The sequence below is a fragment of the Phalacrocorax carbo genome, chromosome 2 (genome assembly GCF_963921805.1).
Source record: "Phalacrocorax carbo chromosome 2, bPhaCar2.1, whole genome shotgun sequence".
NCBI lineage: Eukaryota > Metazoa > Chordata > Aves > Suliformes > Phalacrocoracidae > Phalacrocorax > Phalacrocorax carbo.
The window spans coordinates 121,308,907-121,379,452 of NC_087514.1; the positions used below are offsets into that span (position 1 = coordinate 121,308,907).

Consider the following 70,546-nt stretch of genomic DNA (forward strand, 5'->3'; position numbering starts at 1 on the left):
TTGTCACAAATGGGGTAATGTCCTTTCTTCCTCTTCTTACCCATAACTGCATAATTGAATGGTTACAGTTTTTAGGATAGGGATTGTCTCTTACTCTCTGTGTCTACAGCACCCAGAACAATGCTGTCCCATTCGTGGGTCTCTAGATACTGACACAAGAAGCACGCAGTGAACATTTTTAAAGGAATTTGTTGAAAAGAATCCTCTTTGGAAGATGCCATATCTTAAACTTGACATTTGGGCTCCATTCACCCTGGTTTCAGAGGCTCTTCTGTAGTCCTGTACAATCTACTATTTCAGCATTTTGTATTTCTTTCCACCTCCTTTAATATTCAACACATTCACCATAAAAATCAATAGCAATAAAAACTTAGCTAAAGTAAGGATATACGACGTTAAAGGCTCCAGGAAATGTCAAAGCAAGCCACAAAAGCAAATTTAACATAGTTTACTCATATTTATGACTCATACTTTACTCATATTTATGACCGTAGTCACCAGTAACATATTTCCAGCTATCTACAAGAGTACATGAAACAAAACTGTATCATCACAGTAACAGACAGTTCTATTACTGCTACCTGTGCAGCAAAACCATTTGAGTGTCCTGGGAGCAAAGTCTGGCATTGCACACCTTCAACTTTTTTTGCTTGGTATTTAAAAACAAACAATCCCACTGTTGCAGCTACAGTTCTACTTGCAGGCTTTTTGAGCATGCCAGGCACGTTCTAGCTCCTCTCTCCAAATTTTTGAAAGCTACTCTTTTTTTTTAAAAAAAAAAAAGTTTATTTGTCTTTGGATTTTTATTGCAGTACTACAAAATGCTGACATTGCACTTCCTGCCGAACAATAGGCTAGCCTAGCACATGAACAAACTGTGCTGCTGCTAGCATCAGCAAAGCTGTCTTGCTCCTTCAATTCATCAGTCATTCACAAGAAGCCTTTCTTTTACAGAAGTACTGATACACCTTAAGATCTGTTTTAACTACAAGACCATTCTATCTCTTTGATCTGTTATTGGTGACCAAATCAGACAAAGAGCTCCCATGAGAAGTTTGTATGAATGAGGTATAAACCGTGCATTACGGAATCAAGGTAGAAGCTCTCAGTACCAGTACCAGCGGACAAGCTTACCCTTTCTTCAGTGGGCTTCTGAGAATGACACTGCCCTACTTTAGGGGATAAATGTAGGTCATGTTGTAGAGTCTGTTTGTGGTATTTTCTTCTTCTTTGAGGTTCAGTAACATTCTTTTTTTTAAAACCCTTTATTTAGTGCATTGGAAAGGGTCCCTTGAGTAAAAGGGCAGGCTAATATTTTGTATAGAGGAAAGTAGGTTTGTAAGAGAAAGATTTTTCATTATTTCTGAAATACATTCTGGCTCTGTATCAGCTTGATTGTTTCAGTTTCCTTCGAAGCGGGTTCTTCGCTCTTCTGAGTTTTATTCTTGCTTCTAACAGGCTTTCTCTTGGCCATCATGTCCCAGCCAAGTACAGATCAAGAATATACAGATGGTTGATGATCCTTCATTTATTAGCTGCTTTCAAAATCAAAATCAAAGCCTGAAATTGTTACTGGAAGCTGATCCAAAGCCAACAGAAGAGTAACAGTGGTGGCATACACTGTGGGGCAGAGGGTACACCACTGGATCCGGTGGAGACTCTAGAACATCTGCATATTAAACTTCCAAGAAGTGATTCACATTCATCCAGACAAGAGGTGACAAATGTGATGTTCCCTGGGGCCATGTCCTAAAGGACATTACAGAGCATCCTTGGATGCTGAATGTGAAATGCATGTTTAGGTACCTCAGCCAGCCTGTCACTGCTAAGACTAAGAAGTTGTACAGGATTTCAGGTTTCAGAACCTTCTGAAGGTAATTCAGAAAAAAAAACGGTGGTAATATTTTTGTGGCTTCTTCGAAGTATTTTTATGTTCCTATGAAATTTGCTTTACTAATAAAGCAAGCAGAACAGAACATTTGTTGTATTTATGCAGAAAACAACTCTCCTTTCCTTCCCCCCACCCCCTTCCATCCTGCTTTTGAATAATCTGGCTTTAGCATCACAGCAATAGGTCTGATACATTTAAAAGCAAAAGGCTTCTATTATTAAATGTCATCTTTCACACAAATGCTGGAAGCCAAAATTGGAAAAAATCCAACAAATGAAAAGCATGCCAAAATCCTTATATTTCAGATGCACAACAATCCCATATGCATGAAGATTATATTATGCCATTGAAGAGCAGCTTCTCTGCTGTTCAAAGTCTATTGCAGAAATCTAAGTGTCCAGAGAAGTTGACTGTAGATGAACACTGAGTGGAGCGTAGACAGTAGGGAGGCTGTGACTTGTCTACTCTCTGACTTTTCCCTCCAACTACCTGCAGTTATTCCCATTCTAAGTTCTCTGGATACTACATGCATTGGAAACCTGAGCTGGAGTTGACAGACCACATCTAGCTTAAACAAGGATAAGACAGCACAGCCGCCCCAGAGTGGGAACTCTGAAAAAGCACTGAAGTAACAGTGAAGTATAAAGCTTCATACAGGTCAAGGGAGAAAAACTAATCTGAATTTATATTTTCAGTCGTACAGCTGCCTTTCCAGTTCTTTCACTTCACATATTCTACAAGCATGCATTGGTTACACCTGTGTCTTTGGCAAAGACCTCTAAAAGCAACTCAGTTTCCCAAGGATGAGACCTAAGACTTGCTGGAAAAGGGGGTAAATGTTCCCACCCCACGATTATTTAAGTAGAAGTCCCCCACAGCCTCCTCCTGGAGAAATTAATGCATTATGGCCTGGACAAGTGATCTGTGCAGTGGGTGGGGAACCGGCTGACAGGCCGCACCCAAAGGGTGGTGGTAAATAGCTCCTTTTCCAAGTGGCAACCTGTCACTAGTGGAGTCCCCCAGGGATCGATATTGGGCCCAGTGTTATTCAATATATATGTGATCTGGATAACGACATCAAATGTAGCCTCATGAAGTTTGCTGATGGCACCAAGTTGAGTGGGGAAGTAGACACTCCAGAAGGGAGAGCTGCTCTGCAGGGAGATCTGGATAGGCTGGAAGAGTGGGCCAGCAAGAACCTTATGAAGTTCAACAAGGACAAGTGTATGGTCATGCACCTGGGAAAACATAATCTGGGAGTGCAGCACAGACTGGGATCCACCTGGCTGGAGAGCAGCTCTGTGGAAAGGGACCTGGGGGTCCTGGTGGACAGGAAGCTCAACATGAGCAAACAGTGTGCTGCTGCGGCCAAGGCGGCCACCAGGATGCTGGGTTGCATCAAAAAGGGCATCGCCAGCAGAGATAAAGAAGTCATTATCCCGCACTTGTCAGGCCACACCTGGAGTACTGTGTACAGTTCTGGTCCCCTCTATACAAAAAGGATGTGGACAGGCTGGAAGGGGTCCAGAGAAGAGCCACCAAGATGACCAAAGGACTTGGCAGCCTGCCATATGAGGATAGGCTGGGAGAACTGGGTTTGTTCAGCCTTGAGAAAAGGAGGCTCAGAGGGGATCTCATCACCATGTACTAGTACTTAAGGGGTAGCTACAAAGAAGATGGAGACTCCCTTTTTACACAGAGTCCCATGGAGAGGACAAGGGGGAATGGACACAAGTTGCTTTTGGGGAGATTCCAATTGGACACAAAAAGAAAATTTTTCACAGTGAGGACACTCAACCATTGGACTAATCTCCCCAGGGAAGTGGTTGACTCGGCCACGTTGGACACCTTCAAGAGTCATCTGGACAGGGTGCTGGGCCATCTTGTCTAGACTGTGCTCTTCCTGCAAAGGTTGGACTAGATGATCCCTGAGGTCCCTTCCAACCTGTGATTCTGTGAAAATCACTAATCATTTGGAAAAAACCCACTCTTTTCCTTGTGCCCTTGTCTACCCTGATTTCACAGCAGCAGTATTTTCTCCCCACTGCAAACACAACGAACGGTGCACAGCAGCCTGGGAAGTGGGGGTGAAAAAAGTTCTCTAATGGAACATCTTATCTGGCTAATAGCTTTTATCTTTGCAAGTAATGCCCTTGTGTGCCTCCCCACAGTACAGGCTCACCATCTGCCTTTGTTCTAATAAATGAACTCACATTACAATAGAATGCAAACACTCATAACCTGAACCTACTGCACCCAAGGGCCAGATGTTTTTGCAGAATTGATAACCAGTAAATGTTTGCTCCCAAATGTTTGAAATGGCTCACGCGCTCTCCTAATAATAACAAGCATAACCAATGAAAAATTCATCATAGCTACATTATTTGAGGCAAAAATCCACAAAGACTCACCTATTTTCATTAACTGTATCTTCACACTACCTTCCCAGTATAAAATTCTGCTTCCCAGATCATCTTGCATGTAGTACTAATATTGCACACAATTAGAAGTCGCCCTTCTACCTGTGTAGTAACATTAGTCTAGTTTTGGAAGCTACAGGCTTTCATTCCCAAAATTTCACCTTTTAGATGAACAACTCATTTAATTGCATGCCATCCCTGGACCATGAAACTCAGGAAGCTCTTTTTTATCCCAGAAGCTTAAACACAATCTTACCTTTTTTCCTTCACATACTGATGCTCAACACTGCTATCCTCTCCAAATATATATACCTATATAATCTTTCAAATAACTCTTCCAGTAAAATACTTCCTAACTGCTAATTTGTGCCTTAATGTATTCAGATGTATAAGCTATACAACAAAACAAGATAAAAAAGAACATCGGTTAGGCCTATAAATGACCTTTCAGATTTCATACACCAGTTTCTTCCTGTGAGACCAGTACAGTTGGCTGTCGATGCCTATACATGCTAGAGTTTCAGGTCCCAGTTTTATAGCACTTTATTTTATAAAAATGATGCACCATCAACCATGAGGATAGTGTTGTATTAACTGCTTAAATATTATGCCTTTGGAACCCAAGGAACCTTCTGAAAGATGCACAGAAATAGCCTTTTAGCTATCAAATGAACGACACAAAACCTGCTGTGATACCACTACTTTAAATTTCAAATGGATTTTTCTCAGTAGCCCATATTTGTAAGGAAAGAACGCTTAGTCATGCATACAGTACACGCACAATACATGTACAGATTTCTGTCTAGTCTTAGCCTGTTGTCAAACACATTGGGCAATATCAACCAAATTTGACAGAACAGTAAAGGACACGAAATGTCAGAAGACTCAAAGACGTTATATTTCTGTAAATTTGATGAAAATAGCCAACAAACAGACCTTACTAATGTCCTCACTGATGCACTGCCCCATTAACATGATCCCTTAATATATGCTGTCTAATTCCAGCAGGAGACATCAGAGAATCCCACACTGGAAAGTGACATTTAGGATTCCCTAACTGCAAGAAAAGCTTTAACCAGAGTTGGTACTGTATTAAACATCAGAGAGTGTAATCACAGTGCACCAAACCATAAAATAAATAAATAGGGTTTTCTTAGTCCTACTACTTCAATATTAATTTGCTTCTATTCTAAATATTGCTCAGAACAAGGTGATGGCATGAAGTGACTTGCTGCTTAGGCTTGCCAGACAGAGCAGCTAGTTCAGCTCAAGGGAAACAAAAAGAAGGTCTTGTACAGACAATTGTGTCAGTCTCAGCAGCCCCCACTGATTGAAGACAACTTAAATCAAAGAACAATCAAGACATTTATTACAATCACAGCATAGTAGCTTCTTTGTGCAAGGTAAGCAAAATTCAGTGCATGTATATTTTTGACAAGTCCGTCTGACACTATTCACACTGATTACCACGTCTCCGTAAGGACAGTTCTTCAAGTAAGGATACTAGGTACGGGCATCCTTGGCATGTACTACCTCTGGTGAGCTTACACAAGCTTTGAGAGACTGAAGGGTTCGGGTGGAGTACATCTACTTTACTCAGCACTACCACAGCCTCATGCACCCCATCATTTACTGTCTCTCACATGATGAAGCAAGGATTTCTTAAAGCTGACTCAACTTCCTCAAACTTTACCACAGTTACAAAAACTTGCCATGATTTAGAGTTCACAGAAGCAGAGGCATAGAGACCAAATAAAGCTTTCTGACCATTCATCTCAAAATAATCTCTGCTCTATGACAGCTATATCTGAAGGCTTTCCTGGCAGGGGTGCTAATGCATGCTACTTTATTTTCCAGGTCTGACTGGAAATGAGACTGAATGAGAAACAAAAAAATTAGAACTACTACTCTCCATTTAATGTGATGCTACACAAAAAGTGACAATAGTTCCTCAAGCAGAAATGCACACCAAAGCTATAGCCACAAAAACATGTATTACTGTTCAGGCAATAGTCCAGTGTAAAAAGGAAGTCAATGGCTGTCTGCAGCTAAGTCTACAGGGTTGACTCAAACCTTCCAATTAATATTTTTAATTCTTGCCTACATTTCATTTCCCTTTTGGGATGCTCACCTCAGTGCGCTTGCCTTTGCATACGCTGACAATCATATGCCAAAGTGACAAGGAGCCACACAAGGCAATCCTTCAGTCTCATTTACATGCTATATACTCTAAAAGGACCAAACATTCAGCTTTATAAGGCACTTGGTGTTAGAGGGTTCAAACTCCACTAAAAATCAGAGTTCAGGCTACATGCAGTCATTGCAGAACCCGCTGTACTAAAGATGAACATGTGCTGAGGGAAGCCACAAAAATGATGATTGCTCAGATTATAATAACGCTATCATGGTTATACCCTTTTTAATGCATTTTTTTTTCATTTACTATAAATGTTACTAGGTATTTATTACTAGTATGGCAGAAAGAGCTCACAGGTTGTGCAGCAGGGGTCAGCAATGCATAAATCCCCAGGATGATACTCTCCTTAAAAAAAGGAGATGTCATTAAATAACCCTCCTCAAAGAGTTGTTAGGAGAATTATGCGGTTTAATCTCTTTTTCCTCTGAGGCCAAAGTCTGATGACACAATAAATCCAGCTTTGGGGCTCACGGTATCAGAAAAAAAATACCCTGTGGTGCCCTGACCCAAAGCAATGATCTGCTGCAAATTTATTTATAAATGTATCAACAGCATAAGGCCTCTGGCAGCTCCAATTTGCTCAAAAAAATCTGACTGGTTAGCTTTGTAACATTAGGCTTTATGCTGGAAAAGTTATTACTTCTTTCTCTCCATGCACACACAGCCAGTATAAAGAGTGTTGGGAAAAAAAAAAATCATTAGCACATCCTATGGCTAGTTTGTCATAAACAGAGGCAAACACTCACCTCTGGTCCACATCAGATGTGTATGACTGGGTTATCGAGCAACACACAAGTCTAGTGGAATGACAGCCCAAGTCAATCAATCACATACTAATATATACTGCAAGAAATTAAACCCCTACCGAGAACAGGGCCACCCTCAAATTAAGCCACAGGTTGCTCAAGGCCTTGCCCAGACCATTTCCGAGTATTTCCAAGGTCAGAGATTCCACAACTTCTCTAGACCCTGTCCCAGAGTCTGGCCTTCCCTTACACACAAAAAATAATTTAAAAAATCCTAGTATTTCATTGGTATTTCCCTTGTTGCAACTTGTGTACATTACAAAAGATCAGCACGGCCCATTGCACAAGTCACAGGATACTTCTGAGCTTCCTCTGCTGCAGAGCAGCTGTTCAAAATGCAGGTTAAAGATCCAGACATGTTTTTGAGATTGTATCATCCAAGAACATACAAGAGGTTCTTCAGTGCAAAGTGTCAGGGCTGTTGAAGGGAAAGGATGGAAGTTCCTTTGAGCAGTCATCAAGTCTGTGGCTGGCTATGAGCATAGCATTAGTACAGTGGCTTTTGGTGATAGGAACTGCAAAGACCAACACCTTTCCTGAGAGTGACAGAAAAGAATTAAGACCTCTGCTCAGGAAAGAAGCAGCTGAGTACACTTGATATGAAAGAAAGTACTTCTGACTCACAGTTCCAAATGAGAAACTGACTTGCAAAACCTCAACTATTTCTACTTATCAAAGGAAGACATCTGAAATTAATTAGGGATAAAGAAAACCTGACCCTCTAACAACTTTCTTCAAGCATGAATGCAGATAAATTAGGATCTTATTTAGAATATAAACATTTGTTTACATATCTAATGCTGTGCACATTAAAAAGATACCATTATTAAAATACCCAAGCAGCTTCCATTATACCACTCACTAAGTCTGTTTCATTCCTATATCTGAGATATTATACTCAAAAATCCTACAAGTACTGAAAGCAGATTAAATACTGTAATTTTAAGAGGCCACAAAAAACATATGTGATAGGAAACACAGGATACTTCTTTAAAAATAGTTTTTAATAAAAATGGAAATAATGATTTTGATAACAACTAATGAAAACTAGTGCTTAAAATTAACCATGTTTAGTGTGCTTTACCTGACCCTCCAACAATGCTGCACAGGATTTACTTTTGAAGCAGGAATACAGATACTCAACAGGTTGCCTGCATCACTAAACCATCTTAAATTTGAATTAGAAATAGCATTCGTATTTCGTATCTGAGGACGAAAACCAACAAGAGGTACTAGATGCAGTCATTTCTGGTTTACCAGAAAGATGAGCACACACAAGCAGAAATTAGGTGTTGGCTTCCATTTCAAACAAGCAAGGCTGTTGCTAATCAGCAAGAATTTATGTCTTACTGAAAGGCTTTTGAAATTTACTTTGAAGAAAAACTCTTGGAACACGCAAGTCTTCTTTCCTGTTCACAGTTTCTCGCTGCACATATTCATTGACCACTTGCTCATATCCCTCAGCCTTGAAAAGCTGAGACAAGAACTCTGGAAGAGAATTTAAAAAATAAGATTAAATATTACGTTTAAGCTATTTTTAAAACACTAGTCAGCATTTATGTAAGCATATATTCTTATGTGTTACGGCATGAAAATCACACAGGCCTTCAGATTTCACGCTGTTCTATGCAGGCAGACTGCTGAATAAAAATCAATACAGATCTCCTTTAGAAACATCAACCTAAGCAAAACAGCTTGCAAAACTGGGGCTTAAGCTAGTCACTCAGTTTAGTTTCTGACACTTGCCACATCTCACATTTTTATTGAGCCTTGTCATTCTCCTTGTGACTGACTCCAGTGTGTTTTCACTTTGTGCAGCTGACCTTCGCTAGCTGAATACATCACTTATTTCAAATGTAATCCAGCCTTGTAGATGCATCTCTGCTTGAGGAAGAATACCACATCCCACCTTACCAGACAATCACATGCCATTGCTCAACAGAAAAAATAGAAAAAATGGCAAAGCAGATATGGTGGTACCAAACTTCCACTAAGTCAAACTGAAAGTATTTTCCATAAACAAAAGAATCTCACTCAAAGCACATCTCTCTCAGGGAATGCAGAAGGACCTCACCAACAGGGTGACATGTGCAGCAGAGAGAGGGCTGCTGATGCTACTGACTTGTCGTGTTAATTAAAAATTCCATTTACTCATGGGGTAATTTCACAATAAATTTAAGCCATTCTAAACTTGTGCCACTTGATAGACAACAAAGCCATGCCATTTTTCCAGTGTTCAGGGGGATCAGCTTGATGAAATGGCAGATCATGTGGGTACAAGAACCTCAGCACTAGGAGAGATGGTGTGCTGAAGAAGGAAGATGAGACCACTTGCTTCCTGAGGGATGGTGGTAGTGGAGGCTTATAGCAACTTAAACCCATCATGAAGCCACATGCACTGTTTGTAAACACAGTATGTTCACTTAAAATGGGGGACCCACATCAATGAAATGTAAATAAACGGCACTTAATTGTGGACTTACTGAAATCTCATTGTGAGGAAGTTGCACATATTTCATAACACAAAATTACAACCACGCATTCATCCACAAATTTAATAGTATTTCAAACAGTGGAATACTGGATTTTTTTTCCCATGGAAGAAGCTCAGTGCTGTTATGTGAAGCTAGACATAAATAAGCATCATTCAAATAACCCCATGCAGCAATTATTTGGTGTACCAGTGTAGTGCTAAACAAATGAAAAATAGGACAGGTTGCAAACTGTGTGGAAATGATGGGAGTCGTGTTTCTAGTAACAAAAGAATTCTGAAGCATTAAGCATTATTTATTTCAAAATTAGTGAGATGAATGAGACCATAATGATTAAAAATGGGAGCAAAGGTGATCCATGAGGCAGTCACAGACGAGCCCAAAGCAAAACAATTGCTAACACGAGCAATATAAGATAAATTCTCTCTTTTATCCTTCCTTCCTCTTCCTCCTCCCTACCTCAGTTCTTCCCCCAAAGCAAACGTGCATACTAGCAAGGAATTTCTCATTTGGAAACAAATCTAACACACAATTAAAATGGGATTTAAAATTCCACAGCTAGGTCAGTCTCTTATTTGTACCCTTTAGCATCCATTCTCTTTGTAAGAGCTAATTGTTTAAACAGAACTAAAAACCACTCAATAAATAACAGTTCTAGAAACGCTTCAATGAAGCTGTAGCACAGCCTGCCTTATCTTAGATTTCATCATTGTCCTATAAAGAATAGAGAAAGCTCAGACAAGATTAATGGTTTTTATATATCAGAAGCAATTAGGTAATACATTATGTTATAAAATATGAATAACATTTACTTGGCTCCAAATCAGTCTCTTCAGTGGCTGCATTTTGCTTTAGACTAAGAACAAAGAGCCCCACAGAAATAAACACACAGCTCTTATTACACAATGCCCTATAATTGATAAGGGGAAGTAATGGTTTACTAAAGTTTAACATGAGGAACTGGGAGTTAGGAGACAAGCTATAATCCCAACTCACCGTGAAAGTCTAAGCAAATTCCTTAATATTTCTGTGCTTTAATTTCCTCACCAGTAAACTGTAATAATTAGCCTCCTTCCTAAAGCGTTATGAGCACTAAAAACTGTTTAAATACTGTATCTCATGGCAATGCTTTTTGCATCATCTTTACTAAAAATCAGAAGACAGAGTGACCACAGTTAGTCAGTGCTATCTCAGCAGGACCTGTGCACAAGCTTCGCAGCGCTGTCCCCATGGTTCTGCTTTAGAAGTCATTGACTTCATCAGCAGACCTCATCTTGCACCCCAGGAATAAAAGAACGATGCCAAGCAACTGCTTAGTTGCTTCATGAAGACGATCGATTATTTTACTGAACGTTGGTCTTTTTCCCTTAGATAACAAAGCTGAATGAAATTCAGGAAATTCAGAAACTGCTGCTCTTGGCACATTATAGAACACACAAGCAGCTTGTAAACAAGAAAATGCTCCAAAAAGTTCTGCCAGTCTAAATAACCTCTTCCTCCCAAAAAGGATGGCAAATGAAGCACATCATGATTTAACAGTTCGTCTGTGTAAAACAAAACTTCCATGGGCATGTTGGCAATTCCCCAAAGCAAGTTTAAACAGAAGATTCACAGAAAAGAAAGCACTCTACAGTATGCCTTACCTTGAGTAAAAAAATATGATCTTGTCCCATCTTGCCTCACATAAAAGTTTTCTCCAAGTTTGCTGCCAGACTTAAACCTGAGCATTGCATGATCATACAGTCCATAGTCTCTGAACAAGACACACTTGCCTGGTTTTAATACCTGTCACACAATACATATATGCTTTAACAAGGGAAATTGATTTAGCCATGTATATATATATATTTATTTGTATACACATATAACTAAGAGAAGGTATCCTAACACATTCAAAAGAGAAATTATATTTTTTTATATATATATATATAAATAAAATTCATTCCCTGTGGAATCAAAACGTTGCATATAACCTGGATTGTCCACTCTTAAAAATGCTTCCCCAAAAACAGTAGACCACAACTAGTTTCAAGATACCTGTTTGGGTGCTGATCAGCTAAATAAGCTTTCTGCAACACTCTTCAAATACAGAGTAAAGAAGAAAATACACAGTTTAACAATAAAAATTAAGTTCTAACAGGGTATTTTCTTTGTGGGTAGTATACAGTCTAGCACCTAATTTTGCTCCTGTCCCTGCATAGGACATCCCAAAATTCACACCATATCTCTGAGGGCGTTGTCCAAGTGCTTCTTGAATAGCATGAGGCTTGGTGCTCTGACTGACTCCCTGGGGAGCCTGTTCCAGTGCTCCACCACCCTCTAGGTGAAGAACCTTTTCCTAATGTCCAACCTAAACCTCCCCTGGCACGTCTTCCTGCCATTCCCTCAGGCCCTGTCACTGGTCACCAGGGAGGACAGATCAGTCTCTAGATGAATGTTGATCTCTGAACACCCTGCTTCTAAATCACCACAGACCAAGTGTGTTTAATAATAACAATAACATCCTAACTGCAAGTCACTGTATCTTCCAGAAGTCAGTTTTGGTTCACTGTCATTCACACCTTACCAACACAGACATTTCTGCAATCCATGAACATTACTTGCAACATACAAACTAGGAGCCCCAGTCCCAGGTTCAGAATATCTTTTTGTTATGTTGATGGCATGCATTAGGCCAAAATTCAAACTACTTCACAATATCAAGAGAGAAAAAAAAAACTTTGTAAAACATATTTTAGTCCCTTATACCAGGTGAACTAACTAAATACATCCATGGAATATAGTGGTAAAGATCACCATTACAGGAGGGGTTATTATTTTCTCAGAAAAAAATTGTACTTTAAAGCTAAAAAGAAGGAATCTACTTTAAAGGCTGCAAAATCAGCTGGTTATACCTTGTAAATATTCTTCAAGACAAGACGCATTTTGTCAGGATGAATGGCAGAAAGCACAAATATAAGCGTGACGACATCCACAGAATCTGCTGGTATATTTTCTAGAAGATCATCTTTGGTAAGATCACACTGGAATACTTTACATCTTTCAGTACTGTATAAGGCATTTTTCTAGGGAATGAAAAGAATATACTTTCACTGAAAATTTGTTATTGCAAAAAAAGTAAAAAACTTGTGAAACTAATCAGTAGAATGACATGGTGGCAAAAGAACATTAACTTCCAGCAAGTGACTAATGCAACCAGAAATCCTTTGCTGCATACTACGATAGTGAAACTACGGCTACTAGAATAGTCTGTTCTCAGGAATTTGAGAAGGAATGTGCATTAAGACAGTTCAGAAAACATACCATTTCTGTTTTACCACTGCTTCTACTCTTTAAAAATACAGAAGTATTATTAAAAGAAATTCTGTACTACAAGGTGATCAAAGTACAGCTCTTGAGCTACAAGTAGGCTGTGAACGGTTTTGGTTCATGTCACATAACCTGCAGCTGGGCTGTTCTAGCCCACAGTTTCGCTGCATAAAAGGAAACCTGGTCTTGGCAAGAAAGAAGTTCAGCAAGAGCTCTGGAAGCAGATACCACAAAACCATCCAAAACCCAGGGTGTACACTCAGCCCAGCCTCATCTTGCAGTGCAGCTGTGGCACCCCAGGGAGCTGCCATCCTCTCCTGTTTGCCACATGTATTTCTTCCCATCTTTCCCATGAGACATGCAGTATGTGTCTCGTGGTTCTTAGTCACAAACATCCCACAAGAGAATGCTTTCAAATAACAGATATATAGAAATTCACCTGTGATGATAAACTTAATAAACCAGGAGACTTTTAAAGCCCAAAGCCTCCACTAACCTTGCTGGAAGACTTAACTTTTGACTGCACTACTACTACTTACCTATGAATACGTATAAACATACCTATTTCTAATCAGGCTACAAATTTCCTTAACAATAACTTTCATAGCCCTGTTTTCAAGATTCTCCTTGGGACTCCCTCTGCCCCACAAATATCAAGGGCAAGCTTCCATCCCAAACAAATTTTGCTTGTACTGCACAGTCAGCAGAGACACAGTAGTGCTCCCCAAAACCACAGTCTTCACAAACCATTCAAGTAATATACACATATTACCATAATGCTAGTTTGATGCTGAAAAACTAGGTCTTGAGCAATGATTCAGCTTCTTGCATAGGAGCTCCACTGAAACAGATCAGTCCCCATTTTTCAGCAAAAGCTATTCTACCCTCCTTACAAAAAGGCAGGCGAGAGAAGTCTGTCATTCCAGTCATTTGTCATTTCAGAAGATTCTAAAGACACTCTAAAAGAAGTTCCAAATATCACACCAACCTTCACATACTCAACAGCTCTAGGAGAGAAATCACAGGCATATGCAAAAATATTCAGATCATCTTCTAAGAGTGGAAACAAGCAGTTCCCAACCCCACAGCCTGCTTCCAGAATGGTCAGTTTCTGATCTGCAAACTGGGGAAGAAGAAATCCAAGATAAAGCATTTTTGTTTTTCTCATTATATGAGCAGATACACTGTTCAATCAGTATTTTAAAAGCTATAATCAATTTTAATTACCATTGATTTAAAAACCAAAGTAGCCATCTATTGGATAATTTGGCACTACAAAACAGAAATCTTGACTTCTGCAATATTACAAATCTTTTTAAAATATATTAATGTTTCTTTAGCCATCTACCCCTTAAGTAATCAACAGATTGTTGTACCATTTCTGTCCTGTCTTTCGTTCAGCTATAATGAACAACAGATGCATCTGGCTATTCCCCTTAACGATGTTTTGCCATTAGCCTGTAATTCTGAATGCTCTTCTTCAAAGGAGTGTTCTGAAGGGCACCAACTTGCATCTGAAAACGTCACATCACAGAAAGACAAGTTGTCTAGGACACAAAATAAATATTCCAGATTTCGTTCTTAGTATCCAGTATGGGTCAATTATAAACTGAAACTGAACTGACGCATCTGATTCTGAGGAGGTATCTTTTTTATATTAAAAGAAACTACACAGGGCACTTCAAACTTAACATGTGACAGCTCCTACACTAATGGCTTTGTTATAGGTATTATTAAATTATTTGGAAACAATCAATCCCACCTTTTACAGAGGAATTGTATGGATCTCACCTCCCGGCATGCTTTTAACTCTTGAAACTCTCTGGTTGTCCAATGTCTGTCTTTGAAGAAGTTGGTGCTGTTTCTTTTGTAAAATAGATCCCAGTTCTTCTGCGCCTCTTTCTCCAGTTTTAATTGTTTGAACTCAGATACCAAAACTTGATCTTTTGCTAGTCTCTCAGCTTCTTCTGGGCTAAGGATTCTTGCACTATGGCCTCTTTTTTGGAAAGCACCATCTTCGGTAGATGTTGTTATTATATTTAAGCAATCGGCTGATGAGTCTTCTTGGAACATCCTAGATTCTTTGACACAGCTGTGAATGCCAAAGAACCAAGGGTGATCTTTTTTCTTTATCGTATGTTTCCATCACTTAACTTGGGTAAAATAACCAAGGACCTAGAAGCGGAAGAAAAAAAATGATAGAGAGTTACAGTATGCACTTACTAAGATTTTATGGTGATCTGTCCTACCTGATGGACTGCCAGTTTTCTCTTAATTTTAGAAATCCTCCACCCAAACTAACAACTGCATATGACATCACACTGATGTCAAAGTTAAAGACAATACTTAACAGAGTCTGCTAGTCTTCCCTCTGCATCCTAGGAAGCTACCTAAAAAGAGAAAGATGGTGCAGCTCTAAGCTTATTTTAACTAAAACTGACTTTAAAAGGAAAGCAAGGGCTTTGTTTCTTGTTAACCCCCGTTAGGACACCTCAGAAAAATCGTATCTGAAAAACAGGTGACATTTAAAAGCCCCATTAAAGTTGATGAGAGAAATTGTATTTATGTTAGCATTTTTCTTTCCTGCTCTCACCTCTATGAGAAGACACCAGCGAAAACATCAGCATTTATAACACCACATCACTCAAACAAGAGCAAAACCAGTACTGTGGCCAAAATACCCACAGCCGGCCTGTGTCACCATTCCTTCCACTGCCTCCTCCTGAAGATCTGGGCCAGTTTTAACAATCACAATTGCTTTTACTTTAAGAAGTTAACAGAAATAGAGAAATGAAGAGAGAGTTCTGCATAGGCTGTGATGGGATCCAAATCTTTTCCCTGATGTTAAACCAGTTCTGATCTCTGCCTTGCCACAAACATCCAGATCCTGGAAGATGGCATGTGTGAATTAAATCCTGCACGGCTCAGCAACTCCCAGGGAAGCCCAGGCAGCCAAAACGTGCCACTTGTACGCCACCGCCCAGAACTGGGCGTCAGTGTCATTCCACTAAAATGGAAATGAGAAAAACCCAACAATGCCCACCCTAAATCAAAAAAAGAGTTGTATTTCATTTACATATTTTATGTTACGTGATACAAACACAAACATAAAATATAAATGTGTGCAAATGAAATATAGAACTGTCAAAATTTTGTCCCATTTCACGGGAGACAGATGACACACTCTTTTTCCTTCACAAACAGAAAAGGTTACAGAGAAGAGGCTCCCTTGAAAGAAAGTCTCCTCAAGAAGAGCATATCCTCAAAAAGCTCAATCAGCAAAATTTCTACTATGTGTCTGGCATACTACAAAAAGACCAACGTTTATATTTCTCCACCGGAAAAGCCGGAACAAAAGCAAAAAAAAATAAATAAATAAAAAAAAAAAAAAAATCCAAGCTAGCTCTTCCACTGGCCCGTCTGCGCTCAGAAAACTCTGTGGTAGGAAGGTAGCACGATGGCGACCACGGTTTTAACAGCCAACGTTTCGGGTAAAGAGCCTTTTAAAAGGTGTTGAATCCAGCCCTAAGACCGCAAACAGACAATACCTCTGTGCAAGCCCCCGGTCCCCCACAGGGAAACGGGCTTCCCGCCAAGAACTGCTCCCACAGCGGGGCCCGGGCCGCCGCGCTCAGCACCCCGGCAGGGAAGGAAGGAAGGCAGGCCCTGCCCTCCCGAGGGCGGGGAGCGCCGGGCTCCCACCTCTCCGCAGAGGGACGCCCCGGACCCGCGGCCCCTCGGCGGGGACAGCAGCCCTTGCTCGGCCCAGTGCTCCCGCCTCGCCTCGCCGTGCCTCGTCCCGCCGCTGCCGCCGGCCCCGGAGCAGTTTCCCGGCTGCACTCGGCCCCCGGAAGGGCGCCGGGCGGCAGCGCACGGAGGAGAGGAAGGGACCGGCTGAGCCGGGAGGGGAGGGGACGGGACGGGATCGGGGCCATGAACGGCTCGGCGAACTCGCTGCTGGACAAGGAGGAGCACCCGCTGCAGCTGGGCGAGAGCTTCGAGCGGCGGCCGAAGGCCTCCTTCCACACCATCCGCTGTGAGCGCCACCCCCTCTCCCTCCTGGCGGGGTCCCGCCGCGGCCGCCTCTTCTTCCCTCCGGCTCCCCGCGTCCCGTCCCCCTGCCGCCTGCACCGGCGGCGTTTCTCCTTCAGCCGCACCCACCCCTTCTGCCGGCGAGCCTCTTTTCCTCCGACCGCTTCCCGCCGGGTGGCCCCGCGGCGGGGGACACTACCTCCCCGGCGCCCCGCCATCCCGACCGAGGTTTCCTCCCGGGGTCCTGCCGCCGCTTCTTACTCGTGAAGCGCCGTCCCTCCCCTCTGGGCCGCCACGACGAACCCTTCCTGTCGCCCTGGCCGCCCCTGCTCCTCACCGCCTCCTTCGTGCCGCCGCCCCGGGGGCTTCGTCCCCACGCAGCGCCCGTCTCCCCCCTGTCCCCGTCCCCTCTCAGCGCACACCTTCCCTCCCACGAGTGTTTTCCCCACAGAGATGTCCATCCCCGTTGGGCAACGTGAGGGGAGGTGGATGCCGCTCTTAGGGAGGAGGTTTGAGGGACACAGGCCGGCGACTGCGAACGGCTTATGAAGTTTTTTCATGAAACGTGCGTGAATGCCTTAGGAGCGCAGAGTGATCCCCTCCGCGAGGGGGTGGCTTGACATTTTATTTTATTTTATTTTTTTACTGCAGTTTGCAGGACAGGTCACCGCAGGCCCCGGCCTGGCCTGGCGGGAGTGCCAGGCGGCTGCTCGGCAGCCCAGGCGCCCGCAGTTTGATTTTTAACTGGTTATTTTTGCAATGAGGCAACCTGTATTCCAGCAGCTTCGTCCCTGGCTCTACCAGCTCCAGCCAGTTGTAATAGGTCACTTCCCAGGAAAGCGAGCAGAAATGGCTCAAACTCATAAAGTACTGCCTAATCAGTGTAAGATAAAATCTGAGGTAGGGTCTCAAGCAATAATGAAGTTTTTGAAGACTTGGAAGAATATGTGGGGGTTTTTATAAAGACAGCAGATATCCAGCTGCTCCATTCTAGCATTGGGTGCACTTAATTTCATTTTGGAAGAGGAGCTCACTGTGTCCCTGTATTTGAATACTGTGGGCAAGAAATTGCTTTTTCATCCATTAAATGAGAAGTAAATCACCAACAGTAAATGACAGTAATACTAAACTTTGGTTTCAGTAGCTTTGTATTAGGGTTGGGAATTTATACAGTTAACAGTAGGATCCGAGGCCCAGTTTCATGGCCCGTATTCCTACACTATGAGTAAGTAATTTCAGTGATACTAGCCACCCGAGTGCAACTTCAAAGAACAGCTTTCTAGATTGAGCTGTTACTCAAGCAGATGGTCAATGATTGAGGCAAAGCTATTTTGCTCAATAGTAAACTCTGTCTAGTGGGATAACAAATTTTGTGTTTCATCCCTCTGGTTATACGTAATTCCACCACGTTGAAAAATACTATATGGTATGTTTGGTACATTTAACTGTTTATACATAACACTGAACAGTTCTATCCAGCACTAACATACTAGTAAATTTCCGTTTATAACCCAGAATTTTAAAATAGCCCAACTATCAAATGGATGAGGTTGTTGTCTGATAGTGTATGAATTAAACCCAAGCCATATCCAGATAGAAGCATATTGGATTTCTAGAATTAAAAATGCTTCAATAATAAATTTCTTAAGAGATTGCAAAGCCAAAGCTCTTCAGACTGCAACTGGAAGAATGGAGTTTTATTTCAAAAGAGCTTTCTGTGTGCTGTGTTTTCCATCTGTGACTTTCAAGCGAGATCTGTTTGTTTCCTGGTTATAAATTCTTTTCTAACTGTTGATCTGGAATGATTTATCTGGGATTCAAGCATTATATTGTTCCTGTAATCCTCTTCACACAAACTACAATAAGAGGATTTTGTAGGCTAAATTTGTTTCGGCCTTCTGAAAATACTTCATTCCTTTCCATAATGTTTATGAAATACTGTAATGAAAAACTGGATTATCCCTGGAAAACACATCTTAAAAATATTTAACATTTTGAAGGACTGTGGTTACATTTGGAGGGACATATGTGCACTCCATCTACAGCAAGATTAGCCAAGCACATACACCTGATAAGCTAACCAAATGAAAACAATTTGTTGGGTGTTTGTTTAAAGTAACTGTGTTTTGCTGATACCTAAGAAATAAGTGTGTTAGTGATATTTCTTTTAATTTAGTGACTGCGCTGTGGAAACTCTTGATCCCTTTTTGGCAAAGACGCTAGTGCTTGTACAGCTGGTTTGTTTTATTTAGCTATATTTTTATTTAGCAAGCTTGCACATAAAGTAGGTGGGAAACAATAGCTAGAAATAGATTGCTCAGATGAAAATGAAGGGTATGATTTGGTCTGGCAGTTAAGGCATGAGGATTAAGTCAAGTGTGCCTCATTCTGCTTGTTGTCCTGTCAAAGTAAAACTCAATTAGACATTAATGTCCTTTTAATGAGAATTTATTACAAGATGGGGTTTGGGGTTTTTTTTCTGCAAATGTGCTTTTCATCATGGAATTATATTTTAAATTTGTTCGGAGATATTAATTTCTCAACTAATGCAGTAATTAAAAGCCTTCATTGTGAATATGATTGCACCTATCCAGAGATGCTAGAATTGAATGGAGGGTTATTTTAAAAACAAAGAAAACAAAACAATTTAAGATCTGTCTGATCTTATTTCACTTTGTCTAAATCCTCTGTCAAACTATTACAGGTTCTGATAGGGGTTTTTTCTGGTTTTTATGGCTCATCAGCATGACAGAATAGTGAAGGGAAAATACTTTTAAGTTAAAACGTTCTTACTTCAGATAAATACGCTAAGCAGAAGTGCCTTGTTTGGGAGACAAAGCATTCTATACAATGCAGCAAAAATACTTAAAACTAGAGTTCGTTTAAAGCCATGTTTTACCTTAGTCATACTTTCTATCCACAGTGGCTTTGGACTAGCACGGAGCCTGCTGAATTAAGATCAGCACCTCTTTTTTTCCTCAGAAGCGAGATCTGAGGTCTCCTCTACACCTGTGGAGGTACTGTGGAGGCAAGATGGCTCTTAAATAGCCAGAAGTATCACTAAGGCTAAATGAGTTAATGTCACTAAATTAATCTTTGTCACAGAGAAAGTCCTCAGGTTTGGAATTGTCAGGAGCCACACAGAGCCCTGGGTCTTGAAGTTGATACTCTTTTGAGATGCATGGTACAGTTGTATGCTTGCCTGCAAAATTAAGTGTCACTCAAAGCTGGGGGGTTGGAGAAGTCTGCTTTTGGTCTTCAAACACAAGGTCTAGAACCTTATTTCCTTTTTAAAAAGGAAGTTCAGAATCTGGTACCTTTATATGACTGGGGTGCTGAGCATAGGCGTATTGTACTGGTGTATTATTCCACCCCTCCTGTAAACACTAGTGTGTTTTAGCATTCCCTATAATCACAGTAAATGTGCAGTCACTCTCTGCAGGGCAGGGTGACACTTCTGAAGACTCTAAGAAACGTAATCACAATTATTTTCCTCTTTAGATGATTTTAAGCCAGCATCAATTGATACATCTTGTGAGGGGGACCTCCAAGTGGGTAAAGGAGATGACGTAACAATCACTTTGCCACATATTCCAGTAAGTTTGTTATGTATGTGTCCTTGTTTACTCTCCAGCAAATTTGCAATGTAGTCACAGTCTAATGTAAACATTATTTTCACTTCCATCTTTGTTAATACAAGTGGGTTCAATATTTGAGCAGCCAGGCTTGTGGCGTGTTACCTTAGGAAAGGACTGTACAGTTGAATCTTTGTAAAAGGTTATATTTGTGTGGTTGCAGTCTGTTCTTTGCTTTTGATTCCTTCCTTCCTACTCTTCCTTGAATAACCAGAAGACTTTTACTGTTAGCTGAAGCTCTATACCTCATTTCCATCCATTTTTTAGTGCTCAGGCTTGATGAAGAAAGGCAGGGTAATTTGGGCTTTAGTCAAGGTTTGATGTTCAGAAGCCACAGGTAGCCTCTAAGCATATTTTTCCCATTACTAAAACATGTAAAAATAGCACAGAGGGTTCCCTGCCTTTAGCTTTATCAGTGGAAGTGAGGGGGGCAGTTCTGGTGAGCAGCAATGAAGTGGTTTCCCATGCAGTTCCTCCTCAAATTATGCCATAAAGATCTACTGTGTGAGGATGATGGTCAAACAGCAATAAAACAAGTGATCAAACTCTTTATAGGTGCAGCTGTTTTGTAATTGAAGGTTCAGCGGTTTCCTTACAAAACAAAAGAAAGTGCTTACATACTGGGACTGGATTTGTTTGTTAGCTGAAGTTAATGCTATGTGTCAAGCCAATAAACCAGAATTCACAGACATTGATGGGTTTGGTGGTTGCAGGGGGGTCCAGTCAGTTTGGAAGTCGTGTGTCAGATCCTTTTGGTGTTGTTTATTCTAGCATGTTGGTGTTCTTAATTGGTAGGTGATGGCACTGTGGTAATTCTCACTGAATGAGGCTTTGGCCTGCTTCCCCCACTCCTGTTTTTTTTATATGGCTTTGGTCACCTTTACTGCTGCAGGAAGTTGCATACTGGTTTTTGTCTATAAAAATTATGAGCATGGTAGTGCTATTTGAGAGCAGGTAACAATATGATTAGTAGCAGTGGCATTCATCTTGGATGGCGTGGCAGTAGCGTTGTTCATTCATATTTTTTGTTGAACAACATCACTTGTCCCTTGAACCTCTATACTGATGAGTTTAACTTCATTGTCTTCCCATGAGTATGAACAGTTTTAAGCTTATAGTATGCTTCAGAGGCTTGGACAGCTAGCTGCACTGAATGCAGCCACTGTGCATATGCAGTTCAAAGGCAGAGCTGGGAAACCCTGGGCATACTGGAAAAGAGTGAGAAGTTTTGAGATTGTTTCATCCTGACAAGATTTGCTGAATTTCTTGGATCCTGTTGCCCAACAACTGGGTAGGACTCAGATTCTAAGTTGTTTTTTGAAATTGCCTGGTCTCTGAGGACGTCTGAGAATTTGTTCAGTGCAGATACTTTGGTGTCCCTGCTGTTTGGATAAATTGAAGTACTACCTCTACGTGTGGATTTAGTGGCTTTAATATTTGATAAACAGTCTTGGGTTGGGGAAGTGAAGAATTTCTGTTTGTTAAAAAGCCCTCACGCATGAAAACAAACCTATTAAATGTCATCTGTTTCACCAAACCTCCTTCATCTATCCTGTAAACAGCAAAATCTGTAAGCCAGTGTTATTTAGGTATTAACATAAAACCTAAATATTTAATTTTAAATTGAAGGGTGGGATTGTTAATTTGCTTAAGCAGGGTTCCATTTCTGCTTATTGTTTTAGCCACAGTCACAGTCTTTGCTGAGTTAGGAGACTTCTGGACAGCAGAATGATAACCAAGAAACTTTGATCAATTTTCCTTAAATTTGCACATTTTAAGTTTCCTGACTTAGCTGTCAACAGTGAGCAGGATTTGACTTTCAGCTTGCTTTTTATTCTTTTAAATGTTGCTTTCCTCTCTTAAATGTGGGAATGATAAAAACATAACATGCCTTTGAAGACTAGACTTTCTTGAGACATCTTTTCTGAATCATACCTGTATCTCTTACTGTATCTTTGTTGGGATTTCAGATTTTTCACCCTTGCTGTACCAAAGCCATTTTAAATTCAAATGTATTCTATTTATTAGCAATATGGAGACTAGGAATTACATTCTGAGAACTTAAAATATGATTGTTCATTTTTGCTACTCGGAACAAAGTGTAGAAGAGTGTGTTTTTTCTTTTTGTCCCTGATTTTGGTTGCTTTTGTACGGCATGTGCAAAGGTGCACAAGAGTAAACTTTTTTTTAAAAAAATTATTTTATACAGTAGCTATGCGTTACAGAGAAGTCTGAGAAGGTTTCATAGCTGAGAACATATCTCTGTATATCCCCTTCGAGTAACATGTCCTTTTTTGATACGGCCAGGTATATGTCCATGCTGCTGTGTGCAGATAGACCGTAGATTCTGCCTCCTGTAAACGCAAAACCAGGTGTATGAGCCAGCCTGTGCATGGACGCAGTACAGCTGAGCATAATTGCAGCAGTATCAGTTAGCCAGTGTGCACCACCACAGGAGTTTGTCTTTATTGCTTTTCAGTCTAAGCCATTAGACTTTTATGGCTCTATGCAGCATTGTGTGGACTTTGTGGAAGGCATCAAAATACCCCATTTGCTTTTGAGAAGACATCTCGCTATAATTGCATGGCATCTACATGCTAATCTGACTTTGAAGAAGGCAGCTGTTCTTACATAGTTTGCGACAGTTGCTTGTAATCCGCTATGAAAATACTGCCTTTTTCATATATACACACATTAAATACAAAGCAGTTTACATTATTTTTCAATTGATCACATATTTCTTTAGGCAACAGTTCTGCTACACAAATAATTAGAACTTTATTTCTTATCCAAACCCAAGATTTCCAGAGCAGAAATGTCAAGAAGATTTCTGAGACTTGTCAGGGGTAGCTATGCAAATTTAGTTACGTTACCATTTTGGGAATGAGAACTGTAAATAATGGCGACCATGGAGAGGATGTTTTGTCACTGCAGAGACACTTAAAATGATGAAAGGCATAATATTGCTATGAGGAAACGTCTGATCTACTGCATATAACTGTATTTTTCCCTTTTCATGAATGAACATTTTCTGTAGGAACTAAATATTAACTGCTTAGCCTTTTGGTCAGAACAATACATACGTTCATTTCTTGTAGTGTTTATAAACTTTTGGGTAAGGGAATATGACCAAACAAATGTGTGCTGTTTCTTTGATACAGGGCTCAACTCCACCAATGACTGTGTTTAAAGGAAATAAAAGGCCATATCAGAAGGACTGTGTGCTTATTATCAATCATGACACTGGGGAATATATGCTGGAAAAACTCAGTAGCAGCATTCAAGTCAAGAAAACAAGGTAAAGCTGGGGACAGGGCAGTTGATAGGATTAATTCTTGCTGAAGTTTGTTCCTCATACTGTCTTTTGAACCAGAACTCAGTTTTCTTTTATTTTGTAGTGATGTTTAATTACTAAGCCTTATGGGCTTTACATGGCGAATTATCTTGCCTAAAAATGCAGATAGGGTTGTGAATCCAAGTAAAGAATTTGTAAATTCTCTACTGCTGAAAGGACATAATTATAGTTTGCAATGAAACACCTCTAATGAGTTGAAGCTTTGGAAGCTGGCTGAGGGATGGGATGTGTTTCGGTAATCTCTAGTTAGCTGAAAAAGACCATGGAAGTATTAGGCTGTCAAGAGGATTGTTGGACTTTCTAGGTTTGTTCCCTGCAGCTTCCTGTGGGAGTCATGATGCTTTAATAATACACTCGTAGGGAACAAGAAAGATTCATCCCTGTATTGGATCAGTGACATATAAAGTGGAACACAAGTCTAAAGCCTCTAGCAGCGGGGGGAACTGTAGAAATAATGGTTACGAGGTTTTTGCCTAGAAGAATTGCTGAGGCCAGAAATCCTCTCTGACCCAGAATTTTTACTTCACTGCACAAATGCTACAAAGTGTGCAGCTGGAATGTTTTTAGTAGTCTTGCTGCTCTGCAAGTATTTGAAGTTTCTGGATCATGTTCTTTCAGCATCACTGGACCACAGGTTATCGAGATCTAGAGAGAAAGGAGTTATTCAAGTGCCTCATGAAGAAGCAGGTCTTAAATAATTTTACAAGTTTTACATTAAAAAAAACTCAAACAAAAAATGCAAAACCAACACTTCATTGCAGCGTAGAACTTTTAGCTGCTAAAACTGCTAGAAATGTGGTTTGCAGCTCATCAGCAGTTGGCTGGAAGTTTGCCAAGAACACCTTGAGTTCAAGGTAAATGGACTGTAATACTCTGCTGAATCACTGATGTGAAAACTCATCCATGTGGCATTCGTCTTGTCCAGTGGATATGAGCACGTCATAGATGAGATTTGAATTTCCTATTTAAGTTCTGCTGGACTTTGTCCAGATGAAGCTTAAGTCAGAAAGGAGCAAAAAGGGCAGGAGAGCTTGGGTTCAGTGAGGTGTTTGGAGCCACTCAGTTTTGGCTCTGGTGGGGTGAAAAATATTTCAACTTTTCTCAAGCAGAGGCAGGGAGTGAAAAACAGGGGATCCCTGTTTTGAGGAATAGTGCTTTGAAAAGTCATTCAGTTTTCTAGATCAGAAGTGTCCTTTTTTTTTTTTGATGGGTACTTTGATCTTTAACAGCCTATTGACACTCTGTGAGCGCAGAGTTTTTAGTGTTAACATCCTGATGACGCTCAAGGAGTGGGGGGAGGTAATTGCACTTATTCTACATAAAACCTTTTATAGTTCCAAGAGCATAATTAATACTGGAAACAGTCTTGCCTTTACCTTTCACTTGATACAGTGAGTGTATTCCCAAATCCTCACTTCTATTGTAAATGACTGTGTAAGCCACGTTAATGCAGTATCTAACAGCTGCATTTCAGTAATGAATGAAGAGGTGGTTCTGTGCTTAATTTTTGAGGTTGCATCTACAATTCAATGAGACACGGAGATACCTGAGTTAGTGCTAAACGCGCTAGATACCAGAGGTGGTTTAGGTGAAGTCCCAGGAAGATGTGCATGGGCTAGTTTAACTTGTTTCTCAGTGGGATTAGCTCACAGGAACAAAGTGTCATACTGCTGAGCTGGGACTGTCCTAAAATCAAAACTGAGCACTAATATCACATAAGCTGCTTCTGTGCTACTTAAAGCCATACCCACAAGGGCTTTGGTGTATGCAATAAATACACTGCACACTTTAACCTCATTATGGTGTACCATAGAGGGACCTGAATTATTATTTTGGTTTGGGGTTTTTTTTCTTCCAAGGATAGTGACTGTCCTACAGTCTCAGTCACATCGTTGATTCAGTAAAAGGAAGAAATACCTGATTTGAATGGAACATCTGGGTATAGCGCTATTCTGGAGACTATTTCCCACTAAGGAAATGGCTTAAACTATTTCTAAGAGATAATAGCAAATGAATGAAAAAAAGGAATTAAATGCTTGCATGCTGTGTTTAGCAGTAAGAATGATTGCTCTAGTGGAGTTGACCTCTAAGAGAGTTCAGCTTGAGATGATTTAATTGCAAGTGAGAAAACTGTTTCTTTTGCTGTGATTGTTTTAAGCAGGATTTTGTTACAAGTGGATTTGTTTTATCAAGTAGTTACTTTAAATTACTATGATTGCTTATTCTTTCTAAAATTACAAATATTAATTGCTAAATTAAAGCCTGCATTGTTCTTCAAGTAGAGAATTTGGCACCACTGAACCACATCTGGATTTGAAAATACATTTTGTAAGGGTGTTGCAGTGTAGTTGTATATGCTCATTTGTTATTGAAAGCAAGTGTTGCATTCAGAAAGCTTTAATTCACTGTTTATAAAACAAAGTGGACATCTGTACAGAAGGAAGTCACAGGTGATGCATTAGTACAAGGATATTGAAAAAGCTGAACATAGTTGCACAGTACCACTGGATGTCTCTGGTTGTTTTTTCAGAGCAGAGGGTAGCAGTAAGATCCAAGCCCGAATAGAACAACAGTCTGCCCGAGCATCACAGCCTCCATCACAGTTCAGAGCCCCAACCAAGCCAGCAATTGGACCTAAAACTTCTCCTTTGAAAGATAATCCTTCGCCTGAGCCTCAGCTGGATGACATTAAGAGAGGTAAAGAAGGGTTTGTAGTTTCTGGAGTTTTGGTTCGTTTTGTCTGTCTTCTTTATAATACAAACTATGACTGTGCAATTTATAAAAACATTAGAACGTTCAGGGATTAAAAGATAGTACTTGGCAGCTGGTTTGTCATCTTTATAACTTGTTTTGAGGCATCTTAGTGAATTATTTATTCTCCTCTGCCAGCGTAGATATTTATACTGCAGTCTTCTCTGGCATGAGAGAACTTCCTCTTTCTGGATAGTTTTCTCTCTTCCAAACTATTTCTCTGATCTGAAAAGAGGGCAAAATAAGCATGAATTCAGAAACCTGTAGCTGAGTGCTAGACGAGTTGAATGGGTGTCTTAGGCAACGACAACAACAACAACAAAAGCTAATGGTCCAAGATCTAGTTATGCAATCAAGTAACTTGGACGAAAGTTATTCCTGCACTGAGTAAGGTTGGAGCCATTTGCCAGTGGGATGGAAGGGCTGGGTGGCTGTGTTCCCATCACAAGACCTGGAGCTTGTGCCGTGCCAGATAGTGCTAGTAGGGGAGGGAAGAGAGAGTGAACAACCCTGCAGCTTCCCCTTTACCACAGTCACTCCCCTGCAGCTTTGCTTACATCTGCCATGTCGTTGCTATACTTCTGTTGAAGTATTTTGAAAGGGTGACTGGCTCAACTCAGTCTTCTCCTCTAGCAACACTTTGTCTCAGTGTTTTGCGGTGGGCAGGGTGCGCTTTCTTCGCCCATGTCCTTCCTTTCATGCTTGTGTGATATCTGGTTTTGCTGTGGATAACACAGTCAGAATGAGGAAGACTTTAAATTTTTATTTGGTTCTCTTGTGTTTCTTGTCTGGCACCAGATGCAATTATTTTATTTTAAAGTTGTTCTTTCTGTCTGGTATTTTTTTTTTCTGGGTCTCTTTTTCCTTCCCTTTTTTTCTCTGTTCCATATAGCTATTTTTGCCTGTAGACTTAGCCTGTGCTAATTGTCCAGACTATGTTAATTACTTAGCAAGGTCTTTTTTCAGTTCATGGTAATCACTAGGTGACATTTTTACTGCTAAGCTCTCTGTGTGTTTGCATACGTGCTGACTGGTCTCACTCTTCCGCAGCAGTAGTATTTTCAATACCTGGACGCTGGTCAGCAGACACAATCAACGTCTGAGAGTCTGTTAGCTACAGTTCCCTTAGCTGCATTGCCATTTTTATTTTCTGTGTAATAGGTAAGGAGAAAGAAAACAGGTGATATATCAATTTAAAAATTGAATCAGTTGTAAATTTTAAGTGTCTTTTCTTGTAGTGTGTTTTAAGTTACTTAACCATTGGGGCATTCTTTTCTATATATACAGCAATTTGTAAAGGTCCCACTACAGTAAAATAATTACATTTGTCTGGCGTGACATCAATTCTACAAAGACCATTTTCTAGTGGTCTAAAATATAAGTCACATTGTTTAGAACTGTCCTAGTAATTTTTTTGCACCTGATCATCTTTTACTGGAAAGTACCTCCAAGTAAATAACCTGTAGAGTTTCCAAAATCAAGTAAAAGAACACCTGACTTGTGCTAAAAATAGGACTTTAAGTTGGTGTTTTGTAGGGAGAGTCATTCACGGCCCAAAAAAAGTGTGCAAATACATGGGCAGGTAGGTTTTTTGCTTACAGTATAACTTTTTTCCAGCACTGATTATCTAGAGTGTCAGCATTACTAAACCATTTACATTATAGAACCTACCTGGGAAAGGTAGAATTAAAATGGCACCATTCTACAACAAAAATAATGAATAAAACTTAACTGTAAAAGCTATGAGGTAGTCTTCAGTCCTGTTATCTTCCCTTAATGTGTCTTTTTATTAAAAAAGACTTGTAAGTTCTGGAGAGACTGTGTTCCTTCCATTCAAGCAGCAGCTTTCCTTTTGGGTGAAGTACCTCCTTTGTACAAAAGAAAGATAAACATAAAGCTGAAATTCTGTGTTTCTTTCTTGAACGAACATAGCACAGAATTTACAATCCCCAGAGGAGGTGGTTGAAAGGGTCTCTGGCATTATGACACTCTCTTGCTCCTGGTATGCCCTACTTAAGGGTGTGGTAAGGCACACAGCCTTTGTGATCTTTAACAGTAGTTATAAGGTAACCTCAGTGCAGGTTTCTGCTTCCCACCCTCAGCTGTGCATTCCCATAGCTCCCCTTAGAGATGAGCTGGGAAATGAACTTTCAGGTAGGTCTGTCCCATTACACAGCTGTCCTAACAACAGTGCCTGAGGGCAGAGTCAGAGCATGTGGGAGTTGAACCAGTCCTTTCCTTCATGCAGAGAGGCCTTTGGGAGGCTGTGTCTAGGGTCCTGCACCAGAGGAATCTTTTTCCCCTGAAAGCTTTTTGTATTGTCCTCCTGCCTGAAGGGAGCAAAAGAGAGGGTAAGAGCTTCTTCTTCTGAATACTTGGTTACATCTGATAACATTTCATTAAGCGGTGAGCATTTGCACAGATATACCACAATACGGCCATTTATGTGCATGAAATAATCAGCATTTATCAGACATATTTGACCACAACAAAAATGTTTTCAATAACACTGACATAATTACAGCATGCCGTACTTGAAAAAAAACCACAGGAACATATTTCTGGTTTGGAGGCTGTAAACTCAGTGCTTAAAAATCTGAGCAGAACTTGTTTACCTAAAGTGCCATTTTAGTGTGTAAGGATTATGCTATGGCACTGTGCTTGTCTCTCAAGAAGATCTCAATCCAATGTTTTGCACTTCAGTGTAAAATACTGCCTCTTCTAGCTGCCATCTGCGCGTGCTCAAAATGCTGGTATCAAGCTGATTTCTCTCCACCTTGCATACCATTACTAACAGTAAGCATTCTGCTATAGGCATATAACCTTATCCTTGCTAAAGCTGAATGACTTTATTTCCAGAAGTCCTTGGTATTCTTGCAGCCCAAGGTTAGGGCTTTAGCTTAAAATTCTGCATAGCCTCTTGGAATTGAGAGGAGTAAATACCCTTAGACATGATTTTGGAAAGAAATTAGGATATTTGATACTGAATATATACAGAAGACAGCCCTGTTGACAAAGACTGTTCTGTTTGTATAATGATTTCTGACCTTGATTTTTTTTAATCTAAAATCTGCATTGACTGCCAGTGTAAAACAGTAAGCAGTTTTGTTTTCTTGAAAGAAAGCCTACAGTTGTAACATGAAATGTACAAAAGTTAAGGTTCCCCTAGCAATGTCAGCCTATTCAGATGATGTAGACTCAATTACGGCAAGTGGTCAAAACTGTACTCTGTGGAAAGCTTTTTTTAAAAGTAACTGCTGCATGTCCTAACTCTTGTCATCTTTTAAACCTTAAAGGTGCATCAACATGAGGTGTTTGATCTTATGGCGCAAAAAGATCTGGGAAAGGTCTGACTCTTTCGTTGTTCAGCTTGGTATAAATGTACACATACACACAACTCTCTTAATTGGAGGCAACGTAAGGAAATGTTTAACTGAGGCTTCAGTACTTAAAACTGCACTAAACATAATGGACTGATAGGAAAATGCAAAATTGGACGATTTTAAAGCAGATGTGTTTTTCCTACAAGGCTTTGGTGTCATCATTGGCTTAGCCACCATCTTTGACAGTGTGACGCAAGAGGGTTTTGAATAGACTTCCTAGTGGTCCTGCTGGAGTTGTGCCTGACAGACTTTTAGCGATGCAGCAGCCGCCATAACAGTAGTGAAAACTTACTCTTTTCTCAGCTGCGCAGATGAGATGTTTAGAATTCTGGGCTCAAGGGATTAAGAGACAAGAGAGACCTAAGGGGAAGCTGACAAGCTGTGAGGCAAAAGTTGACTAAAGGATAGGCTCAGACCAAGTTTCCATCAGTGACCACTGTCACTGATAGCACCCTTAACTTCCCAGTCCTTGAAGCTTGTGATATTGGCACTGTTTTGCTTTTCCTGCCTGTACTCAGCGTAGTGGGCCTTACCACTTCTTCCAAGGCATTCTCCCTTACCCTCCTCATAATCAAGCCTGTTTTATGGGCTCTTAGTTTTCTGCTTCCCCAGCAGAAAGCCCTCACTTTTCAATCTGACAGTAATCTCTAATTCTGTTTAAAATTAGCCAGGCTGATCTTCCTTTCCCATTTGTCAGGCTGCATCACTTCCTTCCTTCAGTTATCTCCTCGCCTACTATATCGAGTTAAAATTTCTTATTTAGATTTTTTTTTCCCCTAGTTCTCTGGAGTGCATTTCTTGTTGCGTCTTCTCCCTTTCAGTGCCAATGCCTCTTAGATTGCTTCACCTTCTTCACGCTGTTTTATATGCTGCTTTCTGGGCTGCTGTGTTCTTTTCAGCCCATGTGCCACCAGTCCTCCGTTTCAGCCAGACACTCTCTAGTTCTGTAAGCATACATGTATAATTCTGGGACACTTGTCCTTTTATTAGACTTGTTTATTCTTTTTGCAATATGGACTGTGGTCTATGGGTGATGGTGCTACCTACAATCCAGGATATTCTAACAATGTATTATTTTCATCACTGTAGCTTACCACTAACAGCTCCATTACTAGAAGTATGTGGAAATTTTACATCATTAAGCTAGGGAGAAAAATAAATCTGGCCATTTTAAAGGGGAAGTACCCTTATTCCTGTTTACCTTTCCTTTAGCTTTTCCCTTATGAATTTCTTAGCCTTGAACACAGGAAACATTTACAATTTCAAATCCTCAACATGGGTAGGCTCAGAACAGTGACTTACAAACGCTCATTTGACCATGTATCATACTCCAGGCGTGAGTGGATTTTTAAAGCCTGCAAGACATGTTGGGAGGGAATAAGGGAGAAGATATTACAGTATAAAGTAATATCTTCTGTTGCCCTGATCGTATATTCTTCCTCCCTCTTCCAATGGTCTCTTATGCTGTGTCTTCAAGATGAAAGAGTAAGTTTTACCTAGCATACTAATAAAGTACAGAGAACACAGGTGGTCTAGTCAGGGATCTGGATTTAGGAAGTAAGTTGGAGGAATACCACCACTGTCCTTAAATACCCAGCTGGAGTTAGTCTTATGGTTGTTCTCTTTCAATATGTCTTTCTTGCCTCTGATTCAATATAACTAGCATTTGAAATTGAGCTCTGAACTTTGAAATTGAAAAATAGCAGTTTTTAAAACAGCAAAAGAAAACTGATTTCTCAAACCAGTACATGCTGAGCTAGAGGAACTCTCTCCAGCAAACAATGTGGAGGCTGAAAACATAGCTGTTACTCTGTAGTGTTAAGCAGCCTAAGGAAAATGGGTCTTATTAAAAAAGGGAAGAGTTCCAGTTTCTCAGACTTACTCCTGCAGAGGCTGAAGATAAGAAGCATTAAAATTGTGCCATTTCTATGTAAAGACTAATTTTACATGATCTGGCTATGCCATACACAGGAAGGATGTCCCCAGCTGAGGAGCTGGTATTCATCTCACTCTGACACACATCTGACCTAAGATGAATTACTGCTGCTGTCAGTTCTCCATTTGTCAGGTAGAGACGATAATACCTCATCTCTCCTGTCTTTCATTATTGTCCCTTTCGCCTGTGACTTCTCCAGGAATGAACTGAGAAGACTTGAGTTCTCACCCTGTGGGTATAGAGCTGCTAGCGCAGCAAAAGCCTAAATTTTGAGGGTTTCACACCCTATGCTTAACATATGCATGAATATTGTTCTCATGGGAGCCTGCCTAGGTGAACCAAGTCATTAGATACTCAACTTTGTGGGTGGATATGAAAGAATCGTCCTTTAATAGTGTTTAGGCCACTTATGACAAATTTAACAATATGGTGTGATTTGGGGTGACTTACCTTAATAGCTGGTTAGTAACCAATTGTTCAGCCAACACTAGCTGTTGCTGATGTGGCTGTTGTGGTGCTGTCATAGTATTCTAGTGTTTCTTTGCACTGGAAGCCCTGAAGTGGGGTGTGTCTGACTTGAATAACTTCCCAGTTTCAGAGTAGTCTCTGTATTTTCCTGGCTACTTGTAAGCTCTGTTGCAGGTTAAGGTATTATTACCGCTCCTCAATATGTGAATATTTTAATCTATTCTCATCTGCCCCACTGCAAAGTTCCCTGATGTCATCCATCTGCTTCTGAAGTTTGTTTAAAATGAGATGTGTGACTTTGCACTGAAGCAGTTTCATACGCTATCTGAATTCAAGGCAGTTTCTGTTGTGATCGTGCGGCTATGTCCCCCTGCCCCCTTTTTGTAGTTTTCCAGAAGCCTAAATGTCACTGACATCTAGCAATTTAGATTCTTCCACATTAAGATGCTTTTTTAAAAATGGGCTGGCTGTTGGCCTGTAAAACTCAATCATGAAACGTACTTATTTTGTATGTAGAGCATATAACCTGTCAAAAATAATGAAGCAGGAAATGCTTTCAGGAGTGTAAAGTACATAAGTAATAATAGTGGAAGTGAGGTTTTATGATACTAACTGATGCTGTTGCTTCTTTAAATTTAGCTACAAGAACAAAGTAAAAATTTTTCAGAATTTTTTGGTTTTCCTTCCTGTCTCTCTCTTTCATGTGAGATATTTTGATGTGATAAATTATACTTGACAAAACTATTGCATTTTCACATTCTTTTCCAAAATTCCATGGGGCCCTGTTTATGATTTCAACCAGAGGAATGTCCTTTTATTTCAGAGCTGAGAGCAGAGGTTGAAATTATTGAGCAGATGAGCAGCAGCAGTGGAAGCAGCTCATCGGATTCAGAAAGCTCATCTGGGAGTGAAGATGAAAGCTCCAGCAGTGAGGGGGAAGAGCCGGCACATGTTTCCCCTTCCCAGCCACCGCACCAGCAGTATAACAACAGGAATGCTGTTGCTAACGGCACCAGCAGGCCACAAGGAAGCAATCAGCTCATGAACACTCTCCGTAAGTAAAGGCTTGTGTCTTATCGCTGTGGGAAGCTGCTTGAGACCACTCATTTTCTTAGCACATTGGGCTAACTCCATGAAGTGCAGTTCGCCAAATAGTAATCCCAGGGAGTTGCACTGGCTGAAATATGCGGGCAGGTTTTTTGAACGTAGGGACGAGACCTGCCTGAAAGTGTGGAGGTTGCTTCAGTTTGGTCTAGAGCCTGTGGGCATCAGTGCAATGGCCCCCACTGGCTGTGCTAAGCTTTCATTCAAGCCTCCAGGTGGAATGATGGGTAGAAAAGCATCAGTATGGGAGGATTTGGTGCACCGGAGGATGGGAATTTTTTTAATGTGAAAACACAGATTAGACATTAATAGTGGGGTTGTCACGTGTCAGTTAAAGGTCTGTAAAAAATTGTGAGTGGCACAAGGCTGTCCTGTGGTCATAAATGCACAGTCTCTGTGGTCTTCATTATTAGCTGTATTCCTTTGTCAGAGTATTTATACTATGTTGGTCTCGGCTGCGTTTTCACAAATATCACATTTTGAAGAAAAATTTCAAGTGTATTGTATTTGGTTAAAATATTACAGCTATGGCATTTGCAAACATTGAATCAGTACAAACTCACTCCGCCTTTTAAAAAGTGTAAAAAATGTTTTTAAAACATAGTTTTGTCACATAAGACTCTCTCTGGGGAGATGGTGTACATCTGTGTTGCTTTTTCCTTATGCTAGATCAGGTATATTGTAGCTCAGTGGAGTTAAAATATTGCATTTACAAGAAACTAGAACTTGGTTATTATAAATTGTTCTTAATTCCTCCTGAGGCATGTTTGCATACATCTCTTGGCACCCACACATGGGGAACCGGTGGAGTTTAAATACAGATAAGTGTAGGGCTTCCAGCTTTGAGAAGACAAGTACATTATACGGACAACACTGAAAAGTTGTCCTGCCAGAAAACTGGAGAGGCCTGTCAGTCTTTCTGTCAGTAATACATGTCTAAGTGAAATCCAAAGTTCAAAGTCAGTAGGACTCTTTCCATTTCTCTGTTTCTGGTTGTGAGCTGCCTCTTCCCTACTTCTCCTGGGCCGTGACAACAATACTGCATAGGTCATTGAATGTCAAGAAGCCTCTGACTCCAAGAGAATTTGGGAACTCTTAGGGTAGCTCCTTTTTTTCAGGCAACGATTTTTGCCTTTTGATTTAAAATCCTTTTGCCAAGGATTAATATATCCTTGAGCATTCAAGTCACTGGTGACCATCTACATGGGGAGAATTACCCCTAACCCAGGTTCCTGTTTCATAAAAGGGGAGAGGAGATGAAGAAAGCCAGGGCATAGCCGTTGCATAGCTGCTCTGCAGCTGTTCGACAGGGCCACGGGAGAATGCTGGAAGAGCTAGGTTGAGTTACCAGAATATAAGCATGATTCTTTCCCCCTTTTGTCCCCTCCACCTCACCAAATCACAAGTGCTCTGCAAAACAGGGTCTGAGACTCTAGGTTTCATCCATATCCTGTCCTCCTTTTGTCTGATCTCTCTTTGCACTTCGGAGGGGGGCTTTCACCATCACAGCATGTGTCAGCTTAGTTCAGCCGATAGCCTTGAGTGATAGCCTTGACTTGCAATGGCTTTAATGTTCCTTTTGGTTTAGTGACAGGCCTTGCCTTGGCTACCCGAATGGCCTTAAAACAAACAAACAAACAAAAATCTATTTTTAAAAGGGCTGAGAAAGCCAGGGAGTTCCCTAACGCCTGGAGCCATATACGGGAGCTTGGCTGGGTGGAAGCTGTGGAATGCCTTCTGCAGCTGCTAGTGTGTGAGTGCTGTCCTCCCACCAGGGAGCAACTTTGGTGGCTGTGGAGCCAAGGACGCTTGGTTTGGCCTGGATCCGACTATATATTAGCCCCATGCAGCTCTTAATGTTCTTGGGCATGGGGAGCTGTTCCATGAAATGACAGCTTGATGTTTGCATTCATTTCTTGTGTTATTCTTATTTAAATCTTCCAGTGTAAATGTGACTGTTCTTTGGTTTGATTGCCATGAAATGTGAATTAATGCCTACCCACTTGTTGTGTTTTGTTGGTTTTTGTTTTCCGTAGGAAATGACTTGCAGTTGAGTGAGTCTGGGAGCGACAGTGATGACTAGAGGCTGAGCTTTTGCTGTTTCTATTACATATACATGAAGAACTAATTTACCTTGAAGTGATCCTGTTGCTTACGAAGAGGAGCTGGCACAGCAATAGTTCCATGTGTGGAATTTTAATAGAGGAAACACATAGCCCTACAAAATAGCAGATGTTGAGGGCTGTTTTACTTTGTGAATTAAGTGTATATTTTGTGTATATTCTTATTCTTTTAAAGCTTTAAATAGATATGTACAGTGGGTAAGCCAATATGTTCCTATGTTCCTGTCCATCATCTGTAAGTTTAACGTGTAACTTTATGATGTCATCTGAAAATTTCTTTTTTGTAGAAGATATTCAGCCTATCATGACTTTGCAGGGGGGACTTTTGTAAATAGGGTGAGCATGAGCCAACAATGAGTGTTTAAAAAAAAAACAAACCACAAACAAAAACACACAAAAGCAAAAACAAACCATACAGGAGCTAGTGTGTGCACTGAAGTGTGACTGTCATAAATTAAGTTTCAATGAGAAATTGATTTCTTTGGTTTGGGACTTTTCTAACGTCTTTTTATTGGTATTTATGGTTGATTTAATGGACTTACTTTTAAACAGTTGGAAAAGAGAAATCATAAAACCATGTTCGTCACAAACCTTGCTGCACCAGTGCCTTATAAGCAGGTTTTTTAAACAGACCTTCAGTTCCTGCCACCTTTCTTATAGGAAGCAATACTGAAACCTCTTCAGGTTGCTTTTGCAAAGAGAGCCGTGTTTCACATGCAGCCAACTGTACTCTGAGGGTAGTTACTCTAGCAAGATAAAGGGTAGGCATCAGTCACCTGAGCACATTCAAATAGGAACCAGATCAGCATTTTCTTGTGCAACTGCAGTGTCTCATTTAACTCAGACATTCAGACCTAGTCTTCAGAAATATTTAGGAGCCTGATTACTAGTGTAATTGCAATGTCACAAATACAAGATATTGGACTTGTTGATATTGGAAAACCAGAGCCCTGTTTGCAGTTTCCTAGAGAAAGCGGAAAGAAGAGATGACTAAACAATTGGGAAACAGCAGAAGTCTCTCTCCCACCACAGTTGTCCAGGTAGACTTTAGGCCATACTGTTTGCTGGATGGGATCTCTGTGCTTGACAGGATTATACAGAACGTTAAATATTTGCCTAGGGTGAAATTCACCCCTGTTTAAGGGGGTTTAAAGGGTGCTTATTTGGATTATCATTAACTTTTTTTTGTTTGCATGGAAAATGAGTGCCACAGGCAACCTCTTACAGCTTGGACACCAGGCTGACTTTTTAAAAAGGAAATTTAACTGGCATAGGACACGTGGCACTGTAGTCTGGTGTAATCCAGGGGAATAGGAAGCTGAATTGGATGCCTCTCCAGTCTTAAGTGTCTGCTTTGCACTGCTTTTGTCTGTCAGTTCATTTGTGTTGCAACTCCTGTTTGTTTACTGAGCTCTTTCCTTTTTTTTAAGGTGTTGAAGAGCAAGGGGACATTTGAAGGGATATTTTATTAAATGGTTTATTTTTTTTGCATTAGATACATATTTAGGCATATTTTTGCATTATTGTACATACATTTAAAAATACTTGGTTTTTTAAAAGTGTTTTATGATGTGGGTGCATATTTTAACAGACAATTATGAAATATACTTGATGTAAAGCCACAATTGCTCTCCTTTTTTTCTCTTTTTTTTTTTTTTTTTTTTTTTTAAGCCTGTTCCTCCTCCAACAGTAAAAGTGCTCTGTTCTAACAAGCTTGTACCAATTTGGGATTTTACACTGTGGTGCAGGAGATCTGCATGGTAGTTGGCAGTCTAATTAATGCTAATACTGCTCCTGACTTTTCCCCAGCTTAAGATTTAAATAAACAGGGAGATATTTTTCTGATGTCGTTTCGCCATTACTGGGGGTTATTCCTGAGTTCTGTTGACATTATTTGCGCTTAAATGGAAAAGCAGCAGTGCAGCATTTTCGTTGCTTACCATTCACTGCTGCTGATGCATTCTAAAATCCAGGACATGTCATAGGAAGTTTACTAATTATGTGTAAATAAAATATATGAAACTTAAGAGGGTAAGATAACACCAGGCTATATTGATTTGAATCGCGAATTTAATTATGGCTTAGATCAGCAAGTGGGAAAGCTTCATTCAGATAATCAATTTCTGCCTTATTTTGTATTTGTACGCTAGGTCACGTTTCCCTACTATCCCTCCCTCAAAGATTTCTTCCCCTCTCTGTTCATAATGAAATCAAAATTTTTTCACACAATTACGTACAGCTTTTAAACCACATTTGGCCACCCTTCATGTGCCACCTGAAGATGTGTCGTATCGAGGGTGGCCAACCTGTTGTTCGTGAGCTGTTTGGCTGCACATCCCACGCCCAGGCTACAGCACCTGGCTGCCCACGGGGCTGGTGAGTAACACCGTGGCCCGCAGCCCACTCGTGGGTGTAAGCAGGACAGTCCCTATGTGCGTGTGACCAGCCCGTCCCCTCCCTGCCACTGTGTCCTGAGCTGCTCCCAGCACCTCCTGCCACAGCAGCTCACTGGGATCTCCGCCTTTCCCACAGCTCTCACGGGTATGTGGCACATGGTTCGTGAGGGTGAACCATGTGGAGACTTCAGTAGGCGATTTGTAAGATCAGAAAGGGTGGCTGCCACTTGTTTTCCTTTTTCTAAATATGTGTGTGTGTGTTTAAAGCCGTTGCCGACCTGACATTTTGATTGGGACTCTTAAAAATTTTATGTTTCGTATATTAAAAAATAGTAAAAGCTGTCTATCTGTTCCTATTAGATGGTTGCTCATTTGTTCATGATTTGTGGCAAGTTTTATTCAGATGGAAATTGGAATTCAAATTACTTGCAGAAAAGCAGTTATTTAGAATTCTTTTAATTAGTTGGCAATATCTTTAACATCCTGGAGAAATAAGTTGACTAAAATATGTTTTGATTAAACCTAGTAATGAAACAAAGTATTCCTGATTATTCTTGGTAGGTTCTAATCCTGCAGGATTTTAGCACTAGCAGGCCTTACCACCTTACGCTACTTTTTCCACACAAAGTAGGAACATCTTTTCTGTGCCAGTTAGTTTAAATGTGAATTAACAGTGTGCATGGAATGCAATCATCTGAATGAACTGAAACTAAGTTTCACGGGAGAGCTGCCTGTTGGCTGTGGAGAGTTAGCAGTTCAAGACAGCTTTGGTTTCTGATGGTTTCTTCTGTCCAGGGACTTCATCCATTTCAGTGGTTTGACTTTGCTTAAAACTTCAGCAGCAAACATGGCCTGTTTATGACTTCTCCCATAATTAGAATTGCTCTAGAAGTAATAGTCAATAATGATTTAAATTGATTCAATTAAATTGTCATAATTCCAACTATAGTTACTAATTCTTTTAAATAAAAAGGTTTTGTTTCAAAAAGGACAGATTCAGTCACCTGCTTGTCCATCTTGGATGCCTTTAAAATATGATTGCAGCAATGCCCAAGCTGGTGTTTCAAATTTCAGTCGTGTGCGGAAGAGCTTCCACCCACCTTTGCCATTGTTGCACCCTATGAGCAGGCACGGCTTGAGTCACTCCGGCCAAACCACGGGCACCGTCGCCTCCGGCCAAACCGTGTCCCAGGCTCCCACTGAGAGTCACACGTCTGCAAGAGCGCGCAGCACGACCCTCTCTTCTTCCACCAAAGCATCGCCCTTCTGGTCATAAGTCTTGGTTGAAGCAATTTTGTTGAGAAGGCAGACTGGTAGGAGAACGTTGGTTTCCTTCAGCATTGCCTGGAAGAGCTCAGAGCTTAACTGTGGGCACTACAGCTATTTTGAAGACTCTATGCCTAAATTCATTTGCAGTTTGCTTTGTTATAGACTAGCTATATGCCTGTTATAGCCATGTATAGAAACAGTTTGCTGTGCAAAGCTTTATAGTCTTTTTTTTCCTTCTTCAAAGTGCATTTATTTGAATAAAAAAATTAAGATCAACAATCCATGCAGGTCGGTTTGGGGTTTTTTTTTTTACTTTTTTTTTTTTTTAATTTGAAAACTAAGAGAAATGTAGCCTGGAATTACTTGTAATGGAGAACACTTTTATTTTCAGTAATTGCCCGGCCTTCATTGTTCGGCACGCTATGCATTTCCTGCTAGCCACTGAGTCAGAGGGATCCTATGGAAAACACAGCTACCCAGCAATGGGCGTCTTGATGGGATGAAGGCTTCTGCCGGGAACTCTGGGGGTCTCGGGTTCAGCTCCTAAGAATGAATGTAAATAACCAGGTAGATTCAACAGTTTTTTATACACACACGTAATATCAAAGGGAAAAAAAGCATTGCTGATACCTGTGTTAAAAACAAAAACCTGCGATGATGGGGGATCTGGGGACAGATGTAAATTGAAAGTAGTTGTTATGTATATCACACACCCAAACCCTCATCTCAAAAGAACAAACTAAGTTAGCTGATAACTACCTCTGGTTTATGTGAGAAGGGTGTGTATATAAATTGAAAGGTATCTGTTTATCTATTTCTTCATATTCCCACTGCTTACACTCCCTTCCTTTCTTTCTCTTGTAATTCCATTACTTCTAGCACATGAATGCTTTCTGCTGCCAAAGTCCTGCAGGAATTTACAGGAAAGGGGTTGGGTGTTGAAATGTTACAAATGGATTAGCTGTATTCACCCTTGCTCTAAACTTATTGTAAATGACAAAGACCTCGTGAATGGACCCATCTTCCTCCCCCTCCTTGGCTTTGGCTTTACTGAGACCAAACAGTGTTCCTTTGGACAGTTGTTGTTTGTTAAACAAGCATTGAAAGGTGAGAGGGTGAAATACCTCAAGCTGCTGCTGCTGCATACGTTGAGGATGCTCTCTCGGGAAGCCACGCCCTGAGCTAGCCTGGCTTCACCTCGCAGCATCGTTGTAAATTAACCACCAAATTCATTGCTACTGCTGCCCTGTGGCTGGGAGAAGTAGAGTTCGGAGAAAAAGTGGGTTAAAAGTATTTTGCTAAACGGATTTGCTGCAAGAGTTTCGGCGAGATGTCTGGCCCTGTTAAATTTCATTTAGCTCTGCCAGTGAGTTTTTGTGTGCTGTGGGTAGCGGGGGTACCCACATCTCCCTAAAGTTTTGGGCAGATGCTGGTGGAAGCAGGGGCTGGAGCGAGGCCAACAGGTTTTTTTCCTGTGTGCTGTTGGATTTAGTTGAACCGTGTGTTTTTAAAAATGGCACTGACAAGCTAAATGAGGCAACCGATGGAATATATTGGAAGGAATCGAATGAATTTAACTTGAAATCCCACAGCATCCATAGGTTCTGGTACACCTGCCAGCGATTTTAACTCTCCCAAAACAGGGCTTTCTGAAGGGCAGAGTGTAAAAATGCACTAAATTTCATGTTGAAGGTTTTGCATAAAAATTTTGACCTGCGTTTCTTCCCAGACCAGCTCACTTTGTTTAGGACCTTGTGCAAAAACCTTTGAGGCACGCTTGTACAGGGTCTGGTCTGAAGGAAAACGTTCCCTGCATGCTGCAAGTAAGATATAATTGTCCACTTTTTTGCAACCCGAGCCAGGCCATAAATTCTGCCATCACCCCTTCTAGCTTGGGAGTTGGCTTTTTCCTCCCTACCTCTGATACCTCATTAACACTTTCCTACTGCCAGACATTATAATCACTAACAAAAATAAACAAGCATCTCCTCAGGAAAAGAGCAATCAAATACCTCAGTGAGCAGCATGGGTTTTGCTCCAGTGCTTCAAATAAGTCTCAGGGTTGTGACAGTCTGGTGGGAACACAGACCCTGCGATACAAGACCTGGATGCTCACCACACATAACAAAGGTGGCCAAAACTGTGTAAGTAAGTGCATGGGATGCGTACCAAAATTTTCAGTTACACGAGAGCCACGGGCTGTGCCCCGTGTGTGCTGGGAAGCTGAATGGGAGGAGAGGTTTGGGAGTGGTTTGCACAGAAGAGAGGACAGCCGGGCCGTTGGTGGGACTGAGGTGGAGGGGACACCAAGGCGAGTGTCCATCCAGTGATGCCAGCCACAGGGTCCCGTCAGCTGCATCACACCTTAGCCCTGTAGCAGCCCAGCACAACCAATGTGAGAGGCCACCAGCATGGGGGAGAGGCTTTGAATTCCCTGAGAGATGCTGGTAAGTTGTCACCCTCTGCTTCATGATGTAAAAAGTATATTTAGGTATGCAGTCATTGCATAATGAGGGAAAAGAGCTGATCGCTTGGGTCTGGGTGATGGAGAGCGACGGCGGAAGGGAAGGGTATGGATGGCGACCACTCAGCAGCAGCAGGCTCTGGTGGTTCCCTGCTCTTTTCAAAGGGGAGCTGGTGGGTCTTAAGACAAGGGAGATCGCCAGTTCCCACCTGGGAGAAGAGGTAGTGATTGACTCTGACCCCCAGAAGTGAACAGGCACTTCCGAAAACCAGCTCTGTGGTAATCCTCTCTTACTCCAAATTAATTCTTTTAGGCTTATGCAAAAGACTAAGGTGCTTTACCTCAGGAATGGAGCCAGATTTTTCTTTCACGCTGCTGAGGCTGCACTTGGCATCATAAACAGCTGGTGTAAACAAGAAAAGAAAGCCCCTGATTAAACATTAGCCAGTCAAAATACCAGGTTTGGTGGTTAGTTAATCCAGCCAGTGAACTCACTTCCCAAATACCATCAAGAGATTTTAAGGTGCAGTAAATATGCTGCATGTAGCTGTCTCTATGCTAGTGAGTAGTACAGCCTGGGAGCAGATCTATAATGCAGAAGAGTGCTGAAATTGCAGTGTGTGCACCATGCACCTTTCATCAGGGAGGAATCCACCTTGTGTGGCCTCTCCATGATGCAAACCAAAGCAGGGTAAGTGGGGATGACTGGGGCATTTGCTTTGTAAGTGCTTTCCTGACCTGAGCTAACCACTAACATGTAGGCACCTTGCATGAACTGGCCCCGTTCCAGCTTCTCTGCAAAATGCTAGGATAAGAAACACATTAAGAAATATTGCTTAAACGCAGAAGCATAATATTAGGTTTTATAGAGACATTCTCAGTGTGGTATTAATATATGAATCATGCTGAATAACAACACATGATCAAATAGCTAGGAATTAACCATTATGGGTTTTTTTTTTTAATCTTTTTCCACAGGAGAAACCCATATTTTCACGAGCTTTAAGGCACGAACAGCATTCCTATGTAATATACACACAACTCACCATCTTATAAGGTGCTAAGTGGCTATGCCAAATCAAAAAGGTGGCTGTCAGCAGCAAAGCTAAGACCAGGCTGCAGATTTTCTCATCTAATCCTAATAGCAACCTCACGCCCTCAGCATCAACACAGGGCTTGCTGGTGCAGGAAGGTATCCCAACAGACTGAAGTTGGGAACCAGTCTGACTTTCAGAGAAGAGCTTTTAATTGCAGATGAATGATCAATGCCTTTTGCTTTTAGAACCTTAGGCTGAATTGGGGAATGAGGGGAGTTCCTTTGCCATGGGGTGTTGACCTGACCAATGTCATTGCCATCACTGCCTGTGCTCGCTTTTTCATCGCTCTTCCCCTAAAGCAAGTGACTGTAACAGAAATAAGTGATGCTTCTAAAATCAGTGTGGACCTACCGATAGAGCAATTGCAACAGAAGCTAGGGCGAGGTCTGGGCCAGTGTCTGTGCTTCAGAGAAGACCCTCAGGGTGCAATGTGCCAGATACTGCCGTATCTGTGTCAGTTCACACCAGTGCTTGTACCAGTGGCCTTTTTTTTCTTCTCTGTAGACAATACAGTCAATTTTCCTCTGCTTCTCTCAGCCTTTAGAAGGAAAATAAATCACTGTAGTTAAAATCACAAGTCCTCGTAAAAACCTGCTTGTGCCCAGAAAGCTAAGTATCAGAGCTTGCCTGGAGCTTAGGAAGAAGTGGCATCTTTTTCAATAAATTTACATCTCTAAATAGATGATAAGTGTTGAATCAATTTCCATATGTTTAAAATAGCAGAGCATTAAGGATTCTGGCACTTCAAGCAATCAACTAATTTGGGACTATTATGAGAATATCTTTTATACTAGTGGAGCAATTCATCTGAAAATCAGGGACAGTCTGCAGCTCTGTGCCCCTTCAATATCGTAAAGGATTGCAAATTGACAAAAAATCCTGTTTGTTTGCCTGAAGACATTATGGTGCCTTATGACATTCAGGCCTTTGCAAAATCACCTTTCAGCTCTTAATAAGCCAATTCATAACACATCCCCCCACTTGGCTTGCCTGGCCACACAGTCTAGTCACAGCTACACAGGTCCAACAAGGGCGTTAGCTAATACTTCCTGGTGAAAAAGGCAGGAACTGTAGTGTACCACACTCTATGTCCGAATAGGATGCAAGGGCAGAAACTCTCCAGTGCTCTCCTCCCAGTTTCTCCCATCCCTGTACCCAGCCTGTGCTCACTAAACCTCGTATCTGGCTGGCCCTAAACAAAGTTCACAACTTTTCATCCCCACCATCATGTCTATGTTTGAGGTGAGTCATACCGTTTTCAAAAGGGCACCAAATATTAAATGTATACGCAGCCCTGTCCTTCAGAAAGTTTCAAGGAAAATCCAACTCCTTTCAGAATCAGCTGGTGGGTTTTTTTTTACCTGCATGCAGTGAGATGAAGTCTTTGTGCTGGGCCTTGAGGGTCAGAATAAAGGTGGGATGGATGGAAATATCTACAGTTTCAGGTGAGGTGATCCACGGTGAGTCCAGCCTCTTGTGTAACCCTCAGCTTGCTGAGTCATCAAATATTTCCATTGCATTTCAGTACACTGCTCACAAATGTAACGTGCCATTGCTTTAATAAATGCAATAGCGCTATCGAGCCTGGAGACACTCCACTGTTACTGCATAGTGCCCAGCAACGTGGCGTGATACCGCTGCTCTGGGTGTCAAGAGCAACACAGACTTCAAAACTGTCTGCGTGCAGGACCAGGAAGATGAGAGCGCATCAGTATATTCTCCCTCACGTTTAGTACATGATCTTCCTATTCCTAAAAAGCAGGGACTTGGAGGACAGATCTGGGAGTTGTCTGATGATTTTTTAAATTCAAGTTCACATTTTGGAGAAGGCAATGCCACCAGGGAAAGCTGCTAATTAGCAAGTGGTTTTTTCATAGCCCAGATCTTCATCACTGTTTATGTGCTTGATTTCTTACTGCCAAAGCGATAGGATGTTTGACCGTTGACTTCAAAAGAAGGGTTTGTGGGAGCAGCAGGATCTTTATTCTGCACAGGTTTTTAACTAACATTTTTTGGTAGTTTAAAATTTAATTGAGAAACCATGCATTCTTAATTTACCTTCCCTCTACAAAATCTTCTTGGCTTGGATCACTTTTCAGAGTTTTCTTCTCTTTCCTCAACTCCATTTACCATGGTGATGGGTTAAAAAAAAAACAACAAACCACAACCCGAAGCGAAGACGACAACCACAGCTGCATTCCTCATTAAAGACAAGAAAAACACAGATTGCTGTCTAGACGCTCTGGAAAGCCGAGTACCCTCAGGAGCTGGGAAATCAGGTGGGGAACAATTTGCAAGATACCAGTGTGCTGGCTCCTGGACTCCAGCCTCAGGGGATGATGTGGTTGGGGTTGTGTGCTCAGGGAGGATGCAGCACCCCACGGGTGGGTTGGAAATACCATAGCAGCCAGGAATTTCTTACTTTTTAGTAACCTCAATGTAGGTGCTCAGCAGTTAAAAACTGATCTGCTGGGCAGTAGTCGCTCAGCTTGAATCCCTGGAAGAAGCCTCTGCTGCTGTGCTGCAGTAGGATGTTTAATGCTGTTACAGGCTCGATGAAAACGCGTGTAGAGCTGTGACGGTGCAAGCGCCGTTGCAAGCCCTGCATAGGCCAGGTTTTTGCAGGGACAGCTGTTTCAGCACCTCTCTCAAGTGAGTGCAGTAGTGAAGACTCTGGACATGTGAAATGCATGTTGTGAATGAGCTGGTACTGATAACAGTAAGAAATATTTTCTTTTTCAAGGTGCATCAGGTAAAGAAGGTCTATGAGGGGTTGGCCATGAGCGCATCAGACCCCCTCACCCATTTTTTCTCCCTGAGGATTTCTTGGTCCTTTTCTTTTCTGGAGTGAGGGAACCAGTCTTTCCTTAGGAGACCAAACTGTGGAGACAGCGTAGAGATGCAAGAGAACAAGCCGATGCAGCACAGCCATTAAGGGTGTATCTCTAATAATTTACTGGAGCTCTCCCTCCTGACCCTTCTGTATTTAGATCAGCAGGAAGGGTGCGTAATGAGGGCCATGAGAGGGCAATCGGGTTCTTACAGCTGGTCAGGCGAATTAATGCGAATTGCTTGGCAGTTCACCAAAAGCAGACCAATGAGGGCTCTTCATGAGAAAAAAGAGAGAGAGGAAAAAAAAATCTTGAAGGTGGCCAGTCCATGGGCTGGATTTGTCGGATTTCAAACCCGCTGCAGGGGAGAACAGTGGTTCAGTGTTTCAGAGAGACACCACAGCCACGGGCAAGTTGCCTTTGTCTGACACATTTCAGAAACCCTTCTGCTCCTCCACCTTCCGCAGCTTCCCGCTCCCCCTCCCCTACGTCCCTTCTCCCCATGTCATTTAACGCTGCTGTGTCCTGGGGGAGTACGGGAATAGTAAACACCTAGCGAGGTGCCCTTCCCTTCCTCCCTTGAGCACAGGGCTGTCAAGTTTCCAGCCTTCCAGACCATGCTCATCACCAGGCATCTCAGAGGCAAGGGCTTTTGTAAAGGTAACTCCCGGGAACCAGTTACCTGACTCTTTAAACTTTTCCCTTCTGTCCCTCCTCCAACCCATGCAAATGGCAGAAAATTGGCTTATCCTCTCAACACTTACACTGTAATTCACCTTTGACCTGACAATTTCATTTTTGAAGGTGGAGAACCTGCATAAAGCGAGAAGTCACCTGTAAAATGCCAATATTTATATTTCTGACTCAGCGCTATGGCAGTGCACGTGCTCTCCTTTCCTAAGACTCTCCGTACGCTCTTCAAAGTGAAATGCCGTTTCCAGTAGGTGATAGTTACTAGCTAGTGGCATCCCTCTAGAAATGATCTAGCAACATTTCCCTGACCTTGTGATGGCCTAGATTGGGGCGATGGAGAGTACCAGAGCTGCTGTGTCCCAGAGGGAGATAAAAATGGAAGTGCATCCCCGCAGGGTAGGGGGAAATAACTTTCCTCTCATGCGGTTTCCCTTCTGCAAGCCATCCTTGCCACAGCAGACAGCTTCTTGACCTCCTCTCTCCTCCTTTCCCAAGAAGACAGCTGCTCCCCTTATGTGGCCATCCTTCAGGGCATGGATGCTCATGGGTATTTGGAGCAAGTCACAAGCCAAACCACATGCGTGATTTATACAGTATTTTGGAAAAGCTGAGGCATAGCGCAGCGCTGCTGGCCATCCACCCACCTACTCAAACGAGCAGTGAGTGCTTCTGCTTTTGACTTGCAGAGAGGCAGAAGGGCATCACATGCACCGCATCTGCCTTGTGTCCACATTGCCATCCCTCAGCCCCTGGCATCGGCATGATGGCCAGGGCTGCCGAGCCTGGCTTGCTCTGCAAGCAGCAGTTCTGCAGGTTGCTTTCTAGCATTGCCAAAATCACCACCCTTTACCAAGTTGTTTTTATAATCTGCTTTTGGGGTGCAAGTGTGAGGGCAAAGAGACTCGTCACATGTAAATAAACAAATAAGCACAGCTGTCTGGTTTGAATGGCTACGCTGTCAGACGTGACAAAGGATTTTGCAGCGCGTGCTGCAATAAGATATTTAAAATCTCATTCGAAACCTGTCAGCTTCCCTACCCCACGGAAGGGAGATAACGAACCGCACATACTTCAAAGCGACGTTTTAAGGACTAAAAAGACGTTCACGTGGGATTTTGAAAATGCACATAAATCATAGGTGTTAACACCAAGACCTCGTTTATTTGAAATTGCGGCTGCTTGCAACGCAGCCTTGACCTCCCCTTGCTGCTACGGGCCAGGGCGCTGCCGGCCGGGCGGACACAGCTGCCTGGCTGCCTGCATCAGGCGGCCCAAGCCCGGGTGCCAAACCCCATGCACGGCCCCGCCGGCGAGAGGGAAGGCCAAGGCTTCGCTCCCACCACCGCGTCCTTACCCAACGCCAACACTGTGTTTGGGGAGGATGGAAAACAAGACCGGATGCCGAGGAAGTGCAAAGAGAAGGCGGGATTGGGGTCGACCTTGGCGGCTGAGCACTGTGGCGAGGGAGATGTCTGCCTGGGTGGTGGCACCCTGCCCACCCACTGCAGGCAAGCTGACAATGTCACTTTTTAGGAGAAAGGGCTGTATTTTTCCATGCCCTATTGTCATGCTAATTATGTAAATACATTTGGGGAAAAAAAAACCCACCAAACACCCAACACTGAAGAGTGTTGAAGCTGCAAAGCTCTGCACAGGACTCACAGCCTCTCCAGCCCCTGGAACCTGTGGTCACGTTTGGGTTTCTGCAGGACCCCTGCCCCCTTCAGGAAACAAGGGGTTTAGGATTTCCTTTCTAGGTATTCAGGACTCACCACCCCCACCCCGGGCTGCCTGCAAAACCATGGATCTTCCATGGGTTCCCCTGTGGATCTCCCCTACCACCGATGGCTTTGCAGGTATTACTGCACCCACCTCCACCAGGCCTGTGCATTAGGTGTGAGATGGATGTTACCAGCCTCATTTTCCCCTGGCAATGGGAGGTGCGGTGGGTCCAGGGTAAGTACCTAGAAGAGCACCCCTAGGTTCTGGGGTTTGAGGCACCTGGGCCAGGAGTTTTGGAACATTTGTCATTTTTACCGTGCTTTGCACAGTCAGAGCACAGCTCCAAGTGCAGTGAGGGGTGCTCAGCACTTGCCACTCCAAAAGCACCCCAGGAAGGAGGGCAATATGCAGAATATCTGCACAGAATAAATGAAATGTCCTTTGGTGGAAAAACCAGCAGGCAATTGCACCCCACATGTGCATAGGGGCTAACTTATGGTTGCGCGAGCACTCATGTTGCTGGTATTTCCGGATATTTCAGTGCTCGGCTGCAACGCCAATGGAGGTTTATCTCTGTGGTACCATTAGTACTGAGCTCCGCTGCACCCGTGCCCGCGGCCGGGCAGTGCTGGGGGACGGGAGGCGATGACGGCGGGACTGAGCGCAGCAGCGTGGGTGCTCGGAGCGTGCCCCGGGCCAGCCAGAGGCAGGGTGGATGCCTCCTTGCTGGCGCTGCCCTGCTCGCCCTCATCCCCTCTGCAGCTTGTGACCTCACCTGTTAACTTTGGCGGCGGTTGAATGATTTGTGCACCCACTAATGTGTACGATGGGAGTGTACAATGGGGAACACAGACCCCATCAGCTGGGTACCTGTGGTGGAAATGCAGCTAAACACCACCCTGGAGACAAACGATGGCCACTGAGCATTATTTAGAGGCCAGTGTTGCCTTTGTCCGTGCAAACTCTTCTACCCGCTGCCACATTTGGGCTCTGTGCTACCTGGTCACCTCTATGAGATCCTTGGCTTCCAGCCAAAAACGCACCCAGGTCTGGGGGGGATTTGTTTTCCTTGGTGGCACAATAGAAACTGATGCAAATCTAAGGCCCTTTATAAATGCAGATCAGCTCTCGTACCTCATACGCCTTGCTAGACATACCGATAATCACTTGGGATATGCTAGGAAGAGTAACACGAACCTAACTGCAAATCCGTCGGTCCCCAGTGTCGTTGATACAAACCGTAAGGCTTGCCAACGTCACGGGGTGCATCCATCTGCGTCTAGGCAGCCCAACGTCTCGCATTTGGGTGGCTTCCGCGAAGCTCGGCGCAAGGGGGTACTGATTTGTTCGGCATAAAAGGGTACTGCTGCGCGGGCTGTCTCTTCTGTAGAAGATGAAATTCTGAATGGGGCCGGGAAGAGAGGAAGCGAGAAGGGAAGGGCAGCGCCGGCTTGCTGACAGCGGGTCCCTCGCCGGGCTTTTTTTCTCGCCCCCCCCCTCCCCCGCCCCCCAACCCCAAGTTGCCAGGAGGCGTCAAAGTCAATTTTCTGCAGCAAATCCCGCGGCGGAGCCGGAGGCGGGAGACCGGCGCGGGGCGCGAGGCGCGGCGGCGCGAGGCGCGGCGCGGCGCGGCGCGGCGGGGGGCGGGGGGCGGGGCGGCGCGCGCGGGGCGGGGGCGGGCGCGGGCGCGGGTCGCGGCGGCGGCGGCGGCGGCGGCGGGGACGGGGACGGGGATGGCTTTCGAGGCGCTGGCGGAGGCGGCGGAGCGGTGGTGCGCCCGCACGCCCTTCCAGCTCATCGCCGCCGAGGAGACGGAGCGGCGCATGGACTTCTACGCCGAGCCCGGCGTCTCCTTCTACGTGCTCTGCCCGGAGGCCGCCTGCGGCGACAATTTCGTGAGTGACCCGGGAGGGGACCCGGGCGGGGGGGGCGGTCACGGTCGTGCGTGGGTATCCGTGCGTGTGCATGCACGGGCGGGCAGCCCCTGCACCCCTTTTGGGACATCCCCTCCCCGCCCCCCGCCTTCTGCGTCCGTGCAGGTCCCCGGTGCTTGGGGGAGCACCCGAGGGGGGGTGGTGGTGGTGGGGAGAGGACGGGGTCGTGCCCCGGAAGGTCGGAGGGATGCGGGGATGGAGGGCGGCGGTGCCGGGGGTTGCGGGGGTGCCCGGCGTGTGGGCCGGGGGTGGCGGGGACAGGGCGGGGGGCCGGGGGGATCCTCCCCAGAGCGCAGCACAGTCTGCAAAATGGAGTCTGCTGCCGGTGGGGGGCGGCCCCGCGGGCAGGGCTGCGGGCAGGGACATCACCCTCCCCCCCCGCTCCCCGCCTTCCCCATCACCCCGGCCCGGGGAGGCTGCGGGCTTGGGGTGGGGGGGGGAGACGGAGAGGTGCAAGACCCCCCACCTCCGCCGCCCCTCCTGCGCCCCGCGGGGGCTGCCGCTGCTGCTCCCCCCGCGGCCCCCTCCATCCTCCCGGGGCGCCGGGGCCGGGGCACGGCGCAGGGACGGGCGGACTGGCAGGGCTGTCACGGCAAATGGAGAATGGGCAGGACTAAAATGGAGTCAGGATGACAGGAGGGCCGCTCCCCCGCGCCCGGCGGGGCTGGGGGACCCGGGCAGGTGCCGGCCTGGCGCCGCCGCGACCCCTCCCCGCCCCTGGCGGAGTTCAGAGACAAGTTTGTGTAGAAATGGCACCGGCAAAAACAACCCGTGGCTTTGGGATGAAGGGGTGGGTTTTTCCCCTCCCCCCCCAGCCCTCCCGGTGGTGAGCAGAAGTGCAAGAAGAGTTACCGAAAAGCGGCACCTCGCCGCGGGGTTTGTAACCTGCAAAGCTCCCGCTAAACGCAGCGAAAGGATTTTATTCTATTTTTTTGAAAAAAATAGCTCCTAGCACAGACCGTCATTGTAGGAACGTTGTAGGTCCTTCCCCTCCCGGAGCAACTTTCATCCCTCGACCTGCTTGACAAACGTTGATTAATTCCCTTTCCAACAGGTAAGTGCAGCATGAACCCGTCTGACAGATGGGTTCATGGAAACAAAGAGCAGCCAAGTGACTTCTCCCAGACCACAAACCTCAGCGAGCAGGACATTTATTTATTTATTGTCTCGGGCAGATGGTCATGCTGAATTATGAAAGAAGTTATCTGGAGTTTAGTTATGCATCTGCCCAGGGATGCATGAGACCTTCGAACGCAGTCCTGGCCGTGGCAGTGGAGCATCTCTGGGTGTGGATTCTCGCGGTCCACAGTAAGACTAGCCCTACACACCCATCCTCCCAGCATGTATCAGCCTGCCAAACCCTGGTGCTCATTCCCTTCTAGAGATGCCTGTGCCCAGAAAGGCCCGTGCTTGCTGGACTCTTAAGCAGGGATACATATGAATCCAATGCAGGACTAGGTTAAAGCTGTGATTGAATGCTAATGATATCGGAAATTGCAAAGAAAGGTCATTATTTTTCTTAGACATGTATTGGGTCTTATACGCTGCTCAATAATCGAGCAAACTCTTTCAAAACAAAATCTAGTCAACTTTAAAGAAAATCTTGAGCGGTTTCAGATCCTATTCCCATGCTTCCAACACTGACCAATTTTTGTAGGTTTGCAACCACATTGTCTCTTTTTTTTTTTTTTTGGCAAATGTTTTCATTCCAGGGTTGCTGTGGGAAGGACTCCCCTCCCAGAGCCGCCAGTAGTAAAACTGAGCAGAAGGGCCAACTCCTGTCAAATGCAGAATGTAAATGGTGGAAAACTAGAAGCAGCGTTTTCTTCTGTGGGGTTTTTTTTTTTTTTTGGCATTATTACTTGAGGCACTTTCTGTAGTATTAATACTTTTAAGACAGGCATATAGGTGTCATTCATAATTCTCTTCCTGTTGATGGTGTCTCTTTAATGCGATTAAGAGCCACTAATGAGCTGATTCACCAGCATCATGTTTTCTGCTCCTAGTGCACCGTGGGACTTCACTTCTGCTCCCAGGTTGGCTATCTTCTTTTTTGCAGTTCTTTTTTTTTTTTTTTTTATGTTCCAGAAGATAAGTTTCCTTTCTGTGTGCAATTACAGGCTACAGTTTATTTTAAGGAGAGTTAATGCAAGCCAGGGGGCTGATTCTCATTTGCACTTGAGCCTTGTTGCGTGGCTCCAGTAACACAATGGAGTGTGAAAGTGAGTAGATATAAACAGAATCCACAGTGGCACACTTTACAGCCTTTTTGCACCCTGTGACTATTATAAAGGAGCCTCGCATTTGATAAGCATCTGGTGCCTGGTATTCTTGTTCTCTTTCTTTATGTCTTCATTTCATAACAATGCAACTTAAAAAGCTATGTAGAAGGTGCCAGAGAAATCCATGATAACCTACTTGTAAGGAGGAAATGATGAGCATGACGAACTTAAAAGGGAGGAGGAAAAAAACATGGAAAAGTTGCCAAGATGAAATCTGGGGGAGAATAGCTCTGAATTTTGTATAAAATCAGATATTCCAGATCACAACGATCATATAATTCTAACTTCCTGTAAAAGTATCTTTGGGCTAGGTTTTTAACATGCTAGGGGTGCAGAAGACCCATCTAGATGCCAGTTGGCATTTTCAGTACCACCTGGGCACTAAAACTCTCTGAATCAGTGTTTTAGGTAGCTGAACCATGTATAATTTAGCTTCTGAGGCTCATGGTGTTCTCAAAAAATTAATTGGACTTTTATAGCCATAACCAATGAGGGTGAGGGTTGCGAGTCTATTCCTTATAGTCTGTCATTTGTTTTGTCACTGTGTTATTGCTGGTATTCAGAGCAACTGATAAAGCAAATAAAAATATGATGCCACCTTGATGCAACATTTCCTGTAAAATATTTTATAACAGAGTCAGTGAGTCTGAATATTTTCTGCAATTTGAATTATCCCCACAAAGAAAAAGTTTTGCTGCCATGCTCAACAGGTGGGTTAGAAAAAGGTGTTCCAGCAAATGACTCCGTTCATCCAGCAACAGTGAGTCATCTAAAAGCGTGAGGAAAAGCAAACCCCTCCAGATGTAACCCTATGAATTGCCTCAGCTATGTGCTCTGTGTAGATGCTGGACTAAATTCAGCCATGATCCTAGGTCAGCTGAGGTGGAAATCTGGTGGCTGTGTGCTTTTATAGTGAGGTAAAGTAACTGTGAGAAAAACTGGGCAAGCTTGGAAAACACATACTCAGATGATGAGGTTAGTATTTTTTTAATTGTGCAGCCACAGCTTAGCACTGTGGTCCACCAGTTCGCCAGCAGCCTGCTTCTCCCTCTGCAAAGAGGTTCTCAGGCATCAGGGTTTTTCCAGGAAAAGCATCTCCGTATGTGCAGCCTCACTGACTGCTCTAAGTTTCTAAACAAGAGCTGAATCCTCAAATTACATTTGTTTTTGTTTTTAGAGGCCAAAATTCCTTTTGCAGGTTCCTCTGGAGATGCATGAGTCAGTGGTGAGACTAAGTTTCTGCACTGCCTTGGTGCAGAGCTGAACATCCACAGAGAACTGTAGATGCAGCTGAATATGTAGGTGTTATAACCCTGGTCTTTATTATGGTTAAGGATTTTTCTTGGGGGGGGAAGATGAAGTCATGCCATTTCCAAACGAGATGCATGCACTCATGGCATGTGAGACCTTTCATAGTGTGTTTGTCACTGCAGCCAAAGTTTTAAATCTTCTGCAGATGTGGTAATTGTTGGAAGCCTTACTTGCTTGTTGCCTTACGATGCCATGCGAAAAAGTCTTTTCAAAGGCTCAGTGATTGAGTTACTCGTTTAGGTTTTCCCCTTGTGCTAGATCATCTTATTCTGTGCTACTGCTGACAAATTCACAACTGAGTCTAAAACGTGGTACAGCTTGAAAAGAGATTGTGAAAACAGGATAGGACAACATGGGGTTAACTTTCCCTGGGGAACGAACTAGCTATTATTTATAAAAGGGCAGGGCCTGATTTTCATTTATGTGGAAGCTCCCGTGTATAGCTCTGGTAGTTAAAAGAAGCCACAATTTAAACAAGAATCAGGATGTTAGCAGTCATAATTGTTTTATACATATAAACAATTACAGCAGGTTTAGCACCAGCAGTGAATTGCCAAGCTGCAGCATCCAGCTCTTAAGTTGGATGCAAAGATTAAAAGTAACCAAATGGTTATTGCAAACCCAAGTATTAAGAAATCACTAGCCAGACTTCCAAAATCTCAAGGCTGTTCTTAAAATGTGATTGGAAAGTGTTCATTTGATATTTTAAAAAGGGTTCGTTTGAGTTCACTTTATGTACCTTCAGCCTTTTTAGGCCACAGAAATCACAAAGTGCAGACTTTTTTTGGTTAACACAAGCTGCGATTTGGTTGTATATTTATAGGACTGCAAGGCTCATGACTCTAAGATGGCATGAAGTATCATGAGAATTGCAGTATGTGCCTTTGAAAGTTGGCAAGACTGTAAAGAACTTATTTTTATTGCCAGACTGGTTAAGAGATGACTCTGGTTGTATGGAAAGAGCAGAACCTACTCAGTAAGGCAGGGCTCTTTTCATAACAAAACATCTCACTGTGTTTATGCTTGTAAGATGCAACAAGCAGCAAAGAAAATATAGGTCAAGTGGGGTTCATAGCAAGGCAGTTACAGTTTTCATCATCTTAAAGATGCAGCTTAGGTGATGTTAAGAAGTGTTTTATTTCAATAAGCGTAAAACTGCATCCCTGGCAGGTACTCACCACTGAACAGGAAGGTGACGTGCAAGCCTTATGTCAGCGATTGAAACATCTGTCATTCTGACTCTTTCCCTGAATGTTAGTTAAGCTTCAGAGAGACCCTCCTTTTTTCTTGTTTAAGCATATCCTACTGCTCATAGCACAGTAACAAGCTGCACAGTGCTTTGGGGAAAAGAGCTGCTGGGCAAAAATAGAGGTATAAGGGTCTCAAACCAATTTTGCAGTATTAGGCTTCTCTGTAGCAGACTGCCTAAGACAGTCCCATGCACAAAGTCTTCAGAAAGAAGGTTTTTAAAAGTATGCATTAACTTGCGCTGTGTGCTGCCCTTGTGTGCAAGAAGCGTAGTTGCCTGAGTGCTTCCACCATTGCTCACCAGCTGTTTCAAACAAACTCACAGTGGCAGAATAACCATCAATTTTGGGAGAGGCTTCACAGAGCCAGGCTGGGGAACCAGCATCTCCAAAGCAAGACGAGGAATATCCCAAATGGGTTTAAATGTGCCTGCCCGGGAAGAGAAGATTTGGGTCTAGGAGGAGTAAACCTCAAAGGAGGGGGGAGGCATGAAGTGTCAGGATGCTGTGAGTGCCCAAATGTCTCTCCTTGGCTCTGTATCTAACCTGCGAGTATATCTTGCATCTTTTCTTCTGCATCGTCAAGAGAATTACACATCAAGTTCCACCTCCAGGGTCACATCACACTTGCACTAATGCCAGGAAGACAGAGAGATGCTTTAGCTCTTCCTGAGGGCTTCATTGCAGCGGATGATGCAGAAGAAGAGAAAACCCAACGTGACTTCCAGGTCTGAGCAGGGCTGATGTCAAATGAAAACACCTTTACTCATAAAACGCACATGCGCAAGGCGTGTGTACCCTTCATTGCTGGGACGGTCATAAGGTGTTTTCTCTTCTGGATCAATTTCCCCACTTTCTGATGTGTGTGTTAACAAAATCGAGGTTCCTCCTCAGAAGCGCAGCTTCTGAAACAGCCTGTGATGCCCATTCCCAGTGCAGGTCTGAACTGCAGGAGGCCCAGTGTACTTTGGCAGATGTTTACAACATGTCACCTAATAAAATCACGTGGAAAGGCCAGCGTGAATTCCTGTTAATGCCTTTTCTTTCTTGTGGTCCCTTTGGCTTTCAGCACGTGTGGAGCGAAAGTGAGGACTGCTTACCTTTTCTGCAGCTCGCACAGGATTACATCTCCTCCTGCGGGAAAAAGACACTCCATGAAATATTGGAAAAAGTCTTCAAATCCTTCAGACCCGTAAGTGCCTCTTTTTTACTTGTAAACATTGAAAGTTACATGTGACTTTTAATAGGATAGCACTGGATGGAGCAAGGTGGTTTTTAATCTGCAGGGACTTATATCTCCAGTCAGCTGCCTGGGCGCAGGGGTGTTAGCACGTAAGCTACTATCAGGCAATTGGAAATGGTTTCTTGGGAGCCAGCTGCCTTTTTATTTCCATCTCTGCATTTGAGAGGATGAGATTCCCGCGTGGGGTGGGAGGCCAACTGGTGCGGCAGCCGGTGGCATCAGCTCCCCAGCTGCGCAGGGGCTCCCATCCTGCTGATGCAGTGCTGACTCTGAGGAACAGGATGCGAGTCAGCGCCGCGGGACTTTGTGGCAGAGTTATTTCCTGGCACTGGAATTGGGGAGTTTTGCAGGGATCTGGGTAGTGAGAGTAAAGCTCTGGGAAGCTGGAAAAACGGTTTCTCCTCAGAGTGGTTTGTTTTATTTTAAGGTTGGCTTTTCCTTCCTCCAAGTGGTCCAGGTTTTGCTGTTAGGACGGTTGCCACTTGGTGTTTGCAAACGCCAGTTTGGTCACTACTTAAGAGGAGGTTGGAGCAGAAGCTGGGTTTTGTGGGGAGGGAGCGTGTGTTTTTCTGTTTTGCTGCTACTCAGCTTTCTCTGTCCTTGTTTAGCACTAAGATTTTGGTCAAAGCCTGGATTGCATCAGGGTGAGGTGACTTAAGCTGGCTGTTGTCCTTCATTTTTGTCAAATCTTCCCATTGCACAGCCTCTCATTTTGAGAGCCTTGGGCTGGGTAAGGGGCTGGTGCGAAGCAGAGCAGAAGTTTATTGCCAGAGCCATGCTCCCGTGACATCCATGGGAAGGCTGACCAATGGACATTTTTAAACTCAGCTGAAAATGTAGACATTTTTCCCTCCTCTCTTTTTCTGGCTGACTAGTTGTGAAGACTGAAAATATATCCCAAGTATTTTGAGCAAAAGGGAGGGCCTGGAGCACCAATATGAAAACACCAGCCCTCCCTGTGTTACACCCCTGCATTGCCTTGCTGTGGACCGCCGCAGCTGGTCGACATAAAAGAGCATCGTTTTAAAGAATCCTTTGAGAGACTGGAAATAAATAGAACAGATGCACACTTTTCTTAGAAAGGACTGGAAATCTGATCCATCAGTACAGCTGCTTGTAATTGTGAAAACATACAAAAATATAAATATGTTTCCCAGAACAGTATTCGGCTCTTGGATCTTCATAGCTGTTTCTTCCTGCTCAGAAAAGCTGTGTCTTTGAGGAGAAACTTCCATTGGTTTAATTAAAGAGGACTTCAAAAAGACTTAATTAAATTGGTACAGATCACTTATTTCATTTAAACCACATTTATTTCAGCATAGCTTAAGTTGCTGAGAAATTGTCTTTAGTTAAACCAAGTTAAGCTACTTTTCAGAATAAAAAGTTTCAAAGCGAGGGGAACCATTACGCTCATTTAGTCTGGGCCCTTCATGGATACATCACATTTCGCCCCATGATTCCTACCACCGAGCACATGAGCTATGGTTGAGCTGGAGTGTATCTTTTCCAAAGATACCCAGTTTTGATGTAAAGTCTTTGGGTGACTTAAAGGATACAACACTACCGGGCACTTTTTTCTTCTGATCATTAGTTACACCCCTCCTGTGGAAAACTGCTATTTACAATCTGCATTTTTCTAGTTTTGCTTCCTAACTGTTGAATTCCATCATGCTTCTGTCTATTCAAGTGAGGACACCGTTCTTGTCAGAGACCTCTTGCAGACTGTAGTCAAGTACCTCTTCATTTTCTCTTGGATGTACCACAGAGATAAGGTTTCTCAGGTTCTCCTTTGACCTAGTATTGAGTGATTTGCAGCAGCGTAACAAAACCAGTTTTATTATTCAAGGTACAGTTGTGTGTAGACAAGTCTAAGAAGGAATGTATTGACATTTTCCTCTTATTGTAATTATTATAAACAGCACATGCCCGGTAGGATACATTTTAAAAAGTGAAGGGTGTTACAGTAGATGTATGGAAACAGTTATTTTACACCCTCAGGCCTTTGCCAGAACAAAAGTACTCTCTGTCAGTTTGAGGCATTTATTTCATTGGCATTACTTTGCACTGTCCCCCATCCTTTCTCTGCTGGATCCGTTTTGCTAACGAAACTGCCTTGTTGTGACCGTAGAGGTAACAGTGCATTGGCAGGGCATTTCTTCTCCACTATCCCAACCAAGTCTGCTGTCAGAGACCGGTCTGGCAAATTTCAGTTTGAAATATGGCAGTTTAGGAAAAACTGGTGCTGAAGGTCAGACTGGGCTCTTCTGAGGTGTCTGATGGCCCTGGCTACTCAGTCTGAGACAGTGAGGAGGGGCTGGGGTTTTAGCATATGCTTTGTAAGGGCCTTCTGAAAGTCTTTTCCATTTTGGTATTTCCAGCTGGATACCCGAGATCATTAGACAGTTTTGAAAGTCTTTGTCAGAGTCCTTTGAAGGGAAATGTTTAGGAGGAGACACTGGTGGTGCGTCTGTAGCTCTCCATGCCCTCATGCACTGCACAAGCACCTGCCCTCCCTTAGCTGAAGGCTTCCAGGCCGATTTTCACCCAGTAACTCATCTCAGCCCTGCTCCGCGCATTCACGATAACAGCCCAGTTGTGTCTCCGCAGGCTTACTGTGAGAAGGGACTGGCTGCTTATGCTGCTGGGCCCTGTGTTTCGGAGGCGGTAAATGTGGGGATGCCCAGCGGTTAGCTGCCTCTCAGTGAGAGACAGAGATTTCCCTGCGCTCACCACTCTTCCCTGGGTGCAGGAGGCAATGAGGGCAGTCTGGGAGCTGCTTACCAGCCCTCACTGCTCTCAGGCATCTCTCCCTTATGTTTTATGGGCATGAACACAATGCCAGGGCAGGATATTTCTTTAGATAAGGCTTTTAAAAAATGTTGGTTAACCTGTGACAGCTAAACTGCACCCCTAAATCCTGCTGTAGACAAGGTCAAGCTGTTGCTTTACTGAAGCTGCGGGGGGCATGTTGTCTCTGCCCATTACTGCCTTCCTGGGTTGGTGTCCACAAAACTCTGTGATTGGCCTTATTATCCACTTATTCAGGGAGCATCCAAAAGTGCCAGACACCATGCAGGTACATGAAGTGGTACCAGTAGCACAGGGTTCAAATACCACTGTTTGCTTCAGACAATCCCAGCTTGTCCAGTGCCCTTGTTTCTCTGGTGCCGGAGGTGTCGGTGCTGGTCCTTGTAAGCACATCTGCGTGGATACTAAGCTCTTCTCATTGGGATTTGACAGAACCACGTTGTCTTTAGTTTAGCATTGTGTGGACTGCTCAAGGTCGGTCTTGTACTTGGTTTATTTTTCAGTGTGCTTGTACATCAGCTTTTGGTAGGAGGCAATGTCATTCTGCTTTCGTGACTTAAAAGCTACTAGGTTATTTGTATAAAATCAGAGCACTTTGAAAGAGTTAAGACAGACAGACAAATTAAAAATGCCTGAGGGACATCACACCAACTGACAGAGTTTGCAGAGAACCAAAACATGAGCCTTACAATTCAGCAGCAAATTCCACATTGAGCTCACCTTCAGCCTAAAAAGCCTACGTCTGAATTGGGGAATCTGCAGTGTAAAGGCCATTTGTCCCATATTAATTGCATTCATACACGTCCCATGACCTCTCGTTTACCTCCAGATGGGTAGTTTGGCCAGCAGGAATGGAGGTAGTTCAGGCAGTGCTGCCGCTGGTTGTTGCCCTCCCTCCTGCCTCACCATCCTCCTGTCCTCCTCCCCATGCGTCTCCACCTGGCAGTTTTGTTCCCCTTGGCTGTTTGGCTGTTGGATCAGTTCTCTCTTTCTATACCCCTTCCCGGTTTTACCTCTTTCCTCCTTGTCTTCACTCTCCATTAAAGTCCTTTCAAGTCTGCCACATAGCTGATACGTTAATATATGAAGCAGATATGGACTAGAAGCAGAAACTAGTGTGTCTGAAAGAAGGCAAGGTAGGGGGTGAGTTTAGGGTCAGCTCAGGCCACCTTTATCATCTTATTTTGTCCTCATCTTTCATATACCCTCCTTCTGCTTTGACCCAATGTTTGTCGAGCTCCGTGCGCTTTGGACCCTGATCCTCCCTTCTTCGGGTAAAGGTGTGGACTGATTTGTCACTGCAGTCCAGAGGGCAGTAAGGGGTTAACAGCAGTGAGGGACTGTAGTCCTGTGGGGAGTGAGGAGATGTGACCCCGAAAAGCAGGATCTGCATGGCATTGGAAGATCCTAAAGTGTCCATGCGAGAAAAAAAACTGCACCTCTCTTGGAGGAGCATCCATCCCATCCCATCCCATCCCATCCCCATCCTTCCTGCACTACATAAAACCACTAACGTCAGCGGCATCATTCTTTGATTTACTTTCTGCCAGGGAGAGGAGAGCTGGGTTTCCTGAGGGCAAAGGGAGAGGGGATGTGTGGGTCTTTGTGGTTCTCATGGTGTATGTTGTTTTTCATGCTAATTTTGCATGGGAAAGGCTTGCAATATCCCATGAAATGAAGACTCATGTGGCGCATTTCCCTGCAAATCGAGGAGGATTTATAACCAGAGCTGGGCAAAAAAAAAAAAGTGATCTAAGTTCTTTCTGCCAGGTGATATAAACGGAGCAGTACAACACTCATATTTAATCTGAATACACCGAATCAGTTTAGCAAAAATAATACTGGTGGATAAGAAAGCCTAGAGCCCTTGCTTTTGCATTTTTAAAACTGAGTATTTTAATTTTAGCTTCAACATGAAACAAAACCCCCGCATCCTGAAAATGAACCAAGTAGTTTCATGTTCAGTTAAGCATTTGATTTGAAAAATATGTATGCATAGGAATATTTACTCTCTGTTCTGCTCAGAAAACAAGAACATTTTCAGCTTGGGGTCACTCTGAAAGTATTTTTAAAATGTGAAGGAGGGGGTTTAGTCAGGAAATTCTCTTTCCATTTCCCTGCTGAAGAAACCCTGCAACTAAAAACTGTTTTTCTCCCAGTGGCAGCGAGGAATACAAGCTTTATTGGACCCAGAGGCTAATTCTGTGCATTGTCAGTACCCGCTGAGAAATTCTGAATGTTGATCACAGACTAAATTAGCTTAGGTCCCTAAAAATCTGCCTCGTCACAGCCTTCTCATTTTCATGCTACCAACTAGCGAGTTCACTCTCCTCCTGATTTTTCTGGGTTTTGCCTCTTCTGAGAGCTAACAGCTGCGTCACTCTCCAAACAGAGTGTTGCATGCATCTGTGCTGCTCTTCCAGCCCTGGCAAGCTAAATACATGGTATTCCCAATAATGCCTGGCATGTGATTTTGCTTTCTGAATATTAGTAGCTGCTAGTGTAGGATTCCAATATGAGATTTCCACAACAGATTCATTATTTTGACTGTTATTTGGTTTATCTGTCTTCCTGACTTCTGTTGGCTTGGCAACCTTTTGGAGGCGAGGAGAAAAGTTCAAACATCACTGCTCTTTTTCCTGTAGCGAACAAGTGCCGTTGCAGTGATCAGAGCCATCAGGTGGAGGCATCCAGACATTGTACAAGGAAGATGGGCCGGCTGTTCTTCACAAGCCGAAATCTAATTTGCAGAAATTTAAAGGGGCTGGGGTGATTTTGAGTTGAATACACAATATTTCTCACTGCGAGGGCTTCACCCAACATGCAAGGGTCTGTCTGGTGTGATGGAGCGAAGGGTAAAAGAGAAGCACTTAACCTGGTGGGATCTTTAGGTTTTTAGGGACTCCTTGCCTACTCTATACTAGCCAGTTCTGTGTGAAGATGCTTTCTTCTTTGGCTTTTGTAGGGTTGCTGACCACAATCTTAAACCGAGATAACTACTGCTACAGTATTATCACTGTTCTTGCCAAAGTTAAACCACTGCCAAGTCTAAACACTCAACAATTCGTGATAAGAGCTCAGGGAAGAATGCAAAGCTTTTTCCAAGTGCTTTGCTTTGGGTTTATTTATCTTCCGGTCTCTGAGCACTTAATTTGGTGTGAAGATGCATTTTCAAATCTTCCTTTATCCCAGGAGGGAAAGAAAGAGAGTTGAAATCGTTATGCAATACTGTTATTCCAGGGTTTGAGGTTTCCAAGAAGCGGCACCTAGGTGTTGTGTGAAGATTTGCAGCGAAGCTGCATGAGTGGGTAATTCACTATTACACAGTATTTTCTCTTCTTTGTAGTTACTTGGGCTTCCAGATGTTGATGATGATGCATTTGAAGAATATAACGCAGATGTGGAAGAAGAGGAACCGGAAGCCGATCACCAACAGATGGGTGTCAGTCAGCAGTGATTTTCTGAGAAGCTAAAAAATTCGGAAGCCTTTGGTACCAGGTGGGGTCAGGTGGTCCCACGTTAGCCTGTTTGAATTAGCACATCACATGGGGATATCTGGTTCCCAGGATAAAAGTTTTACAAAAAGGTTAAAAAAAAAAATAATCTGTGATGAGCTTTGCTAAGAAGTGACCTGAATTTTGCTCCTGCTTCAGTGGGTTTTCTATGGAGTTGTCTTGGTAGCATTCTGCTGTTATCAGTCTAGAAGTAGTTTTGTCGCTGACTTGTCTCTTCGATTTGTGTTCGAGAGTAGCGTTTGCTGACATGAATGTAGAGCACCGTGAATGTAGGAAGCGTGTGGTAGGAGTGCCAAGTCCTCAGCAGTGACCTTTCTGAGGAAACCAGCGCAGAGAGCAAACGCGACCTACGCTTTTCTTTTTAGTTCCAACAGCTATGGTTTTTGACAAAGTACCAAACTTGGAGAGATTTCTCCTGAAAAACACTAGTTTAATATTGGTCAGTACTGCAGAAGTGCACATGAAGGCTTAACAAAAATAATGGGAAGCGGGAAATCGAGAGGAGTATCAGTGTCAGGTGTATTAATGTTGTTTTACTGACACCTGAGTTTACAAGTGCTGGGTTAATAACTAGGAGTAATCAGTATCACGTTATAACCAACCCTGGTACTCTGACACCAGTTGATCCAAAGCCAAATGCTGCTTTTGTACAAATTAAATAGCCATCACCTATCCCACTTCTGCATGACAACCAACTTTAAGCTTTGCTGTTTTTAATACACTGCTAAATTATTACTGAAACCTCGCGGCATCGTGAATTGAAGTGCAACTTAACTTTGAAGCCATAGGGTATTAACCAGCACCTGGCTCTTAAAATTAGGCTGGACCTGTTCCTCTCCCTGGGCCTTTGAGCTAGTCCAGGCATTTACACCTCGTTGGAGGGGAGCTAAAATACTACTGCTTTGGCTGATATGAAAACTAATGAGGTTTTACTTAGCTGGGGACTTGATCCCCAGAGGGGTTTGGCGGGATCTTCATATAAAGGAGAAGACCCCTTGTATTTTATACCTATTTTGCATAGATTTAAATTACTCGGATGAGTGTCAGACTGTGAAGATGCAGGGTCTCTTTATTTACTTGCCTTTTGTACTGAAAATATAAGAAGCAAAGGAGATTCTGTTGTAATACAGCTGTTTTCCACAATTGAGCAAAGTGTTTCTAAATTTACTTGGTTTTTTCCAATTTTTTAAAAATCATGAAATGAAGGTCACACGCTTCAAAAGCCCTTTTATACAGAATTAGCCTTACAAAAACAAGAGGTGGGTGAAGAGAAAATGCTTGGACAACTCCTAGAAACAACTTGCAGCATTTTGAAAACCCTGTTGTTAGCGATGTCTCCTTTTCAATAGATTTTTTAAAGACTTTTTTTTTTCAAGGTTACTTACGAAAGCAAGTTTTCTTGGTGGTTTACATTTCTGATGATGGCTTGAGAGATGCATAGCACTTGATTTTTCCAGTCTGGGGCAAAGACCTTCCATAACTGGGACGGTGTGTGGTACCTGAGTAAGCACAGAAGTGTCTGCAACACTGTAAAAGTCGAAGTTTAAGAATATCAAAAGAAAGTGGAAGAGAAACAGAGCTTAATGCAACTTTGTACATTCTTTCGGCATGCAGGCATAAACATGGTAGTCGCAGCACATTTTCTATGGACTAGTGATGTGAGAACTGTGGCAGTTCATTGTATAACACTGTACAGCAGCAATAGGCTTTTTGCTTACTAAAATAAAGTGTTAAGACCAGTGGTTTCCATCCCTGCTTTAAGTCCCTAAGTTTTTCTTTCCTCTCCAGCTAAAACAGATGCCATAACCTTAAACACAGCCTTGCTTCGGGAGAACCTTTCTCTTCGTAGCATCCAATCCTTTGGTTGCAGCTCATACAAATAGATCTTTTGGGGCTGACTTTCCTCTGCTGTAACGTAATGCAAGACGTAATTTACAGTGGTGCAAGCTGGAGGCAAAGTCCTGCCATTCAGGTTTGCTAGCCACTTGCACCCATTTTGCTTAAGTGCGGACGGCTGGCATTGACATGCACATGCACGCACCCACACGCACACCTGCACAAGCCCCGGGCACGGCTGTGTCGTGAGCTGGGCTGCGGGGTCAGTCTGGGTGGGAAATAACCCTCTGTGTTTTTACGGACAGGCAGTTTTCCAGCTGGATCAGTCCCACTACCTGGTTCAGCCCGTGGCTGCACAGAGAAGTGCCAGCACAACGGAGGGGAGGGTGCAGGGGGACATGGGTGGTAGCTGAGGACATGCAGCCGAAGGCGACTTGCACCCCTTGCATGGTGTTAGGGGCCTGTGGCGGAGGTGTGGACGCAATCTGAACTGGCCTAAGTGCTGTGAAGGATTGATTCCACAAGGCTCAATGGAGAATTGGGGTCTGGGTGGCAGCGGGGTAGTCAGGAGTTTCATGAATGAAATGAGGAAAGACTGTAAGATCCAGCGCTTGTAACTGCATACAGGAGGTTGTAATATGTACTGCACTCTGCTACCTTTCCCTGCATATTGACTGAATTGTTAATGAGCAGTTGAGCATTAATATGGTTGCAAGCAAACAATGCTGTAAATTATGTAGATATATTGTTTTCTGTATTCACTAACTCACTTTTTTTTGGAATGCCACATGCCATTTGGGTGACTTCCACACCAGACTGCAAGTGCTGGACGGCCAGGGGGCCCTTCTGCAGCGCTCACCCCTGCAAAATTCCCACTGAAGCCAGCAAGATTTTGTTCAAACAGGAACCTGCAGGACTGAGTGTTCCAGGGGATGCGTGAGGCTTGGTCCTGCGGAGAGCTGAGCACTGTTCTCCTCTCTCACTTTGCTGGGAGCCAAATGTGTTGAGCCCTGCTGCTGAACTGAAGCATGACCAGGCAGCACTGAGAATAAACTGGAATTTTATACATAGAAAATTTAATTTACATGTGTATTAAATATGAATGAGCATTAATATAGAGTGTATTTTATCAAAAAATATTGATTGCTTACTTTGACCAAATACATTTCCATATTACCGTGTTACTTGTTCCATACTTACCAAATGATGCAAGAGACGTGGTACTGGTTTAGTGGCATTACAAAGTATTTTTATGTTTTATTTTCATTTCCTTTTCCCTCACTCCCACCACGTATTGAGGTTAGTAGTCATTCAATAATTAACCAGGGTAGCATGACCCAGTGGCTAGGCTGCCAGAGTGAGGCAAGATTTGCAAACATGCATAAATGCTTGCAAGTCTGGGGACTCCGTGAGAAGATGTGGGTTCAGAACTCCGCCGTAGCTGTGCCCCAAGCTTCAGGTGAATCTCGGCAGCTGGCAGTTCAAGGCAGGCCTCCAGTTATGCATCCAGGCCTCCATGAAATTCAGTGGGAGCAGGGTAACTCCTTTGAAAGTCCCACCTTAGGCCTTTTGTAAAAGGGGCCATTAGTATTATTTGCCCACCAGTGTATAAAGTGCTTTTAGATCTGTGGGTGAAAAGAGGTATGCATTATCATTGCCTGTCCTCAAAGCAAACCATTAGTGAAAGGACACAGAAGAGTCTCCCTTTTCCCTCGCCCTTCTTTCATAGGCATTTCATGCTCTAGCTAAACATAAATATACCAGAGCAGAGCCTCTTGCAGAACTGGCGCTTCTGAATATGAGTTGCATGAATGCAATGAGCAGAGTGCTGCTTGGGGGATGAGAAGTACGTAGGATGCCAGAGGGAAGAGCAGATTTCAGAAATGTAACAGCTGGTTTGGGTAGCAGAGGCAAGAGTGAGGAAGGCCCCTTTCAGAGAGATGCTGGGATTTCTGAGCCCAAACTGTCCTGCCAAGTATCTGCTTATTGAACCTATGCAGTTTTTAAAAAAAACTGCTCTGGATATTACTGGGGCCTTGAGCTCAGTCATGTTCTTCTGTTGGTGTCCTGCCTGATTAATGTGTTGAGATGGTTGAGAGAGGAAGGGATGGACAAAGGCAAACTAAAATGTCTTCTCCTCCTCTCTTCCCCAATGTTGTTATTTGTGATACTGTGTCAGTAGGTGGGAGCAGCAGGCAGGGAGCAGAAAGCTGCTTTATTAGGTGTGCAATAACACCCCTTAAAAGGGCTTGCTCATGAGAGAAAAAAATGGCAGACTGTTTCCTCACAGAAACGTGGGGAATAGCACACCCCTGAGCATGATGACCTGAACCCTACCAGTCTTCAGCCCCACCTCCTGCCCTGCTCTGGGCTGTTTTCCAGGCAGTTTCCCTCTGTGCATAGAGCTGTGCCTTTGAAAATTGCATGCTTGCAAAAATGCCACTTTTGATGGGAATAGCCAGAGTTATTTTTCCTGCATCGGTGACCTGCATGCTAGCTGCTGCATCCTGGCGTTGCGTCCCATGTACGGCGTGCTGTGTGGGGTGGTGGCTGGGGGCAGTGGGGAAGAGTTTCTGCTACAACGTTGCTTAGTAGGTAACTGCCCTTTCCCCCTCTGCAATGTGGGACGTGACTGTGAGAGTAAAAGTGATTGCAATAACATTATGGATGTTGCTTTGGAAAGCTGCCATACAGGACAGATTCCCAGCCTCTTTCAACATTTTTCCTGATCTTTCACTGCAACCCAGGGCTGAAGTCCATGGCTATTTTACTCACCGTCAGCTTTAGCTGTGACAGAAGGCGAGGTTACCACTTCATCCATCCTTACCTTGAGTCCGTCCTTGCCTCGTGTCCATCTTTCCCTTGTGTCTATCCTTACCACTCCATTCTTCTCAGAAATTCCCACTCGAGGCAGAGGAGGGGGGAGAGAAACACCTCTTATCTCCCACAGCTTGCAGCCAGGTGCATCAGTGAGAGCTGCAGTTCAGCGCAGTGTGTGTTACTGAGTCGCGCTGTCCTTTCTGCACAGGCAGCACCTTCTCACAGGGGGATGAGGTGGCATGGGAGATGTGTTATCCCTTGACGACCCACGAGTGGTCCATGGCGGACAGGGGTTATGCAGAGGAGAGCAGTCATTTTAGGTGCCAAACCCAAGATCTTTTCACAGGGAGCAATGCCTGGCTAAATAATCCAGTCTCTGAAAATCATGACCCCTTGAGGCTTTCCAGGCAGGGCATCTGGAAAATTAGACCTCTCTGGCTGCCAGTCGCTGAGGATCCTGGCCCAGCCTGCAGGTCTCTTTCAGCGCTGGTTGGTGTTGGTCTGGCCACAGGACATGGGAAATTGGGAAGGATCCCTCCAGGGGCGCCAGCCGGTTGCCCCTTTCTGTAAATTGCTGAGCAGAAGGAAATGCTTTGTTTTATTTGTTTAATCCTAGCAGGACCTCCCCCTCCTCCCTGGCAGCCTGGCTCTGCAGCCAGCTGCAGCTGAGAAGCCTCCGTGTGACAGCCAGGCAGGAGTGACTCAGGGCAGCAGCTCTTAGACCCTGTTACAGGCTGGGCTTGAGGTGGTCCCTGCAGAGTCACCATGGAGCTGAAGGCTCAGGGATCTCACTTCCAAGGCAGGTACTGAAATAAAAAGATTCCTTAAATTTTGTCCTTACCTCTGATAGGAAAGACTCTGAGGGCAGACCCTGTCACCTCAGGTTTTTATCAGACTTCTGAGACTTACTTAGTTGCATTGTTGGTATCTGATGTCTGTGGCAGGTGTACAAAGGAAACCTCTTCACTTAACCACAATAACACATTCAGTGAGTCAAATTATCGTTTACGTGCTCTATGTTTGACTTTTTTCTCACTGCTGATTTTTTTTTTTTAGAGACAGACAATCCCTAAAGGCTTTACTGCAAACCCCAGTTTCTATAGAGCAGCGTAGCACTGTGCTGTCAGTATGAGCTTGGTCATAAACGAATATACAATTTAACAAAAAGGGCGTTCATTTGTCTGCAGAAAAAAACTTCTTTGTACTAGTTACTGCTGACTCCAGTAAAGCTCAGTGGTTTCATGTAAAATACATTGAACTTTGAAATTCCCTTTTTGTACCGACATGCTGTTGCTCATGTAGGCAAAGATCTGTGGTAACGCTGCATGTAAAGGATGTCTGCTTTCATCTTCGGGGGGGGTGGTGGAAACGTCAGCTCTGGATTTCAGTCAATGCAATTTTTTTTGGTTGTCAAGTTTTCCTTTACTAATGCAGGGACCAGTCAGACCTCAACACGTCAAGCAGAAATCATATTGCATCGTGCCATGCAAAGGCTGTCTTTGGTGTGCTTTCCACCATTTTTCTGGCTGGAAGATCTCTCTGTCTTTGGGACTACAAAGCTGTGAAACAGGTCGCCAAAAGCTGTTTCCCTTTTGTTCAATGCTTTAAAAGGTGTGAGCCTTCAGTGGACCCCTGCCTTTCTTCTGATCCTCCTTCCTCTCCCACCATCCAGGCATCAAATCCAGCAGTGTCATTACACCATGAGCTTGCCATTAAAAAACTTACCAAACTCTGATGACTGATGGAGTCTTTTTTCTGTGAGCAAAACCAACTAAATGGGGATTTTGAGGGGCTAAAGCATAGCTACAATGCACGTGGCAAAGGAATGAGAGGCTTGCATTTCCTAGGCACTGTCAGTGCGTGGTGGGATAAACACAGTGTTTGTAGTAGGTGTAAGGAGGAGAAAATTATTTCATCTGAGCTTTGGGCCCTGCTTTGCAGGACAGGACCTAGAGCCGCCTGGTGGTTTGGTTCAATGCAGTCTGACGCAGTGGATTTGCTGTCAGAAGATGGGAACTGGTGGTAATATTTGTGGACGAGCCAGTATTTCAGACCTCCCAGGTCCTTTTCTGTTTCGCACAGATTAGGGAGACATCTGTTCTCATTAAGAGACATGTAACGATGCTGAAATGAAAATTGGTGGTTCTGTTCAATTCCTTTGTCTCTTTTCTTTGAACACTGCACTTTTAATTGCTGCTTTGACATCTTCTTACCCTGATTTAGTTGAAGGAATGCTGTCAGTCATTACCTTTTGCCATGAGCCTCTGCCTGTGGGTTGAAGAAATCTTCCAGCCCATGGAAGGGCAAGTGCTTCAACTCAGCCACTTGCCTGGAAATTTTGACACTTCCTGGAGCATGAGCACTGAGTAGGAGCATGCCAGTTACCTGCCCTGTGGTGTGTCCAGAGCCCTCAGCATTGTCTATAAAGCCATTCCTGTGGCTGATGGAGTGCCTACCAGGACTGACTCCCTCATGTTGGTGCATGGTCCTGGCAACCCAAGCTCCACAACCTATTGAGAGTCCTTTGCATATGGTGGAAGCCACTGTGACAATTAGGCTCTGGCTACAGATACGGCTGCTCTTGTGGAAGAGGTGACTGTCCCAGCATGTGTTCAGCTACTTGGAGCCCACTGCCCACTCAGGTCTTGCTGGATGGACTTCTTCCTGTGTCAGAAAGGCGAGTGAACTTAAGCAGTTTAGACAGCAGCTCTCTGCTAATATGGACCTCAGCACCCGTGCAAGGTGGTGGCTGCAGCTGGGGGCACTCTGCTGTGCACATAGCTTTTGCCCCAGACAATGTCTGTCCATGCTCCAGCCCTCCAGAGTTACGTCACGCTTTCCCCAAGTCAAGAAATAGGGATACTCCAGGGCTATGATAGCTTTTGGCTTTGTATCAAGGAGAACAGATCCATTAGAGGTGTGCAGTTTGTGTTGCCTCTGTAGGCTCCTGCCTAATGCTTTGTCTCCCACCACAGCTGTCCTCAGGCTGAGTCAGCTGGGAAATGCAGAGCTACCCCCCTCAGCAGCTCCATGTGTTGTTTTAAGGAGCACATCAGATTTTACGCTTTCTTTCTACAAGTCTTTGTGTTCCTCCTTCTCTGTGACAAGATTCTTGCTTCCACTGCTTGTTTAGTGAGTGATGAAATGCCATCAAAAAGCACATTTAACTTTTATTT

General features: G+C 43.4%; 3 protein-coding genes across 10 annotated transcripts; 2 read left to right on the forward strand and 1 right to left on the reverse strand.

Annotated features, from left to right (window-relative positions):
• Positions 1-5,657: 5,657 nt before the first annotated feature.
• METTL6 (methyltransferase 6, tRNA N3-cytidine) lies at positions 5,658-17,433 on the reverse strand. 7 transcript variants are annotated; one of them, XM_064444153.1, is made up of 6 exons: positions 17,409-17,433; positions 14,907-15,207; positions 14,104-14,238; positions 12,701-12,871; positions 11,450-11,591; positions 5,658-8,802 (listed from the first exon to the last, which is right to left on the reverse strand). In XM_064444153.1, exons 2-6 carry the CDS (start codon positions 15,186-15,188, stop codon positions 8,654-8,656), a joined length of 879 nt encoding a protein of 292 aa, XP_064300223.1. In that variant the 5' UTR covers positions 15,189-15,207; positions 17,409-17,433; the 3' UTR covers positions 5,658-8,653. The 7 variants fall into 7 exon arrangements, with proteins under 7 accessions (XP_064300223.1, XP_064300221.1, XP_064300217.1 ...); XM_064444151.1 differs by having other exon boundaries at positions 14,907-15,290; positions 17,409-17,427; XM_064444147.1 differs by lacking the exon at positions 17,409-17,433 and adding an exon at positions 17,277-17,402.
• Positions 16,882-39,286, forward strand: EAF1 (ELL associated factor 1). Its single transcript, XM_064444155.1, has 6 exons — positions 16,882-17,151; positions 20,649-20,743; positions 23,944-24,080; positions 26,668-26,834; positions 33,499-33,729; positions 35,816-39,286. The coding sequence occupies exons 1-6, from the start codon at positions 17,049-17,051 to the stop codon at positions 35,860-35,862; spliced, it is 780 nt and encodes a 259-aa protein (XP_064300225.1). The 5' UTR covers positions 16,882-17,048; the 3' UTR covers positions 35,863-39,286.
• A 10,777-nt stretch (positions 39,287-50,063) lies between these two features.
• On the forward strand, positions 50,064-68,893 carry MTURN (maturin, neural progenitor differentiation regulator homolog). Of its 2 annotated transcripts, none has more exons than XM_064444157.1 (4): positions 50,064-50,269; positions 56,218-56,340; positions 62,546-62,697; positions 68,805-68,893. In XM_064444157.1, exons 1-3 carry the CDS (start codon positions 50,108-50,110, stop codon positions 62,654-62,656), a joined length of 396 nt encoding a protein of 131 aa, XP_064300227.1. In that variant the 5' UTR covers positions 50,064-50,107; the 3' UTR covers positions 62,657-62,697; positions 68,805-68,893. The 2 variants fall into 2 exon arrangements, with proteins under 2 accessions (XP_064300227.1, XP_064300226.1); XM_064444156.1 differs by lacking the exon at positions 68,805-68,893 and adding an exon at positions 65,366-65,731.
• The last annotated feature ends 1,653 nt before the right edge of the window (positions 68,894-70,546 follow it).

Excerpts from the sequence above, each read along its gene's own strand:
- METTL6 (XM_064444147.1), bottom strand. The coding sequence starts at position 17,365 with ATGGCGGGGCGCCGGGGAGGTAGTGTCCCCCGCCGCGGGGCCACCCGG. Across the intron at positions 15,208-17,276 it reads GAGGCTCGCCGGCAGAAGGG|CTGTGTCAAAGAATCTAGGA; the intron begins GTGGGTGCGGCT and ends TGGCATTCACAG. Across the intron at positions 14,239-14,906 it reads AGTTAAAAGCATGCCGGGAG|TTTGCAGATCAGAAACTGAC; the intron begins GTGAGATCCATA and ends CTTCTTCCCCAG.
- MTURN (XM_064444157.1), top strand. The coding sequence starts at position 50,108 with ATGGCTTTCGAGGCGCTGGCGGAGGCGGCGGAGCGGTGGTGCGCCCGC. Across the intron at positions 50,270-56,217 it reads CCGCCTGCGGCGACAATTTC|CACGTGTGGAGCGAAAGTGA; the intron begins GTGAGTGACCCG and ends TTTGGCTTTCAG. Across the intron at positions 56,341-62,545 it reads TCTTCAAATCCTTCAGACCC|TTACTTGGGCTTCCAGATGT; the intron begins GTAAGTGCCTCT and ends TCTTCTTTGTAG.
- EAF1 (XM_064444155.1), top strand. The coding sequence starts at position 17,049 with ATGAACGGCTCGGCGAACTCGCTGCTGGACAAGGAGGAGCACCCGCTG. Across the intron at positions 24,081-26,667 it reads ATTCAAGTCAAGAAAACAAG|AGCAGAGGGTAGCAGTAAGA; the intron begins GTAAAGCTGGGG and ends TTGTTTTTTCAG. Across the intron at positions 33,730-35,815 it reads TCAGCTCATGAACACTCTCC|GAAATGACTTGCAGTTGAGT; the intron begins GTAAGTAAAGGC and ends TGTTTTCCGTAG.